Below are 71,555 nucleotides of genomic sequence, written 5' to 3'. Positions count from 1 at the left end.
CAGCATTTAGCAGATGCTCTCATCCAGAAGGGACTTACACAGAGTAACAACACAGTAAGTGGCATGAAACCCAGTCAATAGAGGGCAAGAAAATCAAACCTAGCATCTGTCAAAATAACATACTCTCTGTAGACAAGCAAACGGCTTACATACTAGTGTACTTCTATCTAAATATAATGTGCAAAGCATACAGTGTGTGAACAAGTACAACAGCATACATCTAGACAGCATTTATAGGCAACATGTGTCTCAACTGGGCCAAGCAATTAAGTAGTCTCACTTATCAGAGAACCACTTATTTTAACGAATAAATTGGTATTCATGCATCTATTCATCTATTCACTTGTAGGACCATTTTATACATGCTTAGCTACATATGAAACAAAATGAATGAAGAACAAATTACCTAAGTTTCCATTCCTCAAATCAAGACATTCCTTTAATTTCCAGTGATTTACATATGTGACCCCTTCCAGTATTTTCGGCTCTAATGAAACTCCACAATAGACTAAAATACCTTCTTTTTTTTGGGTGGTTTTCGTTTTGCTATAAGTCAGTTTGGAATTATGATTTATTACCATGGTGAAACAGATTCACATTCTCAGCACTTATTGAGTTGAGTGTAAAGATGCACCCATAAGTACAAATATCCCAGGATGCTTGATCATGCTTCAGGACCGGGTCATTTAGCGCGCCGCAAACATGTGAACCGTCATTGTGTGCATATGTGCGCTAGGCATTGTGGTTGATATGCTGTTTTGACCGGGTCTAGGTGGCCAGTGCTGGATGGATGGGGACACCAGGCTGACCAGGGGAGCAGACCTGTGTGCAGGAGTGGCTCTCTAATCGACACATCCAGGCCACACACAGAGAGGCCGAGACAATAACTGCTTTGTGGTCCTGATATGAATCTCAATGCCCCCATTTCTATGCCTCCTCTCCCACCTGGGCCCCTAGGGCCATGGATATGGTAGCGAACAAAAATGACCATGAGAAAACACAAGCCTGAGCACTTGGGAAGGCAAGCGAGATTGAGGCAGGCGAAAGAGAGAGAGTGCTGCCTCTCTCGTATGTGTCTGTTTTCAGAGGCTGTTGCTGCCACCTTTCTATTACAGCTGCCATTTGATTAAGTCATATTATATCCTTGAAAATATTAAACATAATTAATTATCTGTATTTTGTGCCTTTTTTGTCCACTTCCAAAAAAAGGCTTTATCAAGTTAAATAGGATAGGATAGATAATAATTACAAAATAAATCTCATAATATTGGTTTTACTCCCTCAGCTAATCATGTGGGCATATTTTGTGTATATATATATATATATATATATATATATACACACACACACACACCCCGCGCCCAACGATGCAACATTTCATTAATTCGTTTTCGTATTTTTGGGGGTGGCATTTTCAAGCCTTTAATTGATTGTGATAGTGGAGTGTGACAAGAAATGGCAGGAGAGAGATGGGAAGGATATGTCACGCAGCAAAGGGCTAGCCTTGTGTAGCCAGATGAATCACTGCACTAATATGATATGGACTCACATTATCATCTCTGTCGGGTGGAAACCTCCAAAACTTTTACTTTTCAGGATTCAAATAAAAAAATAGCAAAAGTAGCACATCTGTATAAGCTCGACAAAAAGTTAGAATATGGAGATAGGTTTCTGCCCGACAGCAACGATATGCGAGCCTTAATACTATGCACTCTACCAGGTGAAACACCAGGGAACTCCAAAAATATGAATCCCCAGTGTCATTATTCACAAGTCACATGCTTCATTCATAACAAGTCATTGTTTATCCATTCCACACTGAAATGTGCACGTAGTTCACAGTGTAAATTCAAGGGGTGTTCCATTGAATTTACTTATTTAGGAATAATAATCCTACTTAGGAATAACGTATTTTCGCATGAATTTGCATGCGATGCGAGAGTGTGGTCTAGCCAGCACCAACGCGCGACTCCTGGATCGCTGCCCTCCACACTGTCCTATCTATCAGGTTCTTGAGCTCTACAGTGTTGTTAGCTAAGCTCAGCTGTTGCGCCGCAGTACGTCAAAGTAGGTGGTGTGCTTCTTGCCCCTCCTGGCTCTGCCCTGGGTTAGAGTCAATTTACTTGGCTGGCGCAGTGCCCTGCCAGCGGGTGCATGTGTTTGGTCTGGCGTACTAACAGTCAGATAGGCATTAGTCCGACACCCAACCCAAAACCCAAACCCTAAACCTCATAGGAAGCCATGGGTTAGTTTTAGCCTGCCACGCATGTTGGGAGCCACACGTTGGTTTTAACCTGCCACAGGTTAGTTTTAACCTATCATTCACGCATGTCAGAAGCCAAGGATGAGTTTTAACCTGCCATGGGTTAGTTGTAAACAGCTGCGCATGTGTTGTCGGACTAATGCCTGTCTGACTGTCAGTTGATTGATTGGTATTAATTGAGAGTTGATATTGAGAATCTGGTATCTAGTCACAATACACCAGTAGTCAGCCCTGAAACATGACGAGCAGACTAGAAGTCCACTCTACAGTGGAGTAATTTACCCCCCTCATCACTACAACATGGATAGGGTCGCAGTCAAGTTTAATCAATTTTATGTATACAGTGTAGGGCCAAATCTCAACAAAAAGGTCATCATATTTACACTTTACATAGCAAAACAGAGACCCACAGTTTCACCATGAGCAAGCACTTGGCCACAGCATTTAGGGAAAAACTCCCCTTTAACGAGAAGAGGCCTCAAACAGAACCTGGCCCCGGGTGGCTAAGGCATATAATGTGTGGGAGGGGCTCTGGTTCTCAACTTTTGGTCCTGTACCAGGGGTGGGCACAAATATGGCTGTATGGCTGTACAGCTACAACATCATAAAGGTGAGGGCAGAAAAGTGAAGACGCCAAAAGTGATTGGCCGGGATGACATTTGTTATGATTTGATTGCCTGAGCACAGAACGTGATGATGTATGGTAAGAGCACCACTCACTTCACAAAAGTGTGATTTTGTTTTTTCCTATATTCAGCTATTAGTGTATATTTTCGTCTTACACAAACATGTGTCTGAGCAAATCGGCAATTTTTGTCCTACACAAACATTAAATTCCCATTGACAATGAATGGAGAATTTACGTCAAATGTGTCTGAGCAAATCGACATGTTACATCATGATGATGTACGAGCGCCCCTCACTTCACACAAGTGTGATTTTTTTTTTTATATTAAAAAAAAACGTACTCGTGACCTGCATGAAAATGGCCCGAAGGACCCAAATTTTGGTGCCGACCCAGTGTTTGGGAAGCAGTGGGTTAGAGAATGCACCCCCCATCGGCAGTGACAGATGCCAGACGCCGCAGGAGAAGGAAGTACCCCATTCTCCTTCCGCGTTAGCCAAGGGAAACTCTGGTTTGGGCTCAGACCCAAAAAAGACACAGAGCCAACCCACGGGACACATGCTTGTTGTGTGCACAACAACTCTACAGGACCGGTTAGACCACACACAAGGGCCATTTGTACGTTAGAGCACTGTTTTCTAAAAAGTGGGTCGGGACCCATGTTTGGGTCGCGGACCAATTTTTATAGTTCGCGAGTAAATCTCCCCTTTTTTGTCTTCCATTAAAAACAAAACATTCAAATGCCCACTGCATATCAGAGGAGTAATGTCATCCTGAGAGCTGTTCAATAACCTGACAAGTGTCATACTACTGTATTTCACCATAGAAGGCTACCTGCTTCCAATTAGCCTGAAGATTATACTGGAAATCTTGAAATGACATCGCTAACTTTCATACCTCTAACAGTCTAACTATTGACTGGAACAGCCCCTAGCCTAGGTCATTAGAAGGACCCCCAGTTTCATATGCATAAGGCCACAGACCCACATTTGATATAGGATACTACACTGTAAAATCCTCTGTGTTCTAATATAGCCTAACTCTTAGAGTGTAAATGGAACCAAATAGTCAATCTGGTTCACTCAGAGAGGTACAGGCCCCTTACGTGTCCTGGGGATTCCCAGATCCGACATTGAGAAACAGTGGCCTATAGATCAGGTGTCTGCAACAGTGACCAGGACCCCCAGGGGGTCCTCTACTATAGGGGTCCGCCAAATCTTTGTATCCCCCCCCCCCATTAACCAATTCAAGCCTAGAATCAAAGTCTGAGGGGAACATTAGCCAAAATAGCAGATCTACAAGCTCACAGCGAGATATTGCTTTGCTATTTTTTCAAAGAAGTTTGATGTAGAAGGAAATAAAATCACACCTGTGTGAAGTGAGGGGTGCACTTATCATAATGCATCATCCTACATCATCTCATTCCGGCCAATCGCAATTATAGGACAATGTTTGTGTTTACACTGGCCATTCATTATCAATGGCATTTAATGTTTGTGTTTGGTTTGTGTTACACGCACACTAAAAGCTGGAAAAAGAGCAAACCCAAGTACAGAGACAATGGCCAAGTGTACTATATTGAATCTTCTATAGTTCTATGGAACAAATAAATCTGGAACACAATTTTATACAATATATAGGCTATGTAATGAGGGGGTCCCGGTCCCTGCTTCATCCATCTCTCTCAGCTAAGGGACCTTGGCCTGAAACATGTTTAAGAAGACCCCTCATGGCCAGGCCTGGCCATATCCTACTGTGTAAGGATTTACAGAGAAGTCCCTTGTCTGTCACTGACTGACATACCGACACAAATTCAACTTTCTTTCTCAGCCTGCCGTTTTGGACCCAGTCACTTACCTGGAGTAGTATCACTGCATCCTGCATCCTGGACTTCTTCGACGCCCTTGTCATCAGGACTTTTCCGTTTCTTCGACATTTGCCGCTTGCCTTTCTGGACGGCGTGGTGTGTGTCCACCGCCGCTAAGCCACCAGTCAGTCACTGATGCGATAACACAACAAGACACTCTCAGCCGGCGGGATATATAACACATGCAACTGGTAGAGGGATGGGAGTAGAAATTCGAATAAATCGCAGTCCCCGACTCCCATTCATTCAGATGTCTTCGTTTGCACGACCTCTTCTTTCCAGCGTGCTGTGCTGCGTGCGCGCAAAGTTGGCGTGTGGACTGGAGAGTAGACCCGGCGATTTGAGAGAAGCATGCAGGCCTGGCTGCTCGTTCTTCCAGCGGTGATTGAACAACGAGACGTCTATTTCAGAGATAGAGGGATTTAAAGTGTGTTGGTTATATGAAGTCAATGGAATGAAGAAGAAAAAACATATTTTCTGCAGAGATGATTTGCTGATCACGTGGGGCGAGGATGATCCCGACCTGCCCGTGCAAGGAAGGGGAAATTACGCACCATGCACGGAGAGGATGCAACAACTTGTTGATATATCCACGTCTGTCTGAAAGGGTCCTATATCGTCATATCCAGAACGAGGAGGGGGGGGGGGGGGGGGTTGAAATTCTCAGTTCTGAGTTTTTGTTTTGTTTTTCACAAGTCTAATCAGGGGCAGATGACGCACAGCCGTCACAACGGGAACCCTTTGGAGAGAGCCTGCCCTAAAGTCACTCTCCTCGCCTGTGGTGACCCCTGCCTGTCGCTGCCTGTGACTATAGGCTACAGAACCCCGTCCCCCGTGGTGATGGAGACTGTGATGGCTGTCCAATCCAGCCTTTTGGCAACATCATTCTTGGTAACATACAACACAAACAAGGAGCCCACCACGCGCCGAGTTGTGAGCAGAGATTTCCGGCAACATTTGTGAAGAAGCAGGGGGAGAATAGCTCTGGTGGTGGTGGTGTAGGAAGTGGACACGCTGTAATGTGAAGTAGATGTAACAATACCTGTTCTTTCATCGCACCATGAGTTTGTCGATGGATGATGGGAAACACTGCTTGTGTTTGACACGAGTCCTAGTCCTCCTGTCTGAAAACTTCTTCCTAATCCAGTTGCTGGGGAGAAACACATCGACCCAACGTGCATGGTTTTATAGGACCACAGCCAGGACGAATAGCTTTTACGCGGCGATAGTGTGATACAACTGTTCTTTGCCGCCTGTCAGTGTGTGTCTAGTGCAACTTGAGAATTTGCTGTAAATAATGGTGCATGGAGTATCACTGGCAGTTACTCGCGTAGTGGAGGGGGCAATGACGCAACCAGCTTGGCTTACGATTGTGTCCGTGGTATTTTTTTCCCCTCCTCTCAGCCCGGAGAGACGGATCGGAATACCACTCACCACCAGTCCACCACACAGTAGCGTGTAGCTGTAGCCTGCCTTAAGTCCTGATATAAAAATTGTTGTACTTTGACCCGTAACTTTACTTGACCCATTTGCACTGACACGGCATGCACTAGCACACAGTTACAAATAGCCACACGTCACGTGCACACAGGATATAAAACATCTGAAAAACATTCAGGACTCGGGTAGCCTACTCAACTGACTTGATTAAAAATAAGTTTGCATTTTGTGTGTATACTCTAAGCCTAGGTATAGGCTTATGAGGAACATTTGAAGTGCTAAGTGACTTTTACATTCTAATTTACTTTCTCCTGTCCACATGTCGCGACCAGATGACACCTGTTGAGCTAATTAAAGCCCACCCTCCCCGTCTCTTATTTATTTATGATTGTACCGCAGCGCCAATAGTGCATCATATAGGCTACATATTCCAATTACTACATCTGGGTTCGTTTCTCAATGCCGCTCATAAAATATTAACGAGATCCTAGGCTATAGGCTATTATAGTTTTGAGGTTTTGAGGCAAATCTTTGTGTAGCCGAGAGAAGCCATGCTTTTACGCGTGTCAGTTTTCAGCTTCAGCTAGTTTAGAATGAATTCATGCCAGCTAGCAGTGACGCTCGTTGGCGGTGGTTTGTGAAGGCAAACACTTCTCCGACACCCCCCCCCCCCCCCATTCACTGCAGCTACTGACGTCAACAGATGCTTGCGTCAATGCTGCTGCCTTAACAGAAGGAGGCTTTTTTTTCTTTCAGCAGGATCATAATGGGATTATTAGAAAGAAATACCCTGCCGCCTTCGAGGCTTTTTAGGTTTTTGCAGGACGCCCCGTCATCTTTCCTGTCTTTAACTTTTATGTTTTTAATACGCAGGTTTAAGTGCACATATGTGCTTCCTTCATTGCTGCCTTCAGCATGCCCTCAAGTGTGACATTATTCAGAAATATGACGAATGTTTCTCCCCATTTTTCTATATCTATAGCCATACCACTGGAACATAATATGTGCAACATGATATTGTGCCAAAAGGCTATAGCGATGTCTCTTCAAAATGCTTAAAGGACAACTTTAGGTTTTTTTCAACCAAGGTTAATGTTTTAGGTTGTTATTAGAGAAACTAAAAGGTGAGTGTTAATTTTCTTTCATTTGCTGCTTTCTTTTGTTTGGGGGATTTTAGCAGTTTGACAGGGGGGCGGGGGCATTCGAGCATGGGGCTAAATATGTATTTTTTTACAAAATATTATGGCGATTTTATTTATTTATTATTTACTATAGTCCTAATAAACCCCAAGAAAATACATCTGACCACAAAAGATCACGGGATCAATTGAATGTGACAAACCCGACATATTGAGCCTATACACACAGTATAAGCCTCCCCCAGTAGGCTATACCTTCACATTCAGTAGATCCTGTGATCTTCTGTGGCCAGATGTAATTTCCTGGGGTTTATTAGTAAATACACAAATAAATCACCATAAAATGTTGTAAAAAAAAATGCATATTTAGCCCCATGCTCGAATGCCCCCGCCCCCCTGTCAAAAAGAGCTAAAAATCCCTAAAACGAAAGAAAGCAGCAAATGAAAAAAAAATTAACTCCTTTTACTTTCTCCAAAAACCTAAAACATGAACCTTGGTTGAAAAAAACCAAAGTTGTCCTTTAAAATCGTGTTGGACCTACAGTGGTTATAGGGTCTGGGGACCCCCAGGTGGGTTCTTGAGGGGATTCCAGGGGGCCCACAGCAAATATGAGTTACAGGCCTATAGCATCAAAATGAGTTTAACCACTTGAACCTATATTTGTAAATAGCCGATCTACAAGCTCACAATGGAGCTTATAGATCGTGCCATTTTAAAATATTAGAAATAATGTGGAAACATTTTGCGAGTCTGTTTGCTAGCTGTTCATGTCTCGCATAAAACCTTTACAAAGCAACCCCATGCAGCCAAACTCTTTGTTTATATTGGGGGGGGGGGAAGATTGTCCATTAACGAGGGAAGTTGAATTGCCCCCAGTGATGTCAGACATAGATAATGAACCTGGCCTGTCTGAATCATATATCAGCAAGGTGCAGCAGCCCTTTCTCAAACAATAGCCTATCTTTTCACATCATCACATATAGGGCTGCACACACACACACACACACACACACACACACACATGGAATATGACCCATAAAACAGGGCATTGGCGACATGCACAGAGGTTTGAGTTGATAGATGCTCTCTAGACATCAGCGTGTCTGTCATGCCCTATTGGATTAGCAGTGTGCTTGTGCAGATGCATGTCTGTGTGGCTCTTCATTTGCCTGTGGGGGTGAAATCAGTAATCGAAGATTTGTTTTACTCGAGCAATACCACAATGTAGAAATGCTCTTACAAATTAAAGGCATGTATTCAAACTTTTACTAAAGTACTACGAGTAAAAGTACAAAAGTATTCGCATCAAAATATAGGCCTACTTAAAGAAAGCAGTTTGTACTGTAGAATCTAAATCTACAAAGTAACTTGTAAAGTTGGCCGAGTGGCCAAGGCTCCGAAAAGTGACAGAATCTAGCAATACCTTTTAGGGTGTTTTATTTCTCCCCGATGCAGGTTAATCACAGTGGAAAGGCCAAAACAAAACACTAAGACTAACTTACAAAAAGACAACATAGAAAAACACTTGAAAACAAATTAGGGAAACAAACCCTGAACTTGCGAAACTGTGTAGGCTATTAACCCTGCAATGACAGGGCCCCCTATGCAGCTCTCCCTGGGCGTTACCTTCTTGTTGCCTCAAGCCCAACTGAACTGACTCACTGATTGCCCCTGCAGCCTCCCTCTTATACTAGGCAAGACTATACCAAGGAACAGTTCTGTAATTGGTAACCCACTTAACTCAACATCTGGCTAACCATGGCCCATGAGTTAACTTACACAATTACCTACTACAACTAAACCAATTCGAATACATTTCAGATACATTAAACAACATCAAGACAAATAGAAAACATAACACACGAGCTCTTGTAACCCAGACAGACACGCCTCCTGCTCTATAGCACTTGGTACCTTCCTCCACTCAGTCAAGAGGATCACCAGTACTGCAGGAGAGCCAGATGCCAAACAATCATAATTCAACACAATTGACAACATATATGCTGTGAAAATCTATGCACAGTACTCGTGTTCTCTTCCACCATTCACTGCAAGTTACCAATAATAAAAATATAAATATGCACTCATGTCTGTTTCCACAGTCTTCCAAGCCGGCCGGCAAAGTTAGTTAATTGGATGCCACTGTGTAGTTACGGTAACGTGTCATTAGTCAGAAGGTTCATTGTTCCGAAATTACTATCCCAGTATCCCTATCTCTAACCCTAACCTAAACCTAACCGCAAGCACGGGAGCAAACCTAAACCTAACCGCAAGCACGGGAGCAGTGCATGTTCGGACTAACGGGACTTCGGATCTATGGGCAGTTCCCGTAGTTTAGGTGTGTGCGTTGTTCTCCATCAATGTATACAGTATGTGTATAGGGCACGGCTGCCCCGTGACATAACTAGTATAAGCTGTCAAAAATTGTAGTGGAGTAAAATGTAGGTCTACAATATTTGTAGGCCTAGATGTACAGTAGTAGACTCTGACGTCTACTCCAGTGTACTGATGATGTCAAGATCGCCCTCTTTAAAGCTTACTGTACACCACTGTATACTGCCCACTTGGTGGGCAGTGGTAGTTACAGTAAAGGTAAATATAATAATTTGCGGGACCATGGCATATAATGATGCTGTCAGAAACCTGTTGAGGCTCCTGAGGTGCACAAGGGCCAGCCAACTGTTTGTAAACAGTGGTGTTCCCACTCTGGATGCTGTTCTCAGGAATCTAATGTTTAGTTTTAGGATGAGGTTGAATGTCTCCAAATAAATTAATGAAATCCTAATGACTTTGACCATGCCTAAGAAGAGCAGCATATACTCTTCCTTCTTCTGGAGACATTGGAGAGAGTGTCTGTATGTTTATATGTTTTTATTACTTTTTTAAGGGCGGCTGTGGCTCAGGAGATAGAGCAGGTCGTCCAATGATCCATGGGTCGGCGGTTCGAATCCCAGCTCCTCCTCTCTACATGTCGTGTCCTTGGGCAAGACACTGAACCCTCCATTGCCTCCAATCTGTCGGTCGGTGTGAGCTTGCCACCATTGGTGTGTGAATGTGGGAAGTGCTCTGGCATCGACTGTTCGCTGCTTCACCTCCCAATGTATGAATGAATGAACCATTGTAAGCACTTTGAGTAGGCACGTAGTGCATAGAAAAGCACTATAAAAATGCAATTCATTATTATTAATTCCTGTTGTGTTGTTCCCTATATTGTTTTTATTTGTTATTGGTAAATGGTTTTTTTAACCAATAATAGCTCCTTTATCCAAGGCACTTTACATAGATTGTGCATTACATTCACCCATTCACACACGCATTCATACACCGATGGCGGTGGAAACCCTACGGGTGGAAACCATGCAACCAGCACATTAGGAGCAATTAGAGGTTCAGTGTCTTGATCAAGGACACTTCGACATTAACTCTGGGGGAGCCCGGGTTCGAACTGGCTACCGCCATGAAATAAAGATTGAATGACTCTAAACTAAAGTATTGAAAAACTGACATAATCAAGTAAACTAAGAAAAGAAAATGTACTTAAGTAGAGTACTTGAATAAATGTACTTTTCCACCACTGGCATGCAGATGTGAAGTCCTCTGTTTTGTGGTGTGGGGGTGTAAGGATGTCTTTACAAGTTGACCTTTGATCTTGTGTGCTGAATAGGCTCTCGTACCTGCACTGGCAGAGCTTGCTTTTGGTTGAGGCATTTTTTTTCCACTCATTGGCAGCCAGCTTAATTTTGCCCTGCACTGCATGCATAGTAGCTACTCCATGTCATACCAACAACCAATTTATCTCTGTCAGGAAAGGACAGACACACTTTTTTGGAGTTATGTTCTATAATCACCCATGTTGTTGCTGTATGGCATAAACCTCTTATTCTCCATATTTTAACCTTTTAATGCCTTTGATCATCCCACCGCGTCACACAAAGCATCAAAATTAGTCAATGTACAAGCTCAAAGAGGGGCCACGAAGCTGGATCTGCTACTTTTGCTATTTTGGGAATTTGAATCCCGAAAAGATTAACAATGTTGGACATAATGAGGTTCCCGCACCGACAGAAACCATAGCAGCTCACTGAAATAAAGGAGAAACAAAGAAAACAAAAACATTTAGTTGAACCGTGTTTTTATGTTATAACATTTCGAATTCTATGCCTTTTCTTTGCTTGCTTTTATGGTCAGATTGCTCAGGTAGTGCAAAGGTTGAGAGGGATTATTACTGGAGGCACCATCTTCTGCCACCTGGTGGAAATCATAAGTAATGTTTACTTCTATAATTTAAATTGACTTTAGTTATATTTTATTGGAGGACTATAGCCTACTGTTCTTTTAAACATCCTTGCCTTTAAAAAAAAGGAAAGGGAAGAAAGGACCGACAAATTGATATATTAACCCTTTAAAGCTGAAGGTATTGGACCGATGGTGCCATCAGGACCACATCATTTGCAAAAATCAGTGAAGCAATTTAGCTCACCGAGCCGTATATACCCTCTCTGCCACGAGTTTCGCCTTGAGATCCTGTCCATGAAAATCACAAACAGGATAGGTGACAATGCACAGCCCTGGCGGAGGGAGGCCAACTCCCACCGGAAATGAATCAGACTTACTCCCGAGCACACAGACACAGCTCTCGCTTTGGGTGTACATAGTAGATTGGATGGCCCTCAACAAGGTCTCTATTTACTACACACAATGTAGTAAATAGATTACTCTGCACCATCTATGGCTAGCCTCGGAAACCCTGACAGAATCGGCCATGCACTTTTAAGCAACACTTTTAATCTGTGTTCAATGAGAGAAGTGAGAACGACTGACTCAAATATCATTCAGAGACATTTTCTGCAATAGGATTAGCCTATACATTCTATCTACATTCTAGTTTCAAGGACATAATTGTAAGATTGAATTTGAGTGGTTTTAAGCAGTTCACATGTCCTCAGCCCCTATATACCAAGCAGAAAACAGTGCATCTCAAAAGTACTGGAGCACATCGGCAGTCAAAGCATTTTTATTGCAGGTGCAGACCAACATTTTAATTGTTACATCATGTTTCCTTAATGAGTGGTGGTAGACACTCCTATAGACAGCAATGTGTGTCCCTGTCTGGCTGGGTCTGTCCGTCCGAGTACGGGTATTGCACCGTTGCGCAGCCTAACACACACACACACACACACACACACACACACACACACACACACACACACACACACACACAGAGGCCAGGGAGGAGGGCTTGTACAGTACAGTACAGCTCAGTTCAGATGGATCTTGATTTTACTTCTTGCACCACATCAGATTGTATGGAGTTGTGTATCATCTTTCTGCATTGCAAAGAAGAATATTGACTCTGTTTACGTTTTTAATCAGTTGTGCGCTTTTTCTTTCTCAGTCTCATTGTGGTATATAAAAAAACATTACTTATCTATTTACACTGTAAACTTCATAATGATGTGTCATTGGAATTTCATTCATATTTACACTATACAGAACTTACATTCTAAGAACATACTGTCTGTATGTATGTACAGTACACCTTTTTGCACAGCTATGTTCTACAGTTATGCTTATTATAAGCAGATTCAGAAACTTGACTTTGGTTTTCAAAAATCAAAAGATATAGTATGTTGAAACCTTAACCTAAATAGCACATAGGCCATAGCTTTAAGTTAAGTAAAAACCCTCTACTGTCATGTTGTATAATGTTTGCAGTTTGGATGTACTGTTTTGTTCTGTGTGTGTATATATGCATGTACTGTTGTATTGTTTGTGTACTGTTGTATGTACTGTTCATTTGTGTTGAGGACCCCCTCTAAAATGAGATGAGGCATCTCAAGGGGATTATCCTTTCAATAAAGGTATGTTTGATGTTTTAACCTTCAGTACTCATTCGGTGCAACATTAACAGAGGTGACCGTGTGGAATAGTTCTAGAGAATCTCAAAGTGAAATGTGACATGTGACAATGTGAGGTATGGGAAACAAAGTCAATTGAACTTCTTTAGATATTTTGCAACGCTAAATTCATCATTCATTCATCATTCATAGGTGTTGATGCTTCCTATATGACAGAGGTTCCCAAGTTTTTCAGGCCGTGAGCCCCCAAAATAATGTTAACTGGGGACCCCCCACTCTGACAAGCACTTTGAATTGTAGGAGTTGGGGCATTACATTTAGTTTGACTCAGTTCCACAGATAGACATTGTGAAAATAGCCGAGCTACAAGCTCACAGCGCCTCACATTGCAAGGCCTTGTGAGCTTCAAGAGATCTGCTATTTTCACAATTTATGTTGGTTTGTTTACTGTTCAGTGAGAAAACAATGCTTCACATTATTAAGCAAATCATCCAGTGATAGCATAGTTTCTGCAAACCAAAATGCAACAATGTCACAGGTCTCTGACATGAGCAGAGAGACGTTTCCATCAAAGAGAGGGAGGGGTCACTGGCGTCCAGGCCGATGCTAGGCGTCCGTGGTGGGGAGATGTGTCATACTGTGCCGTGTCATGCACCTCTGTGGCTGCACTGCCATCATACAGCGGGGACCCGGAGGACATGGGGGAGGCTGCTACTGGGTGAGAGAGACTGGAATAGTGGCCGCTCGACCCTCGCAGGAACTGGGAGCTCAGGCTGCCGCTCATCCCCCCAGGCTGAGACACGGGGCTCAGAGACGGGTTACTACTCACAGACCAGAGGCCGGAGTACTGACTGTAAACACATGGACAGACAGACTTTCAGAATGCAACAGAGTGAGTCGAGCTGAGAATACCACAGGGGTTCCCAAACTTGGAACTATAGGAAAGTAAAAAACAAACAAAACAAAACAAAAAACTGGATATTTTCTCACAAGTTGTGAGTTGCGACCCGTTAAAGTGGTTCTGCAGCCCCCCCAAAATTGTTCCGACCCATTGTTTGGGGAAACACTGGACTACAGGATGGGTGTTTAGGGATGTTCCACAAACCTGGAGTTGGAAGTAGAGGTGGTGGTGTGGGCCATAGGCATCATGTTAGAATGAGATGACATCTGCAGGCTGGACCAGTTATCATGGCTTGAGAACATGGAGAGACAGGCTGAGGAGTTTTCCGAATAACCAGCTGTAATGTAAAAAAATAAAACCTGTGTGAAGTCAGGGGCGCTCTTATCGTATCATTCTCCAGACTCCATTCATTGTCAATGGGAATTTAATATTTGTGTAGGACAAAGTTTGTGGACACACACCAAAAGCTGGACATAGGATGGGCTAGCGCCCCTCAAAAAAGGAAACGCCATGGCTTAGCTAATGTGGAATGCCCGGACATTACCCATTAAATAAAAGATGGATGGTAAATGCAAATTCTCATAGAAAGGCATTCACTGCCGGCATTTTTAATTTTTCTCCCTTGTACACAGTGTTTATATTTGTTGATGACATGTATTATTGTGTTAATTTGTTATGCTATGTTGATGAATTGAATACATGGGACCACAATGGAATTGGAATAATTGTGTTATCCTTTAAGCCTTAATGTCTTACTGTACCATGTGATTTCTGACTAATAAAGTTATCAATAAATCAAAAATATAGTTTATAGCTTTCTGGTGGTGTCATAGGTCTAATTAGACTCTGATTAGATGGGACAAAATAAAAACTATAGCTGAACCATTGCATTCAGTGACAGAGTGTTAATTTAACACTGAAAGTCTTTACACTTTAAATGAACACTTTGGATTTTACTGGGAAACAGGAATTTCCAGTGTTGGGCAAGCTATCGGTAGAGCTCTCGACATTGGATTACAACTTTCTTTATCACAGACACGGCATATGAGTAGCATGGTTTGGAGACCTGCGATAAGTATTGGAGCTGATGGTGTGGGTGTGACACTGTGGCATATGTTATGATATTGTATGTGTCAAAATGTGTAAACGCTACGAATGGATAGAGACTTCTCTCTTTGATGATGGACAATCTTCACTCAAAACTCATCTGTTTGCTATGTTGAGCCACTGAAAATGTAGTGATGTAGCTTTTATCAAGCTACCCCTAGCTATCACTTCTTTTTTTTTAATGTTTTTTTTTGTGGCTTTCGCCTTTATTTTTTAAATATTTTTTATGGAGGGACAGACAGTAGGCTGACAGGAAAATGGGGAGAGAGATGGGGGGAAGACATGCAGTAGAGGCCGTCGGGATCAGGAGTCGAGCCCGCGGCACACTGCCAGACTGGATTACGAGCCAAGGTGCCTGGACCACTGAACGATGGCCCAGGCCAAGCTACATCACTTCTGAAAGTATTGAAGCTACCCACCAGCTACTGGGAAATATATGTGATATGATGACATGGCATGTCCATCGCTTAGTGAAGCCTGCATGCTATTTTCACTGTACTGAATATTTCTCTGACATGAACCATCACACCCAGTGAGAAGTGAAGGTGTTGAGGGAAAAGTGCTGGCCACATTCTCTGCTAAGAAGCCCATGCTGTTTACAGCTGTGAGAGCCCTCTCACACACAAAGGCCGGAGGAATGCAAGACATTTCCCAGTCAGCCACATTTGTTTGAGTTTCTAGTTAATGGCCAAGGAGGAAGAGGTGTAATTCCTCTGTGCATAAAGGTTACGTTAGAGCAGTGTTTCAGTGGGGTATAGTAGGCGTGAGGCCTTGTCTGTGTGAAATATACAATTTGTCAGTCCAACTAGTTTTTCAGAATGTAATAGGAAAATAGCCTATCTACACGAGTGGGGTCTCAGCTGTTGTCAGATATAAATGGGAATCAGTCAATTATAATGGAGCGTTTGCACACTTTTCAGTGTTTTCCTCTTTTTTAACCTAATCCTAAGGCCTTAAATGGTCACTTCACTGTCATCTGAGGACCCTCAGATAGAGAACCTGCACTGCGGAAGAGGACACTCACTGGGAGAGCTGGTCCGGTGGGGGTACGGGCTGGTGTATGGAGCAGGGCGATGGTTCCTCAAGGTGGAGTAACGTTCACAGCCATGGGGCGAGGAGACGGACAGCGGGCCACCAAACTGGCTGTGAGGGCTGGCGGGAGGGCAGATGGGGCCTGTGCCTGCAGGGAGAAACCAGCCACTTACTGGCTCCACCATATAGATGAGAGGACACATGGTCATTGACAGTGGTGGAAAGTAACTAAGTACATTTACTTAAGTACTGTACTTAAGTACAATTTTGAGGTATTTGTACTTTATACGTGAGTATTTCCAATTTTCCAATTCCAATCCACTACATCTCAGAGGCAAATATTGTACTTTGTACTTTGAGAACAATTCATATACATTGATACACTTTATCCCTTCCTAGAAATGTCAAAAGAGTCAAAGGTACAATATTTGTCTTTGAAATGTTGATTGAAAGTCAATACAATGTACTCAAGTAAAGTGCAGGTAGATCCAGTAACTCTACTTCGTTACTGTATACCACTGAAGAAGATGACATCTATTAACTTTAGTTTGAAAAATAAAATGCAGCATTGAAAACATGGCTTATGATCATCAATTCACTCACATTGCGAATATGAAGACTGTTGACTTTCATTGAGATCATCTGTCATGTCTCTGTGATCAACTCTGCTGGATGAAGAAAGGAATTTGCAATATAAGCTTTGGCGGACTCAGACTGAATTGAAACACCTCAGAGCAAATACAAATATTATGATGAGTTATGAAACAGTGAAATATCACAAATCTAACAGCCTTACCTCTCTTTAGCATCAAGGAAGGCCTTTGCAAATGGGTTGTATTTGATTTTAAGAGCAGTTACCTAAGATCAAAGAAAAAGCAAAAAAAATAATTATACATTGGTTTATCCATCGCCTATAATGCCAAATGCTATGCGTAAATTGCGCACTGTAGTTTTACGCACGCTCAAATGCACGTCCATGTTACACCCAGTGGCTGATGATAATTAATGTTGGATCGAGAAATGAAGTGCTTACCTCCTCGTTCTGGTACGCTGTTACAGCAATAAACTGCGTCTCTGGGAAAGCGTGGCTGGTTATCATTCTCCGCGGGCCCCCGACGCGCACAATATGCATACGAGGCTCATATTTGTGCAAAGAGTTTAACATGATCTGAAATGAAAACCAAATAGACTGTCAATTAGAAAAAGACCAGTTCTCTAATAGCATGCAAGGCAAGCAATGGTTCAGAGGACGCTCGATAACATTCATGTTTCAGGATCAGGCTATAGCCTAGCAGATGTGTAGATCCTCATTTGCGGTATCCATTTGGTGATTGAAAAATTGCGGAACTATAATTGGTGCCAAAGACACTGATGTTTAAAAAAAAAATGTCTTCTTTACCTGACCTCCTCCGTTAAGTTTATTGGTGAGTTTGACTTTACTGAATGATACGGGAGATTTCATCCAGTGCGCTCCGAAGTTAGGAGAATCGGGGTGGATGTACACACAGCTCGGGGTCTGAGGCTCTGGTTTTCCGCCGGGAACCCATTCACCGTTCACATATTTCCACCTGTGGTTGTCCGCAGACACGAAGTCCAACAGAATCGAGTACATTGCGTTCGGGTCCAGTCCAGATACGTTCACTTTTAGCACGGGAAACATGCGCCTTTAATAGAAAGTAAATATATATTTTAAATTAAATATATATTTTTAAAATGTGGTTTGATGATGGCCTGTATAGCCTACTGCATATAGCCAGTAGTGTCTATAGGGCCCAGTGAGGTGACTTAGATAGATCATAGACCTATAGCTAACAATAATTAGGCCTAATGTTGGTGACAAACGGTTGGGTTTTCCTTGACTTCTAGGCCTATAATAAGTTAATAACAGTGACACAGTATTAAATTGAAATAAATACAGAAAGGGTTATAAATAATTACCTGCCGTTCTTTGTAACTATCATTTCATTAGTGAGTTCCTTGAATTTTTGCCAAAGTTCGTTTTCGTCCAGTGACACTTTGAGTTCTCTCTCCGTGGGATCTCCCTTCTCGCTGCCCGCCTGCAGCTCGCTCTGCACGGCGCTGAGGAGGTGGTCCACTCGGTGCTGGGAGCTCTTCCCAGGACACTCGTTGGCACCTGTGGCCATCCTGTCCAACAACTCCAGGCCTGGACTTTAGTAGGCTAGTAATCACACAGGCTTTGTCAGAAAGTCAATTTGCCTCCGAATGGCTCTAATGTCCAAATGTAGCGTTGCGTTGCTCTGACAGAACAATGGCATAGGTTGGGATTGGTCTCCAGAGATATAGGCTACAGCAGTTAAGCTCCGACACAGGACCCCCACAGGACATGTCACACGCACAGAGATTGGTTGGCTGATCTCTCCGCTTTGATGTTTGCGAACTTGTCATTCATTGGTTAAAGGCGCCACACTGTTATGTGAGGCCATTGATGAATTGAAAATGGGGGACCCTGATCTAAACACGTCTTAGTGCCTTTTCTGGTTTTATCCTCGTAGCAGTTTTTGTATTAACGACCTGTACTCTTTCGTTTGAATTGATTCGACAAACTGTGAATAAAAATGTCAATCAATAAATAGGCACATGGCCTTTTAGCTTAATTTATACTTACACTTTGACAGCATGCAGGAGAAGATTAAGGCAAGTTGTGGTTGATGTTGTTCAGTTTATTGTTAAGTTAGAACTCTCATGAAAAGTGCAAATGAACATAAACCCAGTACTTTGCCTGTCAGGTATAAACCCTAATACCCTATATGGTTTCAGTTATCATGAATGACTTATAATCAATCAATGTAATGTTAAAAATGTTCCCCACTCAAGAAATCCAGATCCTGTTAACTGTGTTATAATAGTTTGACAAAAATCACACTTCTGTAGTTATAATGATAATGATAATAACCATAACAATCAAGTTGCTCTTGTAGGAGCCATTAGAAGAGAGGCATTATTTAGATTATTTCCAGTATTATTTTTGACCGCTTGGTAGCGGGCTTGAGAAGCACAGCACTGGGTGTGCATTTACTGTATAAATTGACACAGGTGCACTGAGCAGGGCTAGACACAGGGATTGGGCAGCACTCAGCAATCACAAACAGACAGAAAGGAAAGAACCATATTCAATATAATAATGTGTGTTTGTCATTTCAACTACTACTCAATAAATAACACTCAAACTGGATCAAAGACTGGACATCCATTGGTTACTATTCTTCTGTGTGTACTGCGTAGGATCATGCCATCATATACCTGTGAAGTAACTGCAAAGGAGACAATAGGACCTGGCTGGATGGTTACACTTCTGTTATACATGTACATGCAAAAGTGAAAATCTTAATTATTTTTATGTGAATTTACTTGCACAGCATTTATTAAATTAAATATTATAACATTATAGCACAATATTAGGCTACATATTCTATTGATGTTGCTGCTATTGTGTATACTACTCCCCGCTCGGCACCTGCCCAAGTTTGGGCTGGATGTGCATGTCTTTGTACTTTTTTCACTGCTAGTTCGTCTGACATAGAATTTTACTGTAGACAATATTAAAAAAAAAGAATAATCAGAAAAATAATGTATAAATATGTTTGTCTTTGACATAAAATGTGTTGATCACTGATCACAAAGTATTAAATTGCACACAACATATAATTTCAAAGTTCAGGTGGCATTATCCTCACGTGTCTGTATCATCTGTATAGTTGCTCCACATCTTGACTCCATGGTCAATTATCTGAAAGAAAACAAAAGATTGATATCATTCTCTGACAAGCTGTGATGATGCATTCTGACATATTTATGTTTTACCTGCACAGGCTTTTGTTGACATACATCCTCCATGGACAAGGGCTCATCCTCCATGGACAAGGGCTCAGCTTTGCCGGCATGTACGATATTATGCCGAAAGACAGTCTGGTGGCTGCGCGCACACACACACACACACACACACACACACACACACACACACACACACACACACACACACACACACACACACACACACACACACACACACACACACACACACACACACACACACACACACACACACACACACACACACACACACACACACACACACACACACACACACACACACACACACACACACACACACACACACACACACAATATTACAAATAAAGGCGCATTTACATCAAAATCCTCTGTGTTGAATGTGTAAAAACTTCTATTTAAACCCTTTAGGGCCTAAGGGTTTAAATAGATGTTTTAGCCGTTACCAGACTGTTGTGGTGTACCTTGGACAGGTCATTTTGTCCAGGTCTTGGGGTGAGTGAGATGAGTCATTGTTGGTGGTGGTACTCCTTGACTGCATCAGAGAAGGCAGAAGAGGCCCAGCAGCTTGACTCGGGTCATCTCGTTTGGAGTCAATGCTTAGAAACACAAGTGACATCTATGGGGGAACAGGACATTTTCTGGTGAATGATAAATCACAGATAATTACGTTTCTTAAACATATGCAGCACTTTAATGCATTCTATTGTAAATTAATGTCATAATGACATAATACTTTGGTACTATGGATATATACTGGGGATTTTATGTTCAGCGCAAATACAGTTGCCATGGTGTCTTCTGAAAAACAAAATGTGGAAGACAGTGACTTGTATGACAGCTATGTGTGAGCTTCCATAGAGGACTCTGGTGTTGTGTTGTGGTTGGTTTTCGTTACTAACCAAATCTTGGATGCTTGGCTCCTCCTGCCAGTACAGTGAGTGCCTCTCTCTGTCCAGAAGTCTGGACCACGTATGGTTCACAGCAAGCAGAGAAAAACAATCTCCGGTCAGTTTGAGGAGCTGCATGCTTCTGATTCTGTCTTGTCTTTTTCATCCTTAAGAGATCATCTTTTTTAACATCATTATAGGTCGAGGCAAGAACCTCTTGTTGTCTGGAAATGTCATAATGTATTTTTGATGCAGCATGTCACTTTATTGCATGTTGCCTGTGGCATTGCCCCCACCTGTTAGCTGAATTACAAACCTTCTGGAAAAAGCCATATTGGCAAAGGATCTATCACGCATTTGCCTTAGACGTCTCAGGTTGATTTGTGCTTTGGCGTTCTTCTCTGGCATCTCAGCAGGAATAACCTGGTTCGACATAAGAAGGGGAAAAAGCTTTTCCCTCTGTTGTGCTGCTACACACACTGTCTGACAGACAGAGATAAGTCATTTGCATACCTACCACATGTGGCATTTTCCTCTCTAAGTTCCTCAGAAATCTGGGTTGCAGGGTCACAAACGTAGGGACCTTCATCTGTGGGTGACACATAACACTTTGTAACTTCCTTTGATCGTTTACTTACACTCATAAGTGTTTAGTTTTAGTTTTTCGTTAATTATTGCCCTACTTCGTTGAACAAGAATGTCTTGCAAAAGTGTTTTTGCTACTCATACAATTTATTTTAAATTTAAATCTGTGGCATTGATATATTTAAACAATGAAAAGTATTAACAAGAGCTTGTGACTAAATATAACTACATTGGATCAATTGAAACTGAAAAGTAGCCTTATTGGACGTACAACGACGACTGACAAGGACGATATCGTCTGTCGGGTGGAAACCTCACATGTCCAAAACTTTTGGTATCTCAAAAGTATCTAAAAACTTGCAGATCTGCTACTTTTGTGAGACGCTGTACGCTGTAGTATAATCAAGTAAGGCGTTAATTTACGGGAAAGAAAACACACACACAAAAAGTTAGAATATGAAGATAATAGTTTTCTCCCAGACAGCGACGATATAGAATGTACAGTAACCATGGTGACAGAGTGAGAGGTGTTAAGGTGATTGTGGTTTCCCACAGCCCCCGGTGTCTCAGTTGGCGCCTGTGTCTCCTCCTCTAACACCCTGCTCTGCGAGAACTGTCACCCTTGCCATTAGTCTCGCGTTACCAGACTGTTGCCTCCGCGATTTCCAAACGCTCCATCATACAGTCTGGGCCAACGGAAAAGCTGTCATGAGTATACTATGAAGCGGAAGTGGAGCCTCCTCGCCACTTCCGTTTCGTCTTTACAGTCGCACATATTTATCCTAATATAAATAGAAATAATCTAAGCATATGTATATAGAAGGAAAGGAAATAAAAAAATAAGCTGTAAAGATATTTAAAAATATATTTTCGTGAACGGAAATGGCATCTTCCGTTACTCAGCTCATGGGGGCTATAGGTCCAGACTCTATATAGCATTCGGAGATTGTGCAATAGTTGTCTGGTAACGCGAGACTACCCTGCCATCCTGTGCCTGCAATGCCATGCTCATTGATCTAACTGCATGTCAGTGGCTGACAAACAACGGGCCAGGACCCATTTTAGGGTCGCGTATCCATTTTTATTGGCCGTGAGTAAGTAAGAAGCCTTGCCGAGCCATGAGGCCCATAGGGCAGGAGCCTATCTCCTGTTTCTGTAGCGTGAGGCAGCTTGATGTACAAGTACACCCCCTGGACATGACGCTAGTATGTCACAGGGACTTACACCCAATTCAACCCTTGATGCTGAGTGTCAAGCAGGGAGGCATTGGGTCCCATTTTTAGAGTCTTTGGTATGACACAGCCGGGGATCGAACCCCGACCTCCCAGTCTCAGGGCGGACACTCTAACCACAAGGCCACTGAGCTGTTGCATTGGTCGTGAGTAAATATGTGTAGTGTTTTTGCATTTTCTACAAAAAAAAAAAATCCTGTAGAAACTTTTAAGAGAGAGTGAAAATAGAGATCATATGAGATGTGACACGTTGTGAGCTTGTGGATCAGCTATTTTTTATTCTTAAGTGATTCATTCATATTGTATTTTGGGTAGTTTGGGTCTCGGGAGACACCCAAATGTATCTTTTGGGTCTCTGTTACGACCTCCAATAAGTTTAATCAAACAACCGAAGTTCCCCCCCACATACATGCGCACACGCACATGCTCGCACGCACGCACGCACATGCTTGCTCACACGCGCGCACGCGCACACACACACACACACACACACACACACACACACACACACACACACACACACACACACACACACACACACACACACACACACACACACACACACACACACACACACACACACACACACACACACATCCAAAAAGGCAGAAAATAAAAGCCCCTGCAAACGCACGCGCATACGATTCTGTGCAGATGGAGAGAGCACATGGCATATAATCATAGTAGCACTAGTAGCTGTGCATCTGACAATGTTCTTCTCCGCAACTCCCTATCCTGGGAGTCCTTGTCAGCATGGGGGCTTAAGTTCTTGGTGACTAACAATGCCCCCTCCGGCCTCCAGCGGGCTCTGGACAGTCCGGTCTGCCTACTGTTTGCCTTCCTCTGCTCTCCCTCCAGCTAGCCTCAGCTTCTGTTTGCCCAGGGCAGGCTCATTTCAACACAGAGGTGTGGGGAAAAAGCTCCTGCATGCTTGTCCCATCTCAGCATCTTCAGTATTATTCCATCAGAAACCACATCTTTCTTGAGCTAAATCCTGGTATACTTCGTCGAACAACAGTGTGTCTCTGTCCTGCAGTGGTGTAAAGCAAGTACATTTGGCACCCAGTTCAGGTGTCCTTCGTCCTTCCATCTCTATACAATTTTTCTTATCCATATGACACTACACGCATTCCTAATTTCAACACATTTGAAATGTCAGTCTCCTGAAAATCACATTTCCATCATGCACATGAGTTCCACATCTGACAGTGTGTGATACCGCCAGTCCTGAGAGAGAGTAGATGGACACAGGGAGACATGACGTATTGTCCAAGACTAATGGACCGAACAGGGAGACCCGGACCCAATCCATCAATGGCCCATGTTGAATGAAGGAGAGACAGAGAGCTGATGGCCCATGTTGAATGAAGGAGAGACAGAGAGCTGTGCCGGATTTATAGGAGTTGAGGCCCCTGGCCTAGAGTCATTCTTTAGGCCCCCCGGGCCCTTAAGGCCGTGTGGCCGTTCGTTTTAGCCAACATTGAGCGGCAAAATCTAAATATACAATAACTAAACACAGATCTCACTGCAATTGGATTCCAACACTTTACAAATTTATAATTTAAAAAACACACAAAAAAGTCTGCTGATCAACAAATTAGTTAGAAATGTATTGACTACATTTCTAACTAATAAGACGGCCTGGACTATGCTGCGCAGCTGCATGCACCTTTGTTATTTGTTTAAAATAGTTTGGGGGGAAAGATACTTCATTGATATACTCGTGTGTGAATGAAAGTGTATGAGGGAGACAAGGAAAAGATGATTTTTGAGTCCATGAAATGTTATCTGGCTGCAAAAAGTACAAGTACAAGTACAGTTGCAACTCAGGTCTACAGAACGGGTCCTCAAGCTGGTTCATGGAGCCCCAGGGGTCCATGGAAAGGTTTCAAGGGGTCCCCAGCAAAATGTGTTAATGCATCACAATAATTGTAAACACTTTATCCATTGAAATGTTGGCTATTCGACAGTAGCAGTTATATAAGCTTACAGTTGTGAGCTTGTATCTGCTACTTTCAAAGTTTACTAGAAAAAGTTTGGAAAAAAATATTTTCTTCTGGCAGGTTTTCTGGCATAATACATTTTCAGATGGTGGTCCGTGGCCAAATACATATTAATTTGGAGGTCCTTGACCTGAAGAAGTTCGAGAACCACTGGTCTAGGGTTTAAGTGGTTAAAGTACATTGATTTGGGGAGAGCGTTTGGTGTGGCAGTGATAACTCCCACAGGTGTGTTTGTGTATCATGTGAGATGAGGGCGCTGTGGTTTGACACACACCTTAGGAAACATCCGCTCAGTCTCCTCATGCTCCTCCTCCTGGAGGTCTGCCATGTCCTCCCCCATCCCAGATCCTCCTTCTAAAATGGCGCCCGGTAAAGGAAGCCTGAGAAAACACACGCACGTCGCACGCACACAAGCCACTATAAGATGTGTGCACCTCAAGTTAAATGGAAAATATCAAACAGTCATTATCAGAAGGGGGCCCAATATATTAATAAATAACTTATGAACATACTATCCTTCTGCTGCACTTTCAAATGAAGTTTTAGCACCCTCTTGTTCACCTCTTGACCCACGCGTCACATTTCAGGTTGTTCATATTTTCTTAATGTTCAATTGCTATTCCTCAGAGGTATAGTATAGGTAGGTAGCCATAGTGCAGTGCAGCTCGCATCCGATAACAGCAAAGCACACACCCTGGTGACGGCACACTTTGTCTGCTGGGTGCAAACTGGCCCCGGACAGGACTCCAGAGTAACTCACAGCACAGTGTAGCAGCTAACAGATCTATACAAACCCCCACGAGGTGCAGAGAGCATGCAGGTGGAGGAAGGAGGGTGTATGTGTGTGTGTGTGTGTGTGTGTGTGTGTGTGTGTGTGTGTGTTAATGTGTGTGTGAGTGATACAACCACCCAGACTTCTACTGGGTGGCCGCCATCAGGCCATGGGAGTTCAAGTGCACCAGTTGCCAGAAAGTCAGTCAATGATGAATTGGCTCATATCATATGGACATAACGTGTCTGCATCAAAGCAAAGCAAAAGGACCTCAAACACTATACTCCCTCCTATGATCTTCGCAGGCGAAGAATTGCACGTGTGCGTGCGTGTGTAGGCCTAAAAACAGTATGTACAGTACAACATATGAGATGGTATTGGTCTGATCATGAGATGATTGACGCATATTGTAATTTGTATCAGTTAAGATAGGATTAAATTTAATGATATGCAAATTATTTTTACTGTTTGCATTCGTGAGAATACTGGATCCGTAAGCACTTTAACCCTCAACATTTCTGAAACTCTTTCACAATTTCAATTTTGACAATAGCAAAAAATGCCAGTCAAAGTTAGGACGTACTGTAGCAATAGACACGGTATGTTATGACCAATCTAATTTAGCAGATGAATATTGCACACTTGTGAAATTCAACATGGTGAAGACACCATTACTATGTGGCCATAATTAAATTACAGTTTGGACTGACCAGTAAATCATAACTGTTAATCAGCTATTTGGATTGGCATCGAAACAGACAGATGGGATAGATGGATTGGTCCATATACTAAATGCACATATCTCTGCTGTAGGGCAGAAATCTGCCATGTCTGAAATAGTAACTTTGTAAACAACACAATACTACATCATCAAAGTTGGTATGGTGACTAAATACATTGTCAGATACTTGAACGTGTCCATATAATATCATCACTTTAGCGTAGCATTGTAATCAATGATGAAAAAAACAAAAACAAAAAATATCTCCAAAGTTGGAGATAAGTGGTTTGTCTGACAGTTTGAGGAACCAATGGAGTTATAGGAGGTTTAGTCAGAAGCTCTTTTTAATACTTCCCATTGGTTCAATATTTGTAAAACCCACACACAGACGTAAAGGGTGTTCAATAGCACTGATTTATATAAAAAGAGAAAAAGAAAAAGAATAACTAGTTTCTGCCGACATAGACGATAAGCAAGGTCTCATGCCGTCTCCATGTTTAGGTTTGCGCTCTCATGACTTTTATTTGGGGTATTTGCCGTGAACGTGGGGAATGCACTCTGACACAGCTGAGCCGGGGGCAAAGGGGACTGTCGGTCTACCATGTTTGCCTGTGGCACGGTGAGATTTCACACTAACAGAAGACTTGTCAGTGTAAAGCCTTCAACCTTAGGCCAATGTACAGAGCATGGTGGCAGGCTATTACTAAACATGCATGTCCTACTAAACAGGCTTCAGCCCTAATTGACAACAGGGGTGACAGTAGCCGACACTGTTCTATCATACACCCACGACATGTAAAAGTCAAAGGTCCTGCATGGTGATGGGAGTGACAATGACAGGAGACCTGAAAGAGGTCTGTCCGATAACCAAAATGTACTTAATGCTGCACAAATTATTGCCCAAGCAAAGTCTTACGACATGAAATGAGTACATCAAAAACAACACACAGAAGGACGTTTCTTGTGCTATAGATGCATTTTGATCCATAAGCGCCAATGCAAAGGTTTCATAATGGTTTGTTCCTCTCCTGTCCTCATAATTGGTCTTCATTAATGTATCTCAAGCATGTGTATCAAATAATAATACATCGTCTCTCGGGTTGAAACCATTATGTCTAAAACATACTTTTCAGGATTCAAATTCAAAAGTAGCAGATCTGCTACTGCTACTTTTGATGTTTTTGTGTGACACTGTAGTATGAATGAAATAGGGCATTAATTTACTGCCCAGCCAGATTTATCTTTTTTTTGCAAACAGAGCAGCCCTGTTTGTCTGGAATGGCCTGTAAAGCTTTAAAATTGAGTAAACTATCCAAACACCAACCCGGCGTGACGTGACACCACTTGCCCAATTGCTGCGCCGCTTTTGTAGAAAACATAATTAAGGCATTTTCCCCTGGGTGATGTTTGCGGAAGCCGGGGGAGCAGTTAGAGGAGGTGAGCCTCCACAACAGAGGGGTCAGATAGTGTTTGGTCAACTCACTTCTACGTGAGCAAAGGCCTCTCTCCCAGAACGAGGCTCCATGCTATATAGACAAGCAGGAGTGGAGCGATCTCTGTTTGTTCTGGAAGGGAAGCACAAACACAGACCGTATGGGGTCTCTACAGGCCAGGAGTTTGACCAGTGGTGGAAGAAGAACTCACATCGTTTACTTAACTAAAAGTACTAATACCACAATATAGAAATATATAATATAAATATAAGGAAAATTTCTGTATTCACATTTTAATCGAGTAAAAGTACAAACATATTGGCACTAATTGTACTTAAAGTACCAAAAGTGAAAGTACTCATTATTATTATTATTATCATCCCATAAAGTTTCAAGATGTATGTCAATGTTTTGAAAATATACAAGAGCAGTAAGTACTTCAGTAAATGTACTTTCCACCACTGAGTTTGACCAGCACACTATCTACATTGATGCTTCTCAACCTTTTTAATTTCCCAGTGTGATATGATTGTTATCGATGAGACCCCAATCTACAGTACACTATACATTCCTCAGTGTTAATTTAACTCGAGTTTACAAATGAGGGCAAAATGTCGCTGGTCCGACCTCCCATTAGTCACTCTGTAGTGTACAAAATGGATAAGGGTCCATTTAGTTCAAAAAACAAAAAAAGGCATGTCCGACAGCTATACGAACTCAAGCTGTACTCTGTATCTCCAGCACATGCACACACATAAACCATGTTTCCAGCACATGCACACACATAAACCATGTTTTGCTCTAGAAAATGAGAGACTATGCAATGTAGATTTTGTCATAAAACTATAATAATGCCCTATGAAAGTCAAAGTGCAGTAACTAAATGTTTTGATACATCGTTTTTAATACTCGTATGTTTGTCTCTAAGGTCATATCATCCTTCATGCTTTGGGGGGGATAAACAATGACCTCATCAACAGATAAACAATTAGTGTAATATCACTTATGTACCGGTAGCCTCATTTGTCTGGCCAGCCAGGCAAGGTGATACACTTTAAAACATTTTTTTAATAAATTTGAATTATTTTGGTGTCGTGTTAACCTGAAGCAGGGAATCGTACCCTCCGTCTTCATGAAGGATGGAACTTCTGGGTAATATACGTGTCTTCTGTCGAGTCATCAGATGAGTTGTAGATCTGCCACAAACCACTGTGAACATTACAGGAGTCACAGCACAGTAACATTACAGCTACTTTTTCTTCAACACAGTGGTTGTCAAGGTGGGGTCTGGGGACCCCCAAGGGTCCTTGAGGGGTGTACCAGGGGGTCACAGGGAAAATGAGTTAATATATCATCAAAATCAGTTTAACCACTGTAACCCTATACTGTACATCGGCTATTGAAAAATAGCCTATCTACAGATCTGCTATGTACTTTCAAAACATCTTGAAAAAATGTGGGTAATTATTTATATTTCTGAAATTATCTAACAACACAAATCTTGCATGAGGGTCCCTGGCACAAACTATTTTCAGATGAGGGTCTAATAGTCCATTGCCAAATTTGGGGATCCTTGACATGAAAAAGGTTTGAGAACCACTGCGTCAATAGACCCTCTGCAGTAATGAATGACATAAACTGACTTATATGAATAATCATTTGAAAATATCACACAACCATTCTTCTTGATCTCTTGAAGACTTTTCTGTAGTTGTGTTGGACCACAGGTATAGTCGATGCACATGTAGAAGTCCTCTAAATCCCGCTGGGACTTTAGATGTCCATGCTGACTTAACTTGTTTTGAAGGTCTAAGATCTCAAAGAAGACACAAAAGAGTGGACATTTACAGTGGAAGGTTAGTATAATAACAGGTGGGAATGCATATATATATATATACTAGAATATCCCAGAGTTACGTTGCCGCGCACTATGGGAAGAAGGAAATTGCAGGAGTTGACTCCACATGTAGTAACGGATGGGTTATTAGTTATTATTATGTGTCCTTATTAGTGTAGTGTAGTGTAGTCAACACGTTATGGCTCATACACACTGCCCGGTATTTGCTCCGATTATGCTGTCGGGGAGCATTTTTGGCGCTGGCCGTAAAAACCCCTGATCTGACGTTAAGCGGTGCCCAAAAGTTATAGATCACAAAGGCTTTGCAGGTAGAGCACATGACATGGCCCTAAAAATATATATAATTTTAATATAAAAAACTATTTTTGCATCTGCCGCTTGAGATGACCTGAGATGACTTGATTGATTGACATAAAAAAGGGCCTGTCAGCTCAAACACACAATGCAATAGTTGTTGTTGCGTACAATCATCAGTAGCAAAATCAAATACCAAAAATAAAAACCCTACCATTTCCATTTTCCCCCCTCTATTTCCCATTCCATGTGCGTTTGTCTTATAGTTTCTCTGGCCTCTGTACTACTGCCACCTACCGTCCATTCATTGTATTACACAGTGGGTGAAAAAAACACACCCCTTAAGACTAAACACGACCAATCAGAGGTGTGGCTTCCAGAGGTACCTTTGACATGACATTTTGTGTGTGTGTGTGTGTGTGTGTGTGTGTGTGTGTGTGTGTGTGTGTGTGTGTGTGTGTGTGTGTGTGTGTGTGTGTTCGATGTGCAGGGCGTTGCTAAAATGAGCACCTGTGCTCAGCTACTTCCCTGGGTAAATTAAAAAAAAAAAAAAAAGAAAAAAGAAAGGTACCTTTCAAAACCTATAGAAGTCAGCCTGGTACAGACGAAGGGGACACCACTGTATGTAGCCTCAATTACATTTTGTAACTATTGTCTGCAATGGGATGATAGTTTTATTTGGTGGGTATATGAGCTGGTTGTTTTGAAAGTAGCTCTGAAGTAAAAAAAAAGGTGTGGGCAGCCCTGGTATAGATGAATATATATATATATATATATATATATATATATATATATATATATATATATATATATATATTCATTCCGTGGGTAAAAGCCTGTAGGCTACCCACATATTGGTAGCCTATATTAGCCCAATATTGGCGTTATGCATTTCACCTGAATAATGTTGTGTGCGCACGTGCGCGTGTGGAGAAAGACAGTTATTTAATGAAAGTGAAGATTATAACGTCCTGTATTGGTAGCCTATATTAGCCCAATATTGCCGTTACGCATTTCACTTGAATAATGTTGTGTGCGCACGTGCGCGTGCGGAGAAAGACAGTTATTTAATGAAACTCAAGATTATAACGTCCTGTCTCGCTGCTGCGGCGCCGCCGTGCGTGTATAGCCTGTGTGTGTGTGTGGGGCGTGGCGAGAGAGAGAGGCGTGGCGAGAGAGAGAGAGAGAGAGATCGTGGCTTCCAGGCGTGCGTGTGTGTGTGTGTGTGTGTGCAAGCCAGGCGTGCGCGTGCGTGTGAGCGTTCCATGTAATCGTAATATGTAGGCACAAACAAACTACTGACAAAGTACAATGTTGATGTAACTAAGAGATTCGCTGAGAGAGCGATATTTTAAATACAGAGATTTAGAAGGAATAAGCAAAATCGTGAGGCTACAATTCCTCTCCCCTTCCTCGTTTCTCTTCTCCTGCGGGAGATCAGAATGAGATTCTGAGAGCTAGTGTGGGTCTATTAGAAGACAGGGCAGTGTTGCCAGGTTTGCGAATTGTAAGCGGGTCGTAGTGTGTGTTGAATGGCATTTGAATGGCATTTGTGGGCTTGTGAATGAATTTTCTCACATGTAATTTGTGCTCACTTGCATAGACCTGGCGAATTTAGCGTGGTGAAAGGGCAACAGTGTTCCGGGGGTGTGGGTGCTTCGGGCGATAATGTTTGTAGTAAACAAATGCATTGCCGCCGTGAGTGTGGACGGGAGGCATCTTTGGTGGCACTGCAATGATCATTTTTTGGCGGGTGGTATCGAGTGTTGTCGTTGGGCGCGATAGGAGGAGATAGCGACGTAGCTGTTGTGGCTTTGGGTTTCTTGCCATGTGTTGGGTACAAGTTCTCTAATATATAATAGATATCGTCTCTATCGGGTGGAAAACTCATATGTCCAAAACTTTTACTTTTCAGGATTCAAATGGAAACAACAGCAAAAGTAGAAGCTCAAAAGTTTCAAGCTTGTTGGATCTGTTACTTTTGTGTGACGCTGTAGTATAATGATGAAGTAGGGGGTTAATTTACGCACAAAAAGACAAAAGTTAAAACACAAAAAGTTAAAATATGGAGATAGGCACGGTTTCAGTCCGTCTTGAGGTCACTCAGTCACAGTTAATTTTGGAGTAAGTGAACACATACCATGTAATGGCTGGTTTTAGGAAGGGACTTCAGGTACGAGTCATTGTGCTGTAACAGGGAATAGACCAACTTCCTCTGTTTCTGAGGGAGCGAGAGACAGAGACGGAGAGGTGAGAATACCAACTTCAACTACTAGGGTGACCATATTTTTGAAAAAACCCAAACCCAACCTAACCCAAGAGTAATCATTTAAATCTGTTTAGCTGATTTGATCTGAAATTAGTTGATCTACAAGCTCACACCACATCACAATGCAACACGAGGTTGTATATCAGCTATTTTCGGTACTTTTGAGAATATATTTTCCATTTTCACTTGGTGTTTTCATCAGGATGGGGGACAACTATTTTATCACTTTAGCACACTAAGTGACTACACCTCATCAGAACAGGACACGATAAATAATATCTATTTAAGCACTCACAACAAGTGTTATTATCTTAATTGTGTTGAAACATTTTTGATTTTAGAGTTTTAGATATATCTGTCGGAACTCGGTACACCCGGCCTAACCGGCACTTCTGGTCACCGTAAGTTAATCACTTGACTTAAATTCTATAAAAGTACTTTGTGTTACGTCGAATCACAAAAACAGCCGATGTACAAGCTCACAACTAGGGATACCCCGATCACCAATTCCGGTCATTTGATTTTGAGCATCTGCAGATACAGATCTTTCCCGATCCGATATTTATATTTATAGAACACGTTTATGCCATAGCACAATAGTACAATATCCCAAATCAAAGACAATATCCAGTCTAATATCATGATATGGATATAACATTGATACTAGGGATGTCCCGATTTTTTGGCTCCAGATCCGATTCCGATCATTTGAAAATGACGTGATCAGCCCCGATTTCCGATCACCCGATCCGATCGAGTCAACCCTACTCACGTGTCGCATATAGATCTGCTATTTTCTCAGATTGTTTGCCTATAATGACGTGCCCAGAATGGGGACGCTGCATGGGGTTGATGCTCTCTTGTTTCAGGGGATGGGAAGCAGAATACACAAAACAAGACGACAAGTAAACACACAGCCACAGGAAGCCATTAACTGCAGCATGGACCAATTAGGCCCCAGCAGGTGTCCTGCCATACCCCCCCCAAACATCTCTGGCAGAACCTCTCCTGAAACAACGGGCAGTTTCATTTGCTCAGCAATTTGAACCAAAGGATTCCTCCTTGGCAGGTCCATAAAGTTCTTTATGGTGCCCTCTTTTGTCCCCCAACTCCCCCCATCCAAGTGCAAGTCATTTAGAGAGGACAATTACATCCTCCTGAAAAAGAAACACGACTATTTACAGGAGGGGAAGATAAGACAGGATCTCTCTCATGTTACTCCGCAGGCCCTCTCTGAAGCTTATTGCTCTGTTCACACCCAGCCGGGACAGAGACGAGACAAGTCAAAATCAAAGTCAATCACAATCGCTCGGGTTCCAATCAATGGCATAGGTTCTTTTTTCAAGTTATAAACACATACGGGAGGGGGGGGGGAGTTACAAGTGTAAAAGTTTGTTATATTGTCTAAAGGTGGCCATGGGCACAGGCACAGACACAGACACACACACACACACACACACACACAACACTATTGTTTGCAAGTTCACAGGACCAGTTATATGCACGACAATACAAGGCTAAAGGCTTATACTTCACTGCCGTAATCACCTACACAACATTATACTGTCCTTACTGTTCAGAGGATGTGGGCTCCCATGTAATGCATGACATGTCACCTTGGAGGTGTGGCAGTCACAACAGTGGGACTTTGCTGGTTGTGTTTTTGAGCCCAGATGTAGCCGAAGTGTGTGTGTGTGTGTGTGTGTGTGTGTGTGTGTGTGTGTGTGTGTGTGTGTGTGTGTGTGTGTGTGTGCGTGCGTGCGTGTGTCTCTGCTGTCTCCAACCAAAGATGGGTTACAGCACCTTGATAAATTCTCCCAGACAGTGAATCGAAAACCAAGACAAAAATATAATCATTTTCATAATATTTCATATTATGAAAGATCCAGCCTACAGCGCCACAACCCACAAGTATAAATTCTTTCTAGATGCGATTGCCCTAACCTAAAACATAGAAGAAACGACACCTAGGTCAGCCTAAACAAGCTGTGAAGGACCAGAGAGACAAGGCAAGATGGGCTTTTTTTGGCCATAAAAATTTACATCAAGCTAGACATCACCATCAAATGTGGCTGAAACATATTGGACTCCGTTATATAACCCATTTCATTCATGGCTGTGAGGTCATGGGGTCCACTTGCCAACCTAGAATTTACAAAATGGGGAAAAACACCAAAGTGAACTCCATTCTCTCTGCACACAAGATGAGGTGAACTGAAAACCAAGCTGCACTTATACTACCTGCCAACTCAACTGTACCAACCACCAAGACATCAGAGACACATACTCAGTGGTAGAAAGGAAATATGCACAAGTACTTCCCAGCGTTGTTTTCGTCGACTAAAACTAAGACGAAAAATGTTCGTCGACTACCTTTTTTCACTGACTAAAACTAAATAAAAACGAATCTATGATGACTAATACTAAGACTAAATATACTGACAATTTCGTCAACAAATAAAAACTAGACTAAAATGTTAGTAAGGGACTAGTGGACAAGAGATCCAGTTTTATGCTGGGTTGCATGCTGAAAATAGCAGATATACAATCTCTTTACAACGACATCAAGGCCTGTCAAAATACATTTTAGTCGACTAAATCAACTGTAGATTTAATCGACTAAAATCATATGACATTTAGTCGACTAAAACTAGACTAAACACTAGAACATTCCAGGTGACTAAAATGCGACTAAAACTAAGTGAAAACTATTCAAGAGACTATGACTAAAACTAAAATAGAATTTTGCTGCCAAAAACAACACTGGTACTTCCTCGTTTAAATTTTCTTTTTTTAGTAGGCCCAGGATTTCAAACCTGGGTCTCCCGTGTGGAAAGCCAACTTATGGAATGCCCTATGGCTCGGAGGAGATATTAGGCTATCTCCCTCGAGACTTTTAGGCCATCAGGCTGGGTTTGTGAGCTACTCGGCTACACCTACTTTAAGTATATATTCATGACAATACTTAATAGTGGCGTTGCTGTTTACTTAAATAAAAAGTTCTTGATCCACCACTGGACACCAATTCTTCCCACATATTACAATTAGTAATTAGTTTATATATTTAAATGTAGCTATTTTTTAAGTAATGTACCACAGCTCTCTTTACAGATTTAGTCTAGTAGGGGTTTATATAATTAATTGTACATTCATCAAATATTCTTCCCCAAATAAATAATATGGGTGGGGGGGGGCGCTAAGGCATTTCCTCTATAAAAGGATTTCAATCATAACCCAAAATGACAATGACAAGAATAGAATGCTTTTAAAAAGTAAAATTACACATTTAAAGGCAAATGGATGTTAATACCTTGCTTTCATTCTCTGACTTCATTGTGTGCGCCGCGGCCTCGTGTTTGTGTAACAACTGTTGTCTTTGTGAATTAACCTTGTTGTCCTTTAGCAAAGCTGAGTAGCGGCGACAGAGAGCACCCCTGAGACGATGCATGTTCCTATAAGCCTCTAGATGGCGCTGGAGGACAAGAAACGAAATCAGAAGAACATCAGGGACAAAAGAGAGGGCCTCTTTACAAACAAAGCATTGGTTATCGAACAGTAGTACACTACTGATGTACATACTACTGGTGTACAGTAGTATGTACATTTCTGTACAATTCTGAATGTTGATTTAATTATGGAATTTCACTCTGAAAGTGTAAGAAAATGTGCGTAGAATGAGTGTAAAAATGTACCTGGCCATATAGCCTGAAACTCTGAATTTCCATTTTTGTTCACTTCATTATTTGCATGAAACGCAACACTTTTTTTTTAAATGGCCATTGGGATTCAGGCGCTGGAGCCAGGCATGGTCAGTGGTTTAGATGTCAGTGTAGATACAAGTAGCCTACCTGTTCCAGCAGTGCCGGATGTCTGGCCTGAACCTCCTGGTCTGCGTTAATCTCCTGGCTGTGTCTCTTCTTCCTTTTATCCTCATCCTCTATCTAACAGTACAAACACATCAATTTATCAGTATGACGATGCTGTAGTGCCATTACGTGGCCCTGTCCCTTAATGCAAAGACCAAGTAAATTGTGTTGTTAATGTTGTGTGCCAAGACCCAAAGATAACCTAGTGTATCATTGTTTTCTTGCAATGTTATTCCAATGATATGCAGCAGAGATATAACCTGACCACTTGTCTTCATCATTTTTCAACTACAGTATTGTATGGCGACAGAACAACCCATCAAGCTGTCTATACCTGACATGTCACCAACAAGTATTATGATCTACATGTCATTGGGTTAGTAGTATATAATTTGTATAGCAAAAGTGTGAAGCTCCACTATGCCTATGTTAACCACAGACCAACTGAAAATGTAGGACTATAAACTCAAGAACTGATATGAGATGCAAATGCGCTTGGGACAAATAGACCAGACTTCACTCCTTGTACCGATAGGTAGGTTAATGCAGATATATTGCAAAAACTGAAAGCAACCATCCAAACATTCTTCCCTCTACACATCTACAACCTTTAGTCAGCTTTTCTGCTATGTGAAGAACACCAGAACACCAGCTAAACAGGTCAGGTTTAAAGCTGCAATGTGTCGTTTTCATGTCCAGCCCAGGATTTGAACCCTGGGTCTCACTGTGTTAAAATACCTCTATGTCCAATCTGACCCCAGCGTCTAAATGTCTCAATATATACAATGTTAGCGTAGGGAGACCATCACCAAACACACATATTGTATTAGCATAGTCATTACAGATTGGTTAAAATAGCATTATATTTCTACATAATAGTTTTGTATTCGTTGATGTCTGATATATGTATTATTGTGTTAATTTTGTATGCTGATGTTGACGAATTTAATACATAGGACCACAATGGCCCAGGACTTTAGCTTTAATGTCTTACTGTACCACCTGTTGCAGCCGTTTACATTTCTTCTGACAAATAAAGTATTCAATCAATCAATCAATCAAACAAATGAATAGTATTCATTCAAATAAGTTCCGTATTGCAGCATTAGCCTAATGGGAGTGGACTATTACTTAGACGTCTTAATACGCCTCCTTGGCTGAGTCCGCTCTGCCTCTGGGAAATGCCTGTTGCTTAACAGGCCGCCACTGAATGGCCACATTACTGAAGTTTATGGGCCGAGACTGTTGAGGAAGTGGCCGCTTTGTCTGTTCTCACAAAGACTGTTGGAGACTGAATTTATCAGTTCCGTTGCCACAGCAATTAGGCCTGCGGCTGTGGCAGGCTGGCCTGGTGCGCAGTGAAATCCTCCGAGTGCATTTATCCATTTATAACTCTGAGAGTTAAATGAACACTCAATATTTGACTGTGTGGGTGTGATGGTGAGGGAGGAGTGACGGGAAACGGCAGCATCCATCTGCAGCGTCATTAGTCATCCACTATAAATCACCAGTGGATAATACGCTGCCATCCACCAATGCCCACTGAGCCTTATTTAGACTGTGATAAAGCGCTGGTTCTCAACATGGGGTCTGGGGACACCTAAGGGTCTTTGAGGGGGTTCCAGGGGGTCCCCATGACAAGAAAGTTTGGGCCAAATGAGAGAATATATCGGTGCAAATTATGTCTAACAATAAAGATGTTGTTAGATTGGTGTTCCAGAGATAAAAATGTGGTATTTGCCACTGTATATTTGCATCCTAGTGAAATGACGTATCTGCATTTAACCCATCCTAAGTAACAGGAGCAGTAGGCACCACTCCCTAATTGGGCCTCAGGCAGCAATTAGGGCTTAAATGTCTTGCTCAGGACACATCAACACATTGCTGGCCTGGCATGGCATGGGGTACGGTAGGGTGTGTACTTTTGTTTATTATTGTCTGTTTTTCTGACTCCTTTTGTATCGCTACCCTCACTTTATCTACCAGTACTTCTCTTACTCTGTATCTGTACCTTAACCGCTGTGCTGACTCCAACAATAATGGTCCATGTATCTATTCCCTTTCAAGTCTAAACTCGTGGCAAAACCCATTGTGGGTGGAATAAGCAGGTGCTGATAAAAGAGAGAAAGCATCAGAGTCAATGAAAAAAAGAGTTCTGGTCTTTGGAAAGGGAGATAATGTGTGAGAAAAGATTAAAAGAAGAAGGAAGTAAAAGAGAGAAGTGAGGCATGCTGCATGCAGTTAACAACTTTGAATAAAAGAAGAACAGAAGGGCAAACTGGAGAAAGTGTTTCTGGCTGTAACCAAGACGACACTCTCAAAGGTTGCCAACCAAGGTCCTGCTTTTCCTTTTAGATTTCCTTTTCCAATAATGGACTCAAACGGCAGTGTTTGATTCTATTAGTCAACTTAAGTTGGAGCTGATACTAGCTTATTCAATTTGCTCCCTGCACTCCCAGCTGTGAACAGGCCTTACACAGAAACACCCCGAGTGCTCATTTGAGTCTGAAAGTGTCAAAATGGACCCTTACGGGTCAGAACACCACTAATAACAGAGAATAAATGGTTGAGGCTTATAAACAATAACATAATTGGCAGGGACACAATTACACAAGTTGTGCTCACTACTGTTAAAGCACAGTAGACAACAGCTTCCATGGAGAACCAAACGTAACTGGGTACAAACAGTACTGGCTGTGATGTCATTCTACGTGGTGTCACAATATAATCTCTTTGTGACACTGGATGTGAACATCTATTCAGGGGATTGAACTGCTGTTGCAGCACTGTAAAATCATGAGTGTTATTTTAAAGCAAAAATGGAACAAAGTTGGTTCTCAACTTGAAATAAACACTGGTGATTTCATTTTGCTTGTACACCATATTATTGTTAATATGTAGATGAGACTGTGATATTTAGCTCATGTCATTTACATGCCCATACCAGATATTATTAATTACCACACTTTTGATGCCATTGCCATTTGAGAGTGCATTTTGACTCTCTCGGTTAGATTGACGCTCAGGATCTTTACAGCGCATGCAACGAATACATGATATTTGTGATATTGCTAATAAGAGATACCTTAGTTGACTGGTATGTTTCCAAGATGGAGGGCAGAGTGCTTGAGTGGTAAATGTCTTTACACTTAAACCTCATGATGATTCCACTGTCAATATAACATGTAGGAAAACAGAACAAGATAGATTTTGCAAACATCACGCCCTTAGATAAAGACGGGTTGGTGAGTATTGACATTTTGTTAAAACTGCATTTTGATCATGCCTATTCAAGCCAATACAAACAGCTTTTCAACTGTTTAAGATGAAGGAAAAAATGTAGGCTACACACTTTCTGATAGCAAATTACATGTGAAATTCCATTCTAAACAATGTCCTTGTAAAAAAAAGTATAGCTTCTTACCATTATAGTCAATGTGTGAAAAGATACAGGTTATTTTACTGTAAACGTCTGTCTGTCTGTCTGTCTGTCTCTCTCACTCACACTCACTCACCCGACCAATGTGTGATTTAAGTTTAGAGTGGCACAGGCTCTCAGTAAAACTTGGTTACCAAGTTACAGAAAACAATGTAGTGTATATACATACACACAAACGCACAAACGTACACACACACACACACACATTGATGCAGAATGTTCGCTGCGGCAAGTTGGTAAACTGGCGAGTTCTTTGGTATCCTGACAGCCATATACTGTATATTTTAATGTGTGTTTAATTTGGGTGTTTAATCTAACATACTGAGTTAGATTAACACTTTTACAGTGAGCTGTCAAAAAGAAAAAGTGCTCCATGTTTTCTTAATATAATAATAAACCTTTTAGTCCAACTGTTATTCTGCTATTTACTTTTATGAACACGTTGCCTCGCTGTTAGTTCAAAGGTCTTTCTGCCAATAGTGGAAGAAGTACATATATGGATTCGAGTAAAGGTAGCAAAACCATTGTGTAAAAATACTTTTTACAAGTAAAAGTCCTGCATTTGTAAGTTTACTTATGTCAAAGCACAAACACATTAGTATAAGAAATTACTGAAAATAGCAAAGGTACATAATGCAGGATGCCCATTTCAGAATCATATCTATCATGTTATTGGACTATAATAACCATTTAAGCCCAGCTATTCGAAAATAGCCGATCTACAAGCTCACAATGCAAGTACATTTTTGAAAGATATTGAAGATATATAGTCATAATTCTACCTAACTGCTAAGTAACTAAAGCCAACACTGTTTACCTCTGCGATGTACTGGAGTCAGGCACGTGCAGAGGGCCTTCCCATGCAACATCCGTGGCCCTGAAATATATCATATTTTTATGTTTACATGTCTAATGAGAACGTATTGCTTATTTTACTGTCCAATGACATGGGCCAAGTTATTGTGGAACAGTTTGCTGAATTAGCGTCAGACATCCAATGTAGGCCTACTACATTTCTGGTGTGAAATGGCACGAGGGACCCCCACAAAAAGACCACCCCAAAAATCGCTATGCACACATGTGCCCTTTTCTGGGGTTTGGGCACCTGCCCCCTCAGTGATATTTGCACGGCGGTCTAGAGTAGATGTATTGTGTAAATGTATAAGTGTCAAGAATGGAAATACTCAAGTTAAGTAAAAGTACCTTGTGATATGGATTCCTCCAGTCTGAAATAAAGAGTGAATTGAATTGAACACCTTGAAATGATACATAAGTACAGTACTTGACATGTAATGAATCATTATTCTCTCTTCGGGTCTGCTTTCTTTGCAGCAGGAATGGATTATTTAAAACTGCTTTGGAAAGGTCATTTAGATGTATACACAGTATAGTGTTCCAAGTTCCTTGGCTGATAAGTGTCAACGAAAGTGCAATGTTTACACCGTAAAATCCTGAGTATTAATGTGTGCATTTGTAACTTGAGTGTACAAACTTGAGTGTATAAATTAAGACTGCAGATTTCATCTACAGTGTAATGTATGTGGGTTATTACATTAGCAAGAGCAACACAGAACAGAGCAGATAGCCAGTAGACATTTTGAAATCAACAGTTAGGCATATAGGCAGAATAGGCATATCACAACCTCCAAACCTGAAGAGGCAGGTCTCTGATTGTCAAACATAATTTTACCAAGAGTAGATTATTAACTTCCTTAGTGGAAGACAACTCTATCTTTTTGTATGTCAAGAACCATAAAAAATGGAGCCTATGACCCCCGGGCCCCATCCCCATCTGAAAATATTTTGTGCCAGGCAGGGACTCAACAAGGTTTGCGTTGTTAAAATGTTTCATAAATATATATTTTTTCAAAGATTTCTTGGAAATAGCAGATCTACACGCTCACCGGCTCACGTGTTGCATCATGACATGTAGGCTTGTACTGTAGATCAGCTGATTAAAATGATTTTGAGGTGGATATTGAGGTGGATATTCACTTGCAACGCCCTCAAGTTGGGTGTCCCCCAACACTTTGAGAAAAACTGCTCTGTCCAACTGAAGTCAAGTATAGTCAAGTATAGCCTACTGCAAATCACAAACAAATGTCACAAAAAATATTTCAGAAGGCTCATTGACACTTGCATAGATTAAAACATTTTACTTTCAAGTGACATAAAAATGTGGAAAAGAGATTATTATCTAGTCTCTACAAAAGATATAAAATGACGGTCTCTTCTTGTGAGAGGAAAAATAAACGGTCCCAATTTTGCTCCAAAAGAAAGGCGCGTGAACCCCGTTGCCGTTGACAGCTATTGTTCTCCGACACAAAGGAACGTTTCCAGCGCTCCGCGGGCGCGCGCACGGCATTCCTTCACTGAAACGACTGGTTGAAAAAACAAAAAAACAAAGCATATGCAAAAAGTACAGAACATTAAAGTACCCATTTAAAACTTCGCCAAATAAAGGCTACACCGAATAACACCCGCAGAGCAACATCCCCGTGCGTGCACGAGTTTGGCTATTTATGCGCTTCCGTTCACCATCAGCCTGTGGCATCAGAGTCAAATAAACACCGAGTCAAGACTTATGTAGGCTATAAATAAATATATATATATGTGTCAATGTGATGTATCGATCAGCATCCTTTAACGTGCGGCAGTGCGCAAAGTTTGTCGGCCTTTCCAAACGCCGCGGCGCTCTCGACCCCTTTGAGCCACTCTTTGCACTTCCTCACCACCGTCTCGTCCACGTCGCCATCCTCCTCCTCGTACTCCACGTCGTCGTACTTGTACTGGTCGTTGAGCAGCGAGATCTTCACGATGGCGGTGATGTCCGGCTGCTCCTCCGCGGAGCCGGACGGCTGCTTGTTGCTGCTGGCCACGGGGATCCCGCTCCGGTGCTGCTGCTGCGCTCCTCCTCCGTTCGTCTTTTTGGACGAGGACGACGAAGGGAACACCCGCCTGTGCCTGAAGTCTCCGGCGCCCGGCGCGCAGCACGTCTTCTGTTGCTTGTTATTAGCGGTCCTTTGCTTCTCTAGATTGCGCTTCTGAATGACGAGAATAGCTTCGGGCGTGAGGCTGAGGGTGAACTGGATGTCCGGCGGATCCTTGCCGAGGGAGCCCCGCGACGAAGACTGCCTGCTGCTCCGGCGAGACGCGGAGGACTCCTCCATGGAGCTGGAGAGTGCCAAGGCGTCACAAGAAGAGTCCTGAGGTTTGGGGACAGTCAGCCAGGGGTTACCACCACCACGACGAGCCTCCTGGCCGACAGCTACTAGCCCCCGAGTAGTAGTAGTATTAGTAGTAGTAGTATTAGTAGGAGAAGGCTTCGTTTTGTGTTGCTGGGGTTTTCGTCCCAGATTCTTGAAATTGGCTGATGTCCAAGACGCGGACAGCTTTTCAGAGAAGTGCTTTATTTCTTCTTCTCCCGGTTTGCTTTTAAGGAGTTCGGGCTGTGGAGCTTTCTTTCTCCTGAACAGCTCCCTGCCAGGGGAAGAGATCCGCTGGTGGAGGTTGATCGGTGGAAAAGGCATATTATCGGGGTTGCGAATAAGAATTGGTGTATGAAAAAAAGCTGCAGTCTTCAAAGTGCAAAGGTGAAAAGTGCATGCAAAGAGACGAGGACATAATCCATGATGATCTGACCACAGTAACCAGAAGTACACCTGTTGTCCTCTCAGTCACTCACACGCAGTGTAAGTGTAGTGCCACTGATAACAGTGACTGTGAGTCAGATGTGACAGAGCCCCCCCAGAGCATGAGAGCAAACTAAAGCCTGCGTTTTGGGTTTTACCCCATTGGCTGGGAGGCGTGGCCAAGCTGCTAAACAAAGCCGAGAAATAAATGAAAGCACATGGATGGGATGACGTAGTTTCATCATTTTCACACTATCGAGTCGATATATAAAGTTCTCTTTGAAGAAACAATAATGATTACCGGGTAACTATAAAAGTCTCCTATAGAAGCCAAGCAAAAACCTAGCATGTCATGATAATCATCATGGCAGTCATGTTTCAGGGCTAGCAAAAACCCAGTGCTATTGTTAGTTCAGGAACAATTCCATTCATTGCCAATAGCATTACCTGCTTTTCCATATGGTTTTGGCATTTGGCAGTTCTATCTACAGTACAGACTCCAGAGTAAACCTGCATGGCATAATTTAATAATTCAAATAATTGAATAAATTACACAAATCGCGGTGATTAGGGCATATATCTCAGACAGTTAGTCTCTCTCTGGCCATGTTTCAAAGTCAAGAAGGGTAAGATAAATTTAAATATTTTGATATGATCAATATGTTGTTCCATTTAGACAACACTCAGTTATGGTGGGGGTCCTTGAAAAACAAAATAGTGTGTAGTGTATAGAGAAATCAATAAATAGCCATTTACACACTGCAGATCCTTTTATTTGTTATTGCCTGAGGAGGTTTATGATCGGAGGGGGGATAAATAGTTTGACAATTTGGTCAATAATGACAAGCCTAAACATTCACATCATTTTTTTTTAACAAGTTACATCACAAAATAGCTTACAATCACAAGTCAAAAAATATATATTACAATGTTACGCACAAATCCTTTGTTGTTCTACAAAGGGACACAACAGTATTATATTAAAAGAAGGCCAGTGGTACTTTTAAGTAACTTGAAATTAAATTTGAGTTACTGACATTACATTAGTTTAACCTCCCATTAACATCATTTTAACACAATAGTGTAGAATTACATAAATAGGAAACTCTAGAAAAATAGGGAGTGCTTGTATGGAACTTCCTCTGGCAATACATCTTCAGTCATTCTAATTAGTAGTTCACCCAAAAATGTATTTTTATCAATTACACACCCCAAGCCTTGAATTCATGGAGATTGTTTTTGTTGCAAAAGTCCTAAGCCAATAAATTGATGACCAAGAGTAGTCTCCTATTGACCCAATCATCAAATTAGCGTCTTAGTAATAGGTGAGTGAATACTCCTCTATCCATCCATCCATCCATCAATCCGACAATCCATAGTACGAGAATCAACAAACAAACACGTCTTGACAGTCTGATGATAAACAAACTGTCAACACGGTTACCGGAAATCCTTGCCAGTCACGTTCCAAAATAAAGAACGAAACGGAAGTAGGGGGAATGGCCAGGAATTCTGTGTACCTACATAGATTTTTAAGAATTTCTGCTTTTGTTCAGCCAATGGAGAGCGAGTAAACCAAGAGCAGAAGAAAGATATATAACTCATGGAATCCTAACCACGACATTGTGGCACACTGCCTATAGTTCATATTCATTTGTGGTGCACTGAATCAGGAGTGTTTGGAGTGAGTGGATGCATTGGCATAGCAGCACTCTGCTCTGATTGAATCAACAGTGGGTTACATCACCAGGAAACTGTTGGCTCAGAAACATTGCCCAACCATCAAATAAATTCACTGGAAGGAAGGTTATGAAACCTCAACTAACACCCCTTCAATTAAGAGAACAAAGCCTTGAATTATTGTGTCCCTTGAAACTGATGGTGTGTGATCTTTTTGTTTCTCGATTTGTTGTTTTTCTGCCAATGTTTGAACAAGTACGACTGAAAGGAGATTTTGTCCAGGATAATCCAGTCACAGTATAGGACCATCAAATGAAACTATGCAGGGGTCGTATATGAGGCAGAGGGGAGGTAACTAATATTAAATAAAATGTGGAGAATGTGTGAACAAACAAACAAACTAAGATTCATGCTTTTCTTTAGCAGGCCTGGAGAAACCCCTTAATCCATTTAGGACTGAGGCCGATTCTAAAAACGCTTTCTAAATCCTGACCTACATTTTTCTGAGAAACTTCAAATATGTATTAAAAAAATACAAAAATATTGCTATACTGTACATAGCAACAAGAACCCCAACAAGAACCTCAAAAGGGTTTCCCGTCTTGAAAGATTAAAAAAATAAGTAAAATCCAAAAGGGGTTCCCATCCTAAATGCTACAACAAGACTTAAGTGAATAATCAAGTATAGACCACAGGTCTTAAATCCTTTGACTGTAAAGCAAAACAACATCATGGTCCAAGACTGACCACAAGGTCATCCAAGGTATTTGACATCATGGAAGAACACATTTTTGCAGTAACACAAGGAACTATGTATGTGATCATAAGCATGGCAGATGGGGGTGGGCTGTAATGTATGTTCCCGGGGTTGTCATGACAACTGCATCCTCAGAGGCTATGGCTATGCCATCATGCTGAAGCAGAAGCAACATGGGAAATCCTATGCAGGCTATGGTAGATTATCAGGTCACGTCAAAATCACAACGCTCACAAAGGCGGAATGGACCAAGTCATAATTGCATTGGTTGGCCATTAAAAAAAAATATATTTTTTAATGCAGGTGATCTGTGCGTATGTAGGGGTGGGGGTTGAGATATTAACACGTGGCAGAGCTATAGACAGACTATTAATGCAGGTGATCTGTGCGTATGTAGGGGTGGGGGTTGAGATATTAACACATGGCAGAGCTATAGACAGACTATTAATGCAGGTGATCCGTGCGTATGTGGGGGTTGAGATATTAACATGTGGCAGAGCTATAGACAGACTATGTGGTTCTTTGCTTCTTTGGCTGATCAAACCTCAATATCATGAATGTATGATAAACTCCAGTGTATTATCAGCTTGTTTGTGCTTCACCGAACACATTGACCGATAGAAATATCAATTTACATAAACATGCATGTGTAGTTATTGTGTTACTGTACATAGTGGACATACAAATGCATAAAGTAGAAAGGCAATTGTGTTGTATTTTACAGGCACTGCAAAGCAAACTCGATGTCCCTGCCCTTGAATGGTACAAAATGGCCAAGAAACCAATAGCAATATCTTTTTAAAACATATTAAGCGTTAAAAGTCGTCTTGCTGACAACCAAAGCAATACACAGCTGATATGTTATGATTGTAGCCACAGAAAACAATCTAGTTAATGGCTAAATTAATTGCAAAAGTGAGAATTCACAGTTTGATAACAGCAATGTTAAGAATGTAGAGAGATAGCGTATAAAACAATTTAGATATATATATATATTTGTTTTTTACAGAGCCACTGAGCTTGCAATTTGCATACTGGGACCGGTCTTCATGTGAAACCAAGGACTCAGCCATTCTAACTCAGACAGGTAGTAAAGCATTTCATCACAGCATCCCTGTAAAGACAAAGACACATGAATAGCAATTAAAAAAAAAGATAAACGGGCAAAAGAGTTCTAATTATGCTGGCATTCGACCATATATTTGCTGAAGCAAATTCAGTTTCTGTCATGCAGACACAAGTGAAGATGACACAACTCATTTTGTCCAAGGCCTAGGGAGAGGCTCATCATGAATAAGTAAGCGTGTTTTGGCTGGGAGGCAGCAGCACATGCTACCTCTTTCAAGGTGCTGTGCATTGATGGACGGCACAAGGCAAGCCATCGCTAAGTTAGTCTTGTATAGCCAGAAAACTATTCCACAATCTCTGAATGCTATATATATATATATATATATATATATATATATATATATATATATATATATATATATATAGAGTCTGGAACTACACCTCCCCAAATCCGTAATCCGTTTGTCATTTCTGTTCACAAAAAGATAATTTAAAATATCTTTAGAGCTTTCTTTTTTATTTCCATTTCGGCTAAGCAGCAAGCCATATATATGCTTTGAGCCATATATGCTTGATTTTTATTTATATTAGGATAAATTTGCACAACTGTAAAGACGAAATGGAAGTGGGGAGGAGGCTCCACCGCTTTATATTTTACTCATGATAGAGCTTCCGTTGCTCCAGACTGTATGACGGAAGTATTTGAAAATTGCAAGAGGCAACAGTCTGGCAACGCGAGACTATCGCCAAGGCAACGCCAGACAGCTGCCTCTTCCATTCCTTTCATTGTTGCCATTACCATTGCCATCACCATCAGTGTGTTGCTATGCAGACTTTGCCTGCCACACTCAAAATTCAGTGGAGGAGGTTTGAACCCACTCAAGGTTAAAAGGAGAGCCGACCGTAGCCAAACCCAGGAGGAGGGGGTTGGTAGATAAGACTGGTGACTCACACCTACACCTTCACCTGATTTGTGCTTTCATAATTCATAGTACATTACACAAATATCCAACCTCAGCATTCTCCTTTTTGCCATTACTTAAAATAATACCCAAAGATTCACTCTCGATCAGGTGCGGCTTTATTCGCTTCCAAAACCACAGTATGAAAAATCAGTAATTAGATGTCTGCAAATTCTGAGGAAATATCAGAATGACTGCTCTGTCTGCCAGAGGATCACATGCAGTAGGTTTTAACATGGTGTGTATGGATGGCAGGTCTTAAATAGAGTTAATGGGGTCAAATACATCAACTCCCCAATGACCTGTGGTGCTGTGGCTAACTAGATGTCACAGTTTGACTGAGCATGGTCAGGGATCATTTATACTCGCATCGTTGTGAGCTTGTAGATCAGCTACTTTCAGTGCGTGACACCCTCACATGGTAAAGTATAAATCAACTGTCTATGCTATTCTATTTACCTCTGTGAAATAATAACATGAAAAACAGACAAAAAACAGCTAAATAATCCAATCCAAACTAAATTAAAAAAATTGATTAGTGCAAGGGGTTTAAGGCAAGAGGAAAATGCTAAACCGTTGTTGACAGAAACAAACGAAACAAAAAGGAATCACGTGTAAACGTGTAACCCACAGCGTTTTTAAAACAGTCAACGACATAATTGCAAAATTGTACACTTCTCTGTATAGATTTGGACTTTGGGAGGTTAGCAACACAGACATTGGTCTTTGTCTGGACTCTGTTAGCATCTGGGCTGGGGGAGGGGTAATGAGGGATGTTGTGGGACAACTCTCAGCTGTCAGAATGAATTAAAGCATACACGTACATAGGCAACTGGCGGGCCCCACCCTCACTTAATGCGGACCACAGGTTAATATCAAAATACTGATATATTATTGCAATTATAAACATGCAAACATGACCCGCTTACTTCAGTCTATATAGTCTATATAAGTAGCTTGATGACTAATAAAGTTAAACATAACATAACTAAACGTTACTTTTCAGGATTCCAATTCAAAAATAGCCAAACATAATTCAGGATTTAAATTCAAATATAGCAAAAGAATAGCAGATCTACAAGCCCAATTGAGCTTGTAGATCAGCCATTTTTGCTACGACAGAAATATCAGGCAGAAATATGCAATGTGGCCTTCTGGAAAGAGTGTGGCCCTCTCCATCTTCAAAGTTGCCCAGCCCTGAATTAAAGAGTCACTCGAATGCACAAGGCACTCCCTACAGGGGGGCCAGGGGGCATTAGACCTCTCACTAGATGAGAGATAACCCTGTTCACAGCTGGACATGTCAAAATAACATCACCCCTCTCTCCTCATATAGAGGGGTATCTCACTCAGGTGCTGGGGACATATGGCTTGATTTAGACGGACGGAAAAGCAACATTTTGAGGACGTTTTTTTTACTTTTCAAATTATTACAATCAATTTCTTAAATGCCAATACGGGAATCATAAAAACCTGACCCTCAGTCCCCTTCAAGATTCATAAAAGAATTGTGTGCTCCAGTGCCACTGAACGTTTGTGAATATGTGTGACAGAATTTGAAAAAGACAAAAGAAAAGACATTTTACTCTTACCATTACCTATACATATAATAATAATTAGACCTAATTGAAGCTGTGTGGGGAATTCTGTTTTCATCTTCACCTAGCTGATTGCTGCCTGTGGTAAGACAAGCAGTTTAGGGCTAGGGTTGAGTGTCATGCTCAGAGACACCTCATCACATTGCTGGGGCCAGGAATCGAACCTGGAAACTTCTGTTTCCCAAGTGGCCTCTATACCATTCAGCTATGGCCCCTCTCCTATTAGATTACACGACTACACGTATTGTATGTCCTCAGAGAGGAAAAACCTTCCCAGCGCACATAAGGTGAACATTATGCAAGACAAAACACTCCGATAAGAAGTTTTGACTATACAGTGCCATTTACGCTCAGAATGTTATTTTGACTTTTTGTGCATCCAAACAAATGGCCCTATAAGGCTAAAGCACTGAGGGTGTGAAGTAACATGCTGCTATTTGGGTGACCAGGGATGGCCAGTGACATGACGTCTGTCTATTCCTAGCACGGGATTACGACCACGTGTTGAAGACAAACAGCACGGTGCTTAGCAGTAAACACAAACATGTTTTCATTCAAGGATTGCCTCGATGTATAATTTCCCACGTTACATTTGTGGGCATGTGACTGACAGTGTCACTTATTTACGTTTGGCAATTGGATTCACAGTAGTGGCAAACATGGTCACTGGGCTCAAACACTAATGCTGCTGCTGTGCTGTCTTACCTGGCGAAGGGAATGTATGAGATGCTATACCTGAAAAGGAACAAAGAAAGAAGAGTCAGTGCTACTGTCCATTTCCTATTCTCACAAACAAGACAAGATCTAAATAGATAAAATGCACTAAAAATACAATTGTACAACATTGAAAGACCAATGTAGTCATAATAAAGGCTTTCTCAGTGTGCTTTCTCAATACATAAGGCATGACCAAAACACATGCCATATACAAATCATGAAGAATGCTTAAAATTTTGTTTAGGTACATGGCTTTAGCTTGCCCAAAACAGTAACATTACCCTGTAACATCTGTCTCTCTCTCTAACAAAGGCATTTTGATGAATAACACAAAAAGCGTAAACATGTTCTTTATTGAGGCAACATCAACAAAATGAAAAGGATTAGTCATTAACCCCAGCATCGTTGACAGACGTGCACCAGAGGATTAAATCATCAACAACAAGGCTAATGTGTTCAGCCTGGCTCTTTTAACATTTAACACAAGCCTGGGTTTGTATCTCATTGACTTGCACAATTTTTGGATTTGCTTTTTGGACTTAACTAAGTAAATATTAATAAACTATAGAACATTCTAAAGGGTTAAAAAAAAAGGACAATGCTCAAGCTGTGAACAGTGCATCAGAAACAAGAACATATGGGATGGACAATTTGATAAACACTGGATCAACTCATTAAACACATTTTAAATTATGAACTGAACTACAGGGATAACCGAGGATTCTAAATTGGTTTACACTAAATGTAATAAACACATTGTGTTTATTAGTCTTGTGTTGACTGTGATTACAACCACGGTATAGCCAAAACGACGATGCCAAATCAATCCCTTCAAGCATCCCAGATATTTGAAACATGTGAGGCATGTAGTACAATAAATGAATAATTAACTGCGTATGGCTGCCCTCTCATTCAACCATCACACAGCGCAGGCACTGCTCTTCTACTCCGTAGATGTGGGAATGAACAGGCAGTGTGGTAATAATTACAAGGCTGAGGTAATGGAAGGTCCTGGATACCGCACAGTGTAGGGTTTGGCAAGTTACAGCCGTAATGTTCCATATCACAAACGATAAATATGTATTATGAACATAATTATATATTATATGTTGTATATCGTTTGGTATCCAGGTTAACAGAGACAGGAGCGTCTGTATGAAAATGCACCGTGTCCTTGACTAGGCTTGAATGTGCAATTGTGGTTGCCAAGGTGATGCTTCATACTCTTACAGTACAGTCAGAGTGAGAGAGTACACGTGTACATTCTAGCAGCAAAGTTAAGGCCAATCATGTCTTGTCCAATGACGCAGGTTTCCGCTGCCCAGAGAGACCATCCATTATGTTCCACTTGAGCTGCTGGAGGTACGTGTTCTCATACAGAAATACTTTGTTGCCGCTGTGCAAATATGCTCACATTAACAAATACTCACTGACACGCCAAGACACATCACCAGCTGGACCTTTTATTTGCTGCCGTGCTGCAAGTCGACCCCACTAACCCTACAAGGTGTCAATCAGTACTATCCAGCACTAGTTGGCAAGGTAACAATCCACAAATGACAGGAAATTATGTCCACCCTGACATCCCTTTTTCTCCAAGCAATAAAGTTAAAGGTGACGCAGCTCATCCTCATCATAAGTTAACACTTACTAAACACAGGTACCTAAACCAAACGTCAAATCATTAAAATGTTCATAAATACTAGGGAAATCCTAAGCCAATCAAATTTCTAATACCACTAAATACTCATTTCCAATTATACTACCAGTAAGATGCCCTGAGGCGAGAAGCAACCTCGCCCTAAGGGCAAGGTCGCGTGCACGTATCCGCCTGGGTGACGGCAGACTGCTGGACGAGCGCTGGCGCTTTGGCATTGGGGGTCAGATCAAAATATGGAATGAATTCTGTACTGGCCATATATGGAACGTGCCTTGAGTGTACAGGGTTTGATGAGGTCAGATCAACATATGGATTGTCAGAACAGGTAGGGCGGGTGGGGAGGATCAACATATGGACTATCAGAACAGGTCAGCTCCATATATTGAGATCTAAGGGTTTGAGGTCAGATGGCATCTTATCAAGGGTTAGATGAGGTCAGTGTCGTGATCTTCATAAATGGAGATGGCCATATATGGTGGTGTGACGTGTCACGAGCGTGACCATATATGGAGGTGTGATGTGATGAGGCATGACAATATATGGAGGCATGGCCAACCAACCAACTGACGGGAGATGCAGGTTTTCATAGTAAATGCGACCTAGAGTCACAATAATGATAAACTATATGGCACTTCATACTCTAGTTCCTTAATGATAAGTTTAACTAATTGATAAGCTATCAGCAACATACCGTTATAATATTCAAAACATTCAAAGGTAGCTTTTACTCCTCAGACATAGCATGTGCATGAGACCCAAAGTGTGCACTACAGTTCAAGTTTAACCAATTACAGGATTTAGGCCAAGCATGTGCCCAGGGCAGAAAATCAGATTATCTTATTATTAGCCAAATTATCTCAAGTCATTGACACATAATACAAGATGAGGCAGCTGGACTAAAGATCGTTACAGTTTCCTGTGAATGCATCTTGATTTGAATGGTCTGGTATCATTGACAAAATAAATTTTAAGCAACTGTGCTACGGTGCAAACATTGCTGAGGGTGGTAACACTTACCATGTCATTGCCAAGAACTGCAGAATACAGAAGATGAGAGCCAACAACTTTTTGTCCCACTGTGCAAAGAAATACAAAACAGATGTGATGTGAAAATCTCTGCAGCAACCCAATGCCAATACATACATTATAGAGGTGCTCCAATCGATCGGCCACATATTTAAATCCAACGCTTTTCACTCCAAATAACTTGATCAGTAATTTACCCGATCTGGAGAAACATGTTTTATACCAGTTAAGTGGTATAAAAGTCAATCAGATATATAGTATAATATCACTTTGTATCTTTGTGACAGGCCTAAACATTCTTCCCTTCCTCCACACACAGAAAGCAACAGTTTTGACATTTAATAATTTGGGAAATATTTGAAATTTCCCCTTACGCACAAGATCGGTATCGGCTGATCATGAGCACCTAGACATAGTCCAACCTATTTCAGTCCATTTATTTACTTACCCAAAACGCTGCACAGAGTGTCAAGGCAAGGCAGAGCTGGAGGGTGAAAAAAAAGTAAATATCTGGCAAGCTTGCACAACAATATGAAACTCACAAGATGAAAAATAATAATGAATTGCATTTTTATAGCGCTCAAGTGCTCAAAGTGCTTTACAATGGTTCATTCATTCATACATTGGGAGGTGAAGCGGCGAACAGTCAACAGTCCTCACTTCCCACATTCACACACCAATGGTGGCAAGCTCACACCGCCAACTCATGGGAGGCAATGTAGGGTTCAGTGTCTTGAACCAAGGACACTTCGACATGTGGACAGGAGGAGCCGGGATTCGAACCGCCAACTCATGGATCATTGGACGACCTGCTCTACCTCCTGAGCCATAGCCGCCCTAAAAATGTAGTGTAAACACCTTTGTTATATGTGAAACGCAGAAAACACCCGACCAAAAGGCATTAACTGCCTCCACAAAAAACGGAAACATGCCCCCCCCAAAAAAGACACCAGGTTCAAAGTGGGTAATACCACAAGGATTCCAAATCTTATAATCGGGTATGCACACTCAAAGGTTAGCCAGCCGCAGACCTCCGGCTAAGGAGTAAGTCAATAAAGATGACAATAAACTGGAGCCTCACTTAATCCAGGGTTTAAGACAAATGGAACACAGAAAAATTCCATTTTGCGTCTGCTCACACATGACATGTCGACTGTCATGGATAGAGTAAGTAAGCAATGCAGGAGGTAAACTCTCAATCAAAATGTTGGGTATTGCTTTTGACACAAGCTAGCTATGAGTGGCTGGTTCCCTTCCTCGACACATAACATATATACCAGACCAGCAAGTGTGTCACCAGCAAAGCCTCACACCTTTTTGGGGGCATGCTCCCCATTGTAACCCAATGCTATTTGAAAAAAAAGAGCTTACCTTACCGTATATCATTTGACAGCTTCATTTTTTCCGATAACATTCTATTATTCTGTGTACTCTGTGTATTGTCTGTTCCTCCAGATTTATTGATAGACAAGCACACAGATAGATAAATAGATTAGATACCCCTCGATTAGATTAAATAAAAAAGATTAAATAAATCCGGAGGAACAGATGTCAACAAAACGCACGTCATGCGGACGTAATCTGACGTGACGTCAGCAGGTCGGAAAAGATACGCTGGCATTAACCCATTCTGACCGGGCACCCATTTTGGTGTCAGCATCATGTTATGCTTTAGCTATTTAAAAATAGCAGATCTACAAGCTCATATCGCGCCACCGAGTGGCGCGATACGAGCTTGTAGGTCTGCTATTTTTGAAAAATCGAAGAACGACTGACATTTTTAGAATCTGATCTAAGGTCAGAATGGGTTGATCAGACCAGTGTGTGTCCGGCGGAAACCTCGTATGAATCTGATCTCAGGTCAGAATGGGTTAAAACATCTTGCGTTATTAACAAATACTCATCATAGACAATGGCATGGTCCCTAACAGTGCCACAAAGCAGTCCGTTAATCTTGTCCTCAGCACTGACAGATTCAGTTCCCTACTGACAAATACGGTACTAAATAGTATTAAAAGTGGTTATTTGGATACGTGATGCATATATCATCACTTATTTTGGTGCTACAGCACCTGTTTTAAGGGCGCTACATAGCACCTGTCTTAAAGGCGTACAGCACCTGTCTTAAACCATTAAAAAGGTGCCAAAACGAAACAAGAACCACACATGGGTTTTGAATGGCGGTGGTGCTATATTGCACCTCAACCATCCCAAATAACTGCTGAAGAACCCTGTAAGAATGTTGTCACATTGTTTCTTTTGTTCACCCTACAGCTACAGAGGACGATTTACAGAGATCTTAACAGTAACTAAAATGGAAGAAAAATTATGTATTTACCAGCATCACAATGGTGGCTATCAGTCTTGTTGGTTCAAACATGCGCTTTAACTGTTTTAATGGTCCCATCAGGAAGCAGGTGCTTGAAATGTAACAAAAAAAAGTCATTAGTTACACATAAAACATGTAGAAATGTAAAACACATCCGTAGCAGTAAGTTTAACCCATTTAGACAAATGCCTTCTAAATCCTGACAGAGTTAAAAATGTTCGCTCTGAAAGAATATATTCAAACATTTGGGCCACATTTTCACAATTTTTCAAAAATAGCAGACCTACAAACTTGTAGATCTGCTATTCTTCAACAGCTAAAGTACAACATGCTTAAAACACCAAAAGGGGTTCATGCGTTACATTTAACAGTATTCAGTTACGTTACATTACTGCAATTAAAAAGTATTCTGTTACATTAGTCACAGGGGTGCTCAAAAGGTAGATTGCGATCTACCAGTAGATCACAAAGGCTGTGCCGGTAGATCACAGGCCATGGCCATAAAAAATATAATGTAAATATAAAGAACTGCCACTTCTGCACACACGCCTCGTGCAACCTATACGTTGTACTACCTTTGATGCCGGCACGCTCTCTGTGTCTCATCAGCTATTGCTATACATGTAGTATTTAAAAAAGAATGAATCAGAATTTGAAGGTTTTCAGAAACCTTAGGTCAGGCCCTAGAAGGCGTTCCCAGATTTGGCCTCAGGCATCAATGGGTTAAGGTGACTTAAAAGGGCCTCTCAGCTCAAACCCATGTTGTTGTGACACACAAATAGTTACACAAGTACACATTCGTTGACATAGTGATAGTGAGCATGAAGAAGTCAGGTCAGCTGTTAGATTGACAGCTGCAGTTAGAATGAGTACATTGATGCTGTGAAAATTTATTTGGCAATCTATGGTCTTGAAGGTGACCTATTGAATATTGTAGATTACAATGATGATTACGCAGTCACCACAGACTGAAAAGCATGCGTCACTGATTTTTGTCTAACACGCACAACGATATTGTTGCTTGCAGCATTTCACATCTTGGTTGACAGAGAGATCATTCATTCAGGAAATATAGGTCTTAAATGTAACTAAGAAACGCCATTGTTTTGTGAAAAGGTAACTAAATAACTGATTACTCTAATAGCAAAACAATCCGTTAGGTTACTCCCTTAACCAAAAAAGTCAGAAACCTTATTATTCCATCTTGTCATGCTTTTTCACAAATGTATGGCCTGTTTAATCGTTTGTTGCGCATCTAGAACCTTTGTCATCCAAATAACATGCACAAAGGGACTAAATTATTTTCGCTCCTATGCCACTAAAATGTGGAACGCCCTACCAACAGTCACTAAGACATGCGAATCCCTTGACTCCTTCAAAACCGCTCCCAAAGGGCACCTACGGACGGCTGCAATTCGAAACTGGCCCCCGTAAAATCGGAATCCCTCCCCCCCCCACCCCTTTCTCCCCTCACTGTATATGTTTCTTTTCCCTTTTTACCTCCTTTATGATGAATTCCTGTTCTTTGGCTATATAGAAGTGTCTATTTGTCTCTAAATGTTTTGATGTATTGAACAAGGAGGACCCTCTTGTAAACAAGTGTAATGCTTTATTGGGTCGTCCACTCACAGTTAACAGTCTTTGTATTGAGTTGTGCTTGAAATGTACTGTAATTCTGCAAACTGTAAATAAATATTTCAATCAATTCACTATCACTAAAAACGTATACTGTAAGTATGTTGGGGGGAAATAGTTCAAGTATTTCGTTGGCCTCCTGGCGGTCTGCTCAAAAATGTGATGCTGATAAGCATAAGTTTTTAAGATTAGCCACCACAGACGGTCAGACAGACACAAATATGGATTCCCCAAAATAAAGTGTTAACTTTAGAGTTACGTGTATATGTCCTATCAGCAGCACTGAATTTGTCCTTGTCCTAATATTTATTTGAATATCATGATAATGTCCCACACAGGATGGAAATGTACTATCTATGTATTATGTACTATGTAATATCCGCTTCAGGTAGCAGTCTTACCTGGATAGTGCTGCGAGGTTCCCGATAGTGTAGAAGACAGCAAAGAGCTTAATGCCGGCTTTGGGCAAGAACAGTAAGGCTGAACCCTGGTAAAACAGAAAATAAAGTCATGTCATATTGTCATTATACAATAATTTCACTATCAAACTCTTCACTTTCTTAAAGTTTCTAGACATTTGATTATGACAGTGTTAATGACAGAACATGGGCTCCCCCTGGTGCCAACGCTCTGTAAAGCCAATTCCTGGATAACATTTAAAAGACCACTTCAACCTATCTTCATATAATAGGTCCTCACCATAGACTGTAAAAAATATGGACAAAGCGTTCCCCGGGTCTAACATGAACGTAAAATGAAGCCTGTAATGATATGCTAATTCCTGATGTAAGTCGCCATCTTTTGGTACCAGCTGGCCATTGGCTGGCTCCGTTTTGTACCAGCTGGTCATTGGCTGCCCAGACAACGAGGCGGGACTTCCCCCTTCTTCTCCGTTGGTTTTTATTTTGACTCGAGTGGGAGGAGAAGACTCTTGAGTGGGAGGGGAATCCCGATCATAGACTGTAACGGTAGCCACGCCCCTCAGAACATACGCGACTTTATGGTCATTTTTTTAATTAATGGGACCATAATTTTCCAAAAAGAATATTATGACATTAGAAATGAGACTTTAAACTAGTGACTGGAAGAAGAAAGTATTCATGACCATGTTTATTAAGGTAATACAGTCTAGGTGAAGTTGGGCCAAAATACATGGGCCTCTATGGAGCTATGGGGCTTTTTGGGTCCAGTCCAGCGCCACAACAGGCCATTATATGAACTACCGATTTCAAATGAGGCTTCACGAAATATCTGGCTGACTGCCCCCCTGGTCCTCACTAATAATCATGATAAAATGGCACGATTTTTGAGTGGTGCACCCACTCCCTTACGGAGCTGTGTATGTGGCTGGGTGCCTGGGTGGGTATGAGCACGAAAACAGCATGGTTGTTTTTCACCACCTGTGAGCAACCTAACACACACACAAACACACACATACACACACATATTAACTGTATATATGATGATTTCGGGTGTGCCAGTACAGTACAGTGACAGTACAGTACAGTAGAGGGTATAGTAGATGGACCCCCACACGGTAACTATGTCATTTCTCAACCGTTTCAGACGTGGGGCGGCTTGCCGGAATCAGCCTGACCCCTGGGCACATTCCTGGGGGTCTGGATGTTCTGGGGACCCCTTTCCCCGAGACCCCCACATGGTAACTCTCTCATTTCTCTACCGTTTCGGATGTGGGGTGGCTCGCCGGAACCGGGCCGGCACCCTGGCCGTGGTCCTGTGGGTCTAGAACTTCCGGGGACCCCCACACGGATTTGCACCACTCACTTCACATGGGTGTGATTTTTTTCTCATAAGAGGGCTGTGGGCACTGGGCAGTTTAGAAACCGTCCTCCAGTGACATCACTATTAGGCAGATTTTACCAAGATTATTTTACAAAGATGTTTAGAAGCCATCGTGAGAACGATGGCTTCCATTTTCGCATTGCAACTTTTCAGGACTAGAAAGCCTGCCGTTTCTATTAGCTTGTATTCCCCGTCGATGATGTCACTGGAGGACAGTTTCTGAACTGCCCACAGCCCTCCTATGAGACACAGACAAATTACAACATTTTTTTCATGATTATTAGTGAGGACCTATTATATGAAGATAGGTTGAAAAGTGGTCCTTTAACTCTAATTTACAGAACAATCAGGGGGTAAACTTGGATATGGCAGATGAAATTGACAGCACTGTCAGCATAAAAAAGGCTTCAATGCCCTCCCAAGCACTTAAAGGGTTAGGTAGTTCCAGGCATTTGATGGGAGACGGGGTAACACTGGGTTGAGTATTTCCTACAGATTTAAGTCTAAAGATCTGAACTAACCCTTTAAGCCCTAGTAGGGCTAGGGAAGCCATATGGGGTTTGAATGTGTACAAGTGTGAATTATCAGCATGCAGTGGCTTCTGTCTGTTATCAGTGGAATAGGGCCAACTGTCCAACTGTCTTACTCTTACTGTATGTGGCCGACTACCCATTTGTGTCGAATGTCAGCACCAGAGGTTTTGCCAATTTTAGCTAATTGAATTTACATTATTCTCCAAATCCAAGATTTATATTCATAAACATTAAATAGCATTTAGCCGTTATGGGACAAATTAAGAGGCAGTGGAAAAACATGTATGGGTTTGACCTAAACCTAATCTACTAATATATATTTTTTGTTTTTCAAGCGATAAAGAGGATCCATTTGAAAAGCATGTTGGCAAAGTGACTGCTGTGTGTGGCAAAGTATAAAAGCTTTAGAAAACACCAAGACTCACTAATATTGAGCACAGGATGCCTCCAGCAAAGCATATGACAAACCATTTCACCCTGGTGCTGTAGCTGAGTGTGGTAGAATCAAGGACCTGGTGAGAGAACAATGAGAGGATGTCACAATGACCCACAGAAATACCCCACCAAACAACACACATGGACTTCCTATTGATGACGTGTACCACTGCCACACACACACACACACACACACACACACACACACACACACACACACACACACACACACACACACACACACACACACACACACACACACACACACACACACACACACACACACACACACAGTATAAGCCTGTGATGGCCATTTTGTGGTATGTGCTGCAGATTATTGAGTATGTATAAAACATGAGATTGGACAGTGAATATTCTAACAACCTGAAAGGTTAGGTTTTGCCATTTGTGACTGTTGACACTACAGTTGATTTGCATGCACTGTAATGTTTGATATTTTGCAGTGATTCACGATATGCGAGCTGTACGTTTTTAAATGTGGACCCCCAAGAAGATTTGCGGTCTATTATTACTTTAGGCTTTAGGGCACAGGTCTGATTGGGATCCCAAAAAAAAAATCCTATACTGTATAAGCATGATAACTCTAAGACGTCTGTAAATAAATAAAATAGACGAAAAGGTGAATATGAAACCAACCGAAGGACATTATATTATGCAGACAGTGGCTAACAGATGAAAGGTTTCATAGAAGGAATTCCCTAAAGCTGCTCAGTTCTAACGTCTAGCATATTCTTTTTGGTATGCTGCACACAAACAAGGGAGTATTAAAGGGACTAAATTCATTTCACTCCTATGCCACCAAAATGTGGAACGCCCTACCAACAGTCATTAAGACATGTGAATCCCTTGACTCCTTCAAGATTGCTCTCAAAGGGCACCTACGGACAGCTGCAATTCAAAACTGGCCCCCGTAAAATCTGAATCCCTCACCCACCCCTGTTCCCCCTCACTGTATATGTTTCTTTTGCCTTTTTACCTCCTGTGATGATTTCCTTTTGACTATATAGTTGTGTATATTCGTACGTCTAAATGTTTTGATAAATTGAAAATGGTGGGCCCTAGCCCACCCTATTGTAAACAAATGTAATGCTTTATGGTGTTGTCCACTCACTGTTAAGTTTTTGTATTGAGTTGTACTTGAAATGTACTGTTAATAAATCAATCAATCAAAACACATTTAAAGTAGTGATATTCAGATGAACTCATCACAAGCATGACTCAGTCAATATCTTACCTCATTTCCTCCTTCTCATGAAAGCATGTAAAAAGTGGCAACACACAGACAAGTGAAATTGATTGGTTAGCCTAACAATTGATAAGTTAAAGTGATTAGAAAGAACTCCCAGAGAGAGTGGAGAACTCATGACAGGCCTTCTGACAACTAATTTGCGTGAACATACTTGATGGGATTGGGAGATCAAAGAAAGTATAATAGCAAAGATCATAACTGTGCTGATCAAGTTAAGTCTCATGGACATACTTTCTTGACGTGTCTGCACAAAAATACATACTTTTGTTTGAATAAAAAACAAAGTTAGTTTAGCGACCAAATAATACACATTTGACGCTATACAAACGGAATTCAACCTTAGCAATGTGCAACCAAACTAAATTAACTAAATTATGTAGCTTGCTGGACCGTTAAAGTTAGTTAATGATGCTAACTGTTGACATAGCAGAACTAGCATTACATTACCTGTGCTGTCAGACCCAACTCTTCGTTCTCCTCCTGGCCGCTTAAAACACGACGAAGCTTGTCCATCGTTAAAACTGTTTAGCTCTGCCTTTATACCTATTAATTCTTATTTAATTATATCGAATGATTTAAATTCACCAAAATATAAAGTAAACCGTGACTGCGAGCAGTGTGCTCGCATCAGCACAACATTCGCTTCCTCCTGGCTTCCGGGGGTGTTGTTGAACTGTCCAGAGATCAGTTTCGCTCTATCTCGCTGGCTGTGCCTCGTCATCGGCGAGGAAGTCGCGAGACCGACCGCAGATCAGCGTAGCCGAGCAGCGCCCCGAAAAATCACCGATCTACAAGCTCACAACGCGACGCGACGACGCGTCCGCGCCGCGTTGTGAGCTTGTAGATCGGCGATTTTGGCGTGCGACACCGTCGGACGTACGACGGACGAGAAATATGTCTATGGCTTTCCTCCTAAGTCCCCAATTGGAGGGCCCTGAACCTGAAGTCAAGACTGTCAACATTATAAGCCAATAATATTAATAGCATTAACAAATAATAATACATAACATTTATATAACGCTTTTCTTATAGTACCCAACGTCACGCTTACTCGCTTTACAAACAAAAGACAAAATAAACTAGAAAAAGTGCCCTTCCGGGCACAGGTCTCCACCAGGTTATCCACAGATCCGTGCAGTTAGAGGTAAAAACACTTTTCGGCCAGTTATAGCGCCACCTTGAGGCTGAGTTGAAATTGTTCATGTGGCATTTTGTCCTGGGCCTAGTGGGAATGTGGGTGCACAATTTCACGGAAATCACGCGATGTGTTCATGATTTGCAGCATTTTGTTTGAAACTGAGCACTCCTGTGAACTTTGGAAGCCAATCTTAACCAATCAGGATGGAGTCTGATAAATCTGAAAGACCCGTTTCGTTGAATGGCTCTAGAGAGACTGTGTACCAATTTGCGTGATGTTTGGACAAAATCTGTAGGTGTACTGTGCAAAAACTTGTTTTGCACAAAGCGGCCTCCTGGTGGCGCTATAACAGGCCGTTCTGGAAAGTTTGGGGCAGAGGTTCATGGTTGGCATCCAGGGAGTGTGTGTGCAAAATATGGCATCGAAAAACTTGTTTTGCACAAAGCGGCCTCCTGGTGGCGCTATAACAGGCCGTTCTGGAAAGTTTGGGGCAGAGGTTCATGGTTGGCATCCAGGGAGTGTGTGTGCAAAATATGGCATCGACCGGGTTAACGGTGGCCGAGATTAGCTGTTCACGGACACACGGACACACGGACGGACACGCGGACGGACGGAGTGCAAAACATACTCTCCCCACATGCCTTCGGCCTGGTGGAGACAACAACTTTATTGGTAGAGAAAGTTAAAAGTGTGTTGCTGGACTGTGGACACTCTAGTCTTTGTAATGAGACACATTTTCGTGTCTTGCTTGCATTGTATTACACGAGATAGCCTAAAGGTAATATGGACACACGAGATAGCCTAAAGGTAATATGGACACTTTTCCTGAAACCCCTATTTTATTTTATTTTATTTTATTATTAGCTTAAAGCTATTATGGTTATTGTATGGGTCCAGGCTTGAACAAACTTGTCACTGTGGTTTATTTAGGTGCTTTGTCGCCATCCCGTGGACGTGCGAAAAGAAGGCAGTCAATTTATCACATGATGAAGGTACACTCGATGCACTCCAGACAGTATACTAGTACAGTACTAGTACTAACGTAATAAAGTGCTGTAACAATAATGGACTTCGTTCATTTCCCTGGTTCAGTAATGGGTGTTCAGATGGTTCAGACAGTCCATAGAACTATTCCATGTTCCTATCTTTCAGCCGTGACCCGGAAATCTTCTTCGTCGCGATCCGGAAATGGTTCCGACACCTCTAAAGACGTTTCAATTCGTCTTTAAAGGAGGAGGAAATGAGGAGAAAGATCACCGAGGAGTTTAGTTGATAGTATACTTTTGTGGAATTGTTTGGGGGGCACGTATAAATCCACCTCTATGGCAGAAATATACGGAGCACCTATAGATGTATCCATTCACAAATGTAAGTGTTTACATTCCATTCAGGCGCTTTATTTACGTTTTTAGTACACTATAATAACGAAGGACGCCAATCCATGCATTCGAACTTGAATCCTTGACCTTATACACTGCATCAAAAGTACCTCAAAGAGTCAAAGTTAGTGTGTTGACCATAGCCTTTCTTTTATAGGCCTATTATGTGGTTATGACACCATATCCTATTTTACTTTGGCTTACATCCTACTGTTGTATTCTTAATTATGCTGCTACAATCTTGTGTATCATACTTGCAGATCTAAGAATAAACAATACAAACTAAAAATAATGATTAAAAAAACTTTGTATTTGAGTAGGAGAATACATTTATAGGCCTATAGGCTATCTTGTGTGCATTTTCTGCTTTACAACCCCCCCCCCCCTATTTTTCTATACTATTCACGTATTCTCTTTTTTTCTAACTTATTTAATATTACTTATTATTATTATTATTATTTACTATGATATGCCTTTTAATGTCTTGAAGAATTGAAAATGTTTTTTTTATCTTCGTAGCAGATTTTATATTGAATGACCTGTAGGCCTACTTGAAATTCTACAAACTGTTAATAAAAAGTTTAATCAATTAATTTTCAATCAATGCCAGTATTTACCACCTTTTATATAGTCTAAATATTCTACTTTTGATGAGATCATTTGAGATTGACAGACACCTGGACATAATGTCTTACAGGGACTGATGATGAGACCCGCAAGCTCATTCAGCTCAGAATGGATTATGACAACCGGTTTACAGGGAAAAGGCACACTGCCAAAAAAGCCTGGGAGTGAGTTGCATGATCTTTTTTTTTGCAGCCAGTATCATGTCAATTTATATACACACTCAGTTCTTTGTTATTAGCTTTTAATAAATCCCAAATCATACTGTATATTTGTTACAGTATCTTAATGTTGGTTGTGATCTGGTTTTGTTCCCTATTATATTATATTTAGAGCTGTTGGTTGTATGCAAATGATATTTTCTGACATTCATGCCTTTGTGTAAATGACTACCACATAAATGTCATCCTGGCTGCAATTCTTTGAGCAAAGTAGAAACAAAAAGGTGAAATCCGTCCAAGTTAAAAAGTAGTAGATACTAGATGCACTGTTTACCGGGTACATGGATCAACAGAATTCAATGTAACTCACAAACATTATATTGTATGTATTATATGCATTACTGATTGAGTAGCATAACCTTTGACTATACTGTACTGTTAATAATCATGTTAATAAAGTATTCAATAAAAAACAAGTAATAACAAGTCCTTCTGGTAATTTCTATTAAATGTACATGGCACGGGTGGGCAGGCACACATTTAATCACCTAAACTATCACTAGGAGTTAGATATTAATTCCCAATGAAATGGGTCATAATGCCACTGTTTTTCTGTTTTTCTGTTTCTGAAAACGAGTCCCCAACTCGTTTTGTTCTATAATCTATACTTTTAGCCTAAATGTTTTACTGTACTCCTGTCAACAATGTTTGACTAATAAAGTATTTGATCAATCAAACATAGTAAATTTGACTGATTTAAAGTTGGCTCTGTAATTGGACCGATTTTTCCCGATACACCAAATCTCTTTGGTGTATCTAGCCAAGGTCACACAAGCTCACAACACGTCTGTGACACGAATGTTCTCCCCAGAATAGCAATGGTTGGATTCAAGTGGTTAATTAAAATGACCAGAAGTACTTATTTGTGAGTGCTGGCAGTTTTTATTAGTAATTATTTGAGACCAATTGAGTTTGATATGTATGAACTTGTCTTGCATTCCACAGGGAGATGCTTAAGAAAATTGCCATAGATGACACTGTGACCGCAACTCAACTATCCAAGAAGTGGGACAACTTAAAGAGAAAATATAAGGTGTGGTTAAAATGTGCTTAATATTTCGTGCATCATGTTGTTGAAAGTAACAAATTCAAGGTGAACGGGACCTTATCTGAACCGTTGACCATCAGTACTGGCATCTGCACTAGCATGCTATACTGTTGACTACATGATAACGAATGACAGCCATTCTAGGTTTCGTGTTTAACACAGCAGATACTGTACATTTGTGTGCAAACATGAAATTCAGAACTCTTCAGAGGAGATGGTTTTCGGCCTCTATTGGGAGGGAGACCACTCTCCAGTGGATATCCATGACCAGAACATAATCCAGGTTCACTCCTATACGCAATTAACAACAAACCGACAGAGTGTTCAGGTATTAAATGTCTGCACTCAGGTTCAACCAGACGTTAGAGCAGTGGTTCCCAAACTTTTCAGGTCGAGAACCAAAAGAGATTTCTGCCCAGGCCAGGACCCAAACTCTACAAGTGATCGACTATTTTCTCTATTTAATACATTTTTACGGGAGGAAAAAAAATCATATTAATAGGCAGGCTTACAACTCATCTTCACCCACGCTTATTTTCTTGCAGGAAATCAGATTCGCCCCTTCTGGAGCAGGGACTGACAAAGAGGCCACACCAACCACTTGGGCGTATTTTAAAATCATGCACGAGGCTGTCGGGGATGGGTCAGCCATTGAGTATCCTGTCGTGATGGACTCCTTGTGTGTGGTGAATAAACGGTCTCCTGACATGGACTCGGGTAGCAGAGTGTCACCTCCTCCTACACCTGTGAAGGCCACTAGTAGCCAGACATATGTGGAGGAGCCTGGCTCAAGTAACCTCACACAGGAGGACAGTGAGCCGTCCACCTCTACCGGTCCTCCACCTTGCAAAAGAGAAAGGAGAAGAAGAAAAGAAGAAGAGAGCGTGTTGCAGTTCCTGGAGGCAGAGGCGGCAAGGGAGGAGGAACGCTTTCAGGCCACACAGGAGAGCACCAAACGCTTCCTGGAACTTTTTGAGGATCTAGTAAAGAAAAGCTGAGATCTCTTTAACCTTTGATTATGATCCCAACATTTATATATTTTTGCTTTTAATTTCTTTCAAAATTAAAGAACATTAACTTGCTTATTATACAGTATATTGCAGTGTTGAGGGGGTTCCCCAGCTAAATGATTGATAGTAGTGATATATAGCAGCCCCCTTTCACATCACGATTGAATGAGTGATATCTTCACACTATTGTGGGCAATTAAAAGTATGGCTCATTTCTTAAGAAAATCCATGAAAAGCACACTTGTGGAAATGTAAATGAAACATTTAGTAGAATGACTACAGTACAAGACTCACTGAATTACAAGTCATGATTGATTGATTTTATTTGGTAACATTACCTTTAAAAAAAAAAAAAGAGTAAAGGAATATTAAATCCACACTCAATGTAATATGCTGGTTTAAGAGTCTTGTTTAATAGGGATCCGCAGCAACAGTCAAACCAAACAAACAGATGCGTTTCGGCACGCAGGCCTTTGTCAATGTAGGAATTTTTAATTGTAAAACTATAAAAAAAAAAAAACGGTACAGCAACAAATATGCATCTAAAAATGGTGTGATCAATAAACTATTTAAATAAATGCTGTACTTAGTTAAAACATAGTAGTAGCCAGTGGGGTCCTGGATCACAACAAAAGCAACAGTCAAACACTTAGTTGAAAAGTAAGACTGGTGCATTTTTCGTGGCATTTGTCAGAAAAACGCACCCAGTCTGTAAGCACCCTAACAGCACACAACTAATATACAAAACCAGTGTAAGCTACCATAGTGCAAGCACACAACTAACATACAAAACCTACTGAGGTATAGTGAGCTACTATAGTGCATGTTTAATCACAAATTATTTGGTGCAAAAAAAAAGGCTATTAAATCAAAAATAAAATGTAACGTTACTACAGGACTAAATATGGGAGAAATGTGCTGGACCGGGCTTCAATTATAGTAGAGAAGACAATACCATACCAATAACATTCACCTGTGCTTTTTGAAAAACTGAACAATGCACTTCCCTATTTAGAGGTAGATTGCCATCCCAAATGTACCTGTAGCAGTGAAATCCTTCATGTTGATACATACGTAATCATTTTAACAATATAATAAATGTAGTGTTACAAAACTGAAGAACAGGGTGTACAGTAGTTATAAATAACAGCAGGCTTCAATTATAGTAGAGAAGACAATACCAATAACATTCACCTGTGCTTTCATCATTGAAAAACTGAACAATGCACTTCCCTATGTAGAGGTAGATTGCCATCCCAAATGTACCTGTAGCAGTGAAATCCTTCATGTTGATACATACATAATCATTTTAACAATATAATAAATGTAGTGTTACAAAACTGAAGAACAGGGTGTACAGTAGTTATAAATAACAGTTTAACATTCACAATGCAAATGGAGATAAACACTTCAAACTAAGACACTTAGTCTACAGTAATACAACAGTATGTAAAGTTGTAAGCATTCTTAAAGTATACGCTTGTTAAGGAAGTGGGGCATGATTTGTTCTCGGTTGCAAGTGCAGTCACAGGATGTAATCAAGGAAGCTTTGAGAAGGAAAGGACATGGTCACGTGACTGGGCTGCGCCATGACACTTTCATGGATGCTTTCATGGGAGCCAAACTACACCCGGAGGTTCGGCAGAATTCACTGGAGTCAATGAGAGCTCAGTGACCAGCTCATGAACAAACACTATTTCTGAATGACTGAGACCTTCTGGACACTTCTGGAAAACAACAAAAGACATATAACACATTATTGTCTGCTGTGTTGCTTTTCGATGTGTACACTGTAATTCTTAGGTAAGGTATGGTATCTAAAGAGCACAAAGTACCTTTCTGAACGTACCAAGTATCGCGAGGCCAAATCTTGCGATACCTCCGAGCCTGAAACAATTCCTGCTGCTGTTTAGATCCTCAGATAAAATTATATACTGTGCACTCTGTGATATCTCTTCGTTTATATTCCTGAACCGATTATATGACAAAGGTGTCAATTGTTAAAAAGTAATGTTTGTTATGAGCTGGTCAAGCTTGCTCCATTCACTGCCATGTATTCATTGAACTTCCGGTGTGAGTTTGGCTCCCATGAAAGTGTCCATGAAAGTATCATGGTGCAGCCCAATCATGTGACAATTTCCTTTCCTTCTCAAAGCGTATATCTATTCTACGTCCGAGCATAGTCATGGTAACGCCCCGCCTGCCTCTGATTGGCCTACTGACACTGCCTTAGCAGACTTTCCTCTGAGGTGGAGTATGCTGGATAGTCTTACTCCGTGGTGGGAAATAAATAAATAAGTACGATATAATACAAGGAATGACAGCTTGGCACGCGCGACAGTAACTTTTATGTTTTGTAGAAGAGGCAAACTAATATTATTGTTTATGCAGTTTATTATTTTACATGTGTACAGTGAAACATTATTGTACTGTAAAAAGGTATATTTTCCCTTGATCTTTATCTTTTTTTATTAGTTTACTATAATTAGATTAATACACGATAAGATAATCAACACTAACACTTTAATTTAGAACACACCAAAATAAAATCATACAAATATGCGTTCAATCAATCATCATCAATCAAAGCAAACGGCATAAACAATATTAGTTTGCCAAGCTGGCATAGCCTGGCTAAAGCCAGACGCGAATCAGCCGTTGGCAAAAAACAATTGCCTGCCGGTACACGACAGTGTGATTTGAGTCTGGCTTATTAGCCAGGCTAAAGCTGGCAAGCTGTCATTCTCTTGTACTTTCCCACCACGGAGTAACGCGTCTCGGAGGACTGTCTGGTGGGACATTTTTAAGAAGACAATGGCTTACATGATCATGTCTCTCTTTCTTCTTGTCTGAGGTCCTCATCATTAGGTGTTTGGGTCTGACTGAGCCCTCTGAAACATCTTGAGATTCCTGGTTAAGGAATCATCAGCTTTAGAAAAATATTAATTATTTTTGCAATATTCCGAATATCTAAATAAAAAAATGCTATGCTACTCATAGTTACCAGGAGAAAGTTCTGCGATTACGCTTGTAGTACAAGAAGGTACCAACAGCAACAGTAACAGCAACGATGCTGTTATGAAGAATGAATAAAGTCCAGCAGGTCATGCAGCCTCCTAAAGAACAGAAGACAGAGATAAAAGACCACGACACAAAAGGACAAAATGACATGAGTAACATAATGATTTTTACTTATTTTTAAAGCACATCTTGGACAGGCCCCAAGCTACATTTCCAACCTTGAAATTCCTCATGTGCCTATATGAGGTCGGCGTATCATCTAGCAGTTCCTATATCAAAATGTCAAGTGGAGATTGAGCATTTGCTCTAAACTATGGAATGTACAGTACTTCCTGAAGAGCTCAGATTAGCTGATTCTGTACCTTTAGCACATGCTGGATTGGCTTTTCTGTAAACGTCTTTGCTATATGAACTTTTTAAGTTACACATGCCAAGTTTGAAGTCAATGGGTCACATAGTTCTCAAGATTCACACAACAGATATGCAATCAGTGTATCCATGCATTTATAGAGATTTTTACAGTGTAAAGCGCACTCTGTAACTTCTGTTTTAAAAAGTGATGCTGCATGTGATGTATTGCCATGCTTTTTGTTCTTGCTTAATGTAAATCGCTCTGGATTAAGAGCGTCTGCTAAATGCCTAAATTGTAAATTGATTGTAAATTGCAACAAGGGCTCCATGACCAACCACCTTTAGACTGACAATAATCATAACCACGACTGGAATGTAACACAACCGCTTCTCACACTACTGCGTGTAGTCGGTGTAGGCAAACTCTCATTTAAATTGCTGTTATTTCCTGTTTGACTTATGACTGCTACGACACCGCCCTCTGTTTATGAGACTCCTGTTCTGACACGCACTTCTCAGTCTGTCCTGGACGGGTCTGCTTACTGTGGAGCACTGATTACTTTCTTCCATTCAGGGAAGCTTTGTGTCAAGGACACATAGGTAAGTGCCTTACGTAATTCTAATTAGAGTATTTACAATATGTCTAGGTGTGTGCTATTGTTTCATCACTACAACTTACTCTGGAGACTATGTTGACTCTTACTCTGTTGTTTCTCTCTTCGAGTCTTCAAGGCTTCGAGGCTTACCATTGTCTATCAGCATTGAAATGATCTCTAATATTGTTATACTGTTTGTGGCCTTATGCTTGTATTGCTTAGCTTTGTCCCCCTGCATTGTCAGTCAGTCTATAGTTAGGATGTTAACATTGTTTTAGCTATTGTTACTATTACTGTTAATATTACTATGTTTTAGCTATACAGTATGTAACTCTAGATCACGGTATTGATAGTGTGCATATTGTGCATCATGCTAATGGTCAGACTTATACAATGCAAAATAGTGTATAAATAAAAATGTATAATCAAAGATAACATTAGTTTCCATTTATGACAGCAGTTTCGATGTTGTGTATAAACTATGACGACACACAAGTTTTGCACAAGTTAGTCTTTTGAGCATGGCAATTTACTTACTTACTTACTCATGTGTTATTACTGTTTATTAAAGGTATAATGAAATTAAATGTTTTCCAAACTTTTAGAACATATCATGGTTATAACGAGGTCATACTTAATAGATGCCAAAACAAATTGTCCAGACCGACCCCAGTTCATGCAAACCACTGGTCTAGTGAACTTTAGTCATGTTTTCTTTTTTTTTGAGTAAGCTATTTTTTTCAGCCAGTATCAATTGTCTAGTAGTGTAATCCTGGGCTCTACACTCCCTCTGCCAACCTGGGGAGAGCAACGGACTGATCTCACGTTTCCTTCAATGCATGAAGAGTCCAAGCCACTTCTTTTCACCTAACAGGGGCCAGTTTCCCCGGTTGGATGTAGCATGTGGAAGGAACACGTTATTCCAACCAGTCCCTTTCCCCGCCTGGCAGTTTAGAGACCAGGACCAGACCAGCATGTTTTTTGTGAGGGTACCTACCCTAGGGGACACGGGGAGAACATGCAAACTCCACACAGAAAAACCATAGTCATGTTGATGGACGGAGTGCAGGCACATTTCTCACCAGTGGCATGGTACACATAGAGAGAGACATGTTGTTGTCCATAAGGGTTAGAAGCTTCACAGGCGTAGAGACCTCCCAGGTCAGAGGTGAGGCTGGTGAACTGCAGCCTGCATCCCTCTGCACTGATCCCAGCCCTGGGCCATGACTGGTTCACTCTAGAACAGACACACACCAACACTCGTGTCAGATCGCCGTATCTCACACAGTGTTATGTTTTGAAATGAAATGCTTGATAAAATGAACAACAACATCTATGTTTGGAGAAACCCCTGTATTGAGTGGCCATAGTATACTATTCCAAAAATGTATATCCAGGATTCAAATGTAGTTTCGGTCCAATGACATTCAATGTTTTTTTTGTTTATTTTATTTTATATTTTTTTTATGGAGGGACAGACAGTAGGCTGACAGGAAATGGGGAGAGAGATGGGGGGAAGACATGCAGTATTTAAACCCGTTTGTTGGAAACTACTGTACCTGCTCCAGGTATACGTAGCTTTTGGACTGGAGTCAGACATACATTCAAACACGTCTTTGGATGTTTCACGGATGTCCACTGGCAGAGGTGCATCTGT

At 41.3% G+C, this 71,555-nt stretch overlaps 8 protein-coding genes across 10 annotated transcripts in view; 2 read left to right on the top strand and 6 right to left on the bottom strand.

Moving 5' to 3' along the window:
• Positions 1-13,761: 13,761 nt before the first annotated feature.
• On the bottom strand, positions 13,762-18,389 carry tbxtb (T-box transcription factor Tb; the record flags this gene model as incomplete). Its single annotated transcript, XM_083774460.1, has 8 exons — positions 18,172-18,389; positions 17,633-17,897; positions 17,267-17,401; positions 17,030-17,091; positions 16,837-16,898; positions 16,226-16,405; positions 14,299-14,431; positions 13,762-14,044 (listed from the first exon to the last, which is right to left on the bottom strand). Exons 1-8 carry the CDS (start codon positions 18,375-18,377, stop codon positions 13,762-13,764), a joined length of 1,326 nt encoding a protein of 441 aa, XP_083630586.1. The 5' UTR covers positions 18,378-18,389.
• A 708-nt stretch (positions 18,390-19,097) lies between these two features.
• Positions 19,098-21,075, bottom strand: LOC310865619 (uncharacterized protein). Its single transcript, XM_083774790.1, has 5 exons — positions 20,946-21,075; positions 20,508-20,662; positions 20,056-20,167; positions 19,929-19,981; positions 19,098-19,505 (listed from the first exon to the last, which is right to left on the bottom strand). The coding sequence occupies exons 1-5, from the start codon at positions 21,069-21,071 to the stop codon at positions 19,487-19,489; spliced, it is 465 nt and encodes a 154-aa protein (XP_083630916.1). The 5' UTR covers positions 21,072-21,075; the 3' UTR covers positions 19,098-19,486.
• Positions 21,076-26,726: 5,651 nt separating this feature from the next.
• On the bottom strand, positions 26,727-40,622 carry LOC310865725 (uncharacterized protein; the record flags this gene model as incomplete). The annotated part of the gene is made up of 7 exons (XM_083774935.1): positions 40,609-40,622; positions 40,223-40,282; positions 39,052-39,136; positions 35,949-36,041; positions 35,411-35,572; positions 31,972-32,052; positions 26,727-26,855 (listed from the first exon to the last, which is right to left on the bottom strand). The coding sequence occupies exons 3-7, from the start codon at positions 39,124-39,126 to the stop codon at positions 26,727-26,729; spliced, it is 540 nt and encodes a 179-aa protein (XP_083631061.1). The 5' UTR covers positions 39,127-39,136; positions 40,223-40,282; positions 40,609-40,622.
• A 967-nt stretch (positions 40,623-41,589) lies between these two features.
• Positions 41,590-43,088, bottom strand: prr18 (proline rich 18). The gene has a single exon (XM_083774782.1). It carries the CDS (start codon positions 42,933-42,935, stop codon positions 42,039-42,041), a length of 897 nt encoding a protein of 298 aa, XP_083630908.1. The 5' UTR covers positions 42,936-43,088; the 3' UTR covers positions 41,590-42,038.
• A 3,076-nt stretch (positions 43,089-46,164) lies between these two features.
• On the bottom strand, positions 46,165-61,198 carry sft2d1 (SFT2 domain containing 1). Its single transcript, XM_083775255.1, has 8 exons — positions 60,958-61,198; positions 59,231-59,317; positions 56,871-56,956; positions 54,844-54,925; positions 52,954-52,989; positions 52,497-52,555; positions 49,808-49,837; positions 46,165-46,588 (listed from the first exon to the last, which is right to left on the bottom strand). Exons 1-8 carry the CDS (start codon positions 61,021-61,023, stop codon positions 46,549-46,551), a joined length of 486 nt encoding a protein of 161 aa, XP_083631381.1. The 5' UTR covers positions 61,024-61,198; the 3' UTR covers positions 46,165-46,548.
• Positions 61,199-62,895: 1,697 nt separating this feature from the next.
• LOC310865516 (uncharacterized protein) lies at positions 62,896-66,022 on the top strand. 2 transcript variants are annotated; one of them, XM_083774660.1, is made up of 4 exons: positions 62,896-63,016; positions 63,693-63,818; positions 64,818-64,905; positions 65,466-66,022. In XM_083774660.1, exons 2-4 carry the CDS (start codon positions 63,763-63,765, stop codon positions 65,916-65,918), a joined length of 597 nt encoding a protein of 198 aa, XP_083630786.1. In that variant the 5' UTR covers positions 62,896-63,016; positions 63,693-63,762; the 3' UTR covers positions 65,919-66,022. The 2 variants fall into 2 exon arrangements, with proteins under 2 accessions (XP_083630786.1, XP_083630785.1); XM_083774659.1 differs by having other exon boundaries at positions 62,898-63,016; positions 63,725-63,818.
• Positions 66,023-68,203: 2,181 nt separating this feature from the next.
• Positions 68,204-71,555, bottom strand: part of LOC310865551 (nectin-4-like) — an 8,604-nt gene continuing 5,252 nt past the window's right edge. For both annotated transcript variants that reach the window (XM_083774709.1, XM_083774710.1), the window contains exons 4-7: positions 71,458-71,551; positions 70,981-71,135; positions 68,935-69,046; positions 68,204-68,840 (exon numbers count right to left, since the gene is read on the bottom strand). In XM_083774709.1, coding sequence (XP_083630835.1) covers positions 68,795-68,840; positions 68,935-69,046; positions 70,981-71,135; positions 71,458-71,551 — 407 coding nt within the window. In that variant the 3' untranslated portion in view covers positions 68,204-68,794. The remainder of the gene's footprint in view (positions 68,841-68,934; positions 69,047-70,980; positions 71,136-71,457; positions 71,552-71,555) is intronic.
• The window catches only part of pla2g12b (phospholipase A2, group XIIB), a 15,886-nt gene continuing 14,152 nt past the window's right edge, over positions 69,822-71,555 (top strand). The window contains exon 1 of the mRNA XM_083774711.1: positions 69,822-69,902. The gene's annotated coding sequence lies outside the window, so the exon portion shown is untranslated. The remainder of the gene's footprint in view (positions 69,903-71,555) is intronic.

Source organism: Protomyctophum parallelum, assembly GCF_964188405.1.
Source record: "Protomyctophum parallelum genome assembly, chromosome: 10".
Lineage (NCBI taxonomy): Eukaryota > Metazoa > Chordata > Actinopteri > Myctophiformes > Myctophidae > Protomyctophum > Protomyctophum parallelum.
The sequence above is the reverse complement of the archived record's forward strand: the minus strand, read 5'-3'. Positions and strand labels throughout refer to the sequence as shown.

Bases quoted from the DNA above. Each gene is read 5' to 3' on its own strand.
- sft2d1 (XM_083775255.1), bottom strand. From the start codon at position 61,023: ATGGACAAGCTTCGTCGTGTTTTAAGCGGCCAGGAGGAGAACGAAGAG. The intron at 59,318-60,957 runs GTAATGTAATGC...TTCTCTCACCAG, and splicing joins AGTTGGGTCTGACAGCACAG to GTCCTTGATTCTACCACACT. The intron at 52,990-54,843 runs GTAAATACATAA...TTCACCCTCCAG, and splicing joins TAGCCACCATTGTGATGCTG to CTCTGCCTTGCCTTGACACT.
- prr18 (XM_083774782.1), bottom strand. From the start codon at position 42,935: ATGCCTTTTCCACCGATCAACCTCCACCAGCGGATCTCTTCCCCTGGC.
- LOC310865516 (XM_083774659.1), top strand. From the start codon at position 62,971: ATGGCAGAAATATACGGAGCACCTATAGATGTATCCATTCACAAAT. The intron at 63,017-63,724 runs GTAAGTGTTTAC...AATGTCTTACAG, and splicing joins AGATGTATCCATTCACAAAT to GGACTGATGATGAGACCCGC. The intron at 64,906-65,465 runs GTGTGGTTAAAA...ATTTTCTTGCAG, and splicing joins ACTTAAAGAGAAAATATAAG to GAAATCAGATTCGCCCCTTC.
- LOC310865619 (XM_083774790.1), bottom strand. From the start codon at position 21,071: ATGCAGCTCCTCAAACTGACCGGAGATTGTTTTTCTCTGCTTGCTGTG. The intron at 20,663-20,945 runs GTTAGTAACGAA...GTTCCCCCATAG, and splicing joins AGCCAAGCATCCAAGATTTG to ATGTCACTTGTGTTTCTAAG. The intron at 20,168-20,507 runs GTACACCACAAC...GTGTGCGCGCAG, and splicing joins GACAAAATGACCTGTCCAAG to CCACCAGACTGTCTTTCGGC.